Below are 72,089 nucleotides of genomic sequence, written 5' to 3' on the forward strand. Positions count from 1 at the left end.
ATAGGATAGAAATTGGCATGGGAAGAAGGAAAACATTGCGGCCAGTAAGGATGCTGGACTTTTGGGAAGCAATATCAACCAAAGTGTCAAAAAAATGACTTCTCAAAATGTGAGTGTTCTCAGCATACAGAAAACCAGCAGCAAATGTGAGTGTTCATGTGAGACTATCACGTGTGTGTTCAGTATGAAATTTAATGCCTCTAGACTACTTTTTTTTTTTTTTTAAAGTGAAATTCAGCAGGTGAGAATTATCATTTTACCTACTACAAATATTAATGTGACTAGATTGAAAGATCTTTCTTTCTTTCTTTCCTTTTTTTTTTTTTTTGTGGGTGATGAGTGGATAGAAAGATCAAGAGAGGGAATGATCACCTATATGCTAATACTAATAAAATGGATAAGACTTTTAGTATATGTCCTCTATTTTTTGATGAGGCTTCAGCTCTTAATTTAGCAACTAGTGCCTTGCCTAATAATGCAGCTGCATTTCATTGAACAGCAAAACTCATAACATCAATTTTGGAAGTTAGCAAGAAAATGTTTTCCATGAAAATCACAACAAAATCACACATCGTCTTCACACACACACACACCTAAACAAACCCACACAACACATGCTCTTCTAAAAACATAAACAACAGAGACAGAGTGGACAAAACCAGCCAAGCATAGCAGTCAAAGCATAGCAGTCATGAACAGTCTAGCACCTAAGCATAGCATTCAAGCATCAAGCAGCCAAAGTGGACAAAAACAGCAGCGAACTGTCAAATTTAGCAAACAGAGACAGAGCAGATAAGGAAATCTACCACAGATTGTGGGAAAATCAGCCAAACAGCACAGCTGACCGAATAGAAGATCTGACCTGAGTATGAACATGTCAATTCAAGAAGAAGAAGAAGAAGAATGAAGACATAACTAGTCTACTCACCATATTCTTAATTGCCCCCATTACATCAACAAAACAAGGCGGACAAAAAAACAAACTGAGTTAAAACTCTAGGTCCGTATCTATATCAAAATCACTTTCTATCTCATCTTCTTCTTCGTCATCACCCGCGATAGATAGTTCATTATCGTCATCACAAATGAAAGCATCATCCATAACACCCTCGGGTTGTACATGCTTATTGGACCGAGAAACTTCAATTGAAATAATTTCAAGTTCAATGTCATCCCGACACAAAACAACATCATCATCAATAGGCTCAGTTAGTACAACAATACTGGCTTCATCATCTTGCAACATTTCATCAAATTCTGGCACATCCAGCTCTGGCACATCCCAAATTCGTCGATGTTGAAACTTTTCCACGACTCGCCAATTCGGCCCTAACTTCGTATCATGAACATAGAAAACTTGTTGAACTTGGCTTGGGAACACAAACGAGTCATCTTTATACCATCGACTTCTTACTTCAACAGTTGTCACATGTGGTTCGACCCGCAAAGTTCGACTACTACCGGTGTTATACCATTCACATTGGAACAAAACAACCCAATGTCCAAACAAATATGTCAGTTCCCACACTTTACAAAGGTAGCCGTAGAACTTTATCAATTGGCCTTGGTGGTCGCCTTCCACTACCAACCCACTATTTTGACATTTACGACGGTTGTCACGGTCGATAATATGGAATCGGACGCCATTACAAATGCATCCCGAATATGTGTTCACTAAGGCATTAGGTCTATTGGCTAATGACCACATCTCATCTGTTGCTTCGGGTGACTTTTGATTTTGCAATTGGTTCATCTACACAAGAAAGTACGTCATGTCAATTCAAACTTAGAATAATTAAACGTTATCTGCAAACTACACACTGACGCGTTTTAGCTTACATGATGTTTGAACCATTTAGGAAATTCTTTGCATTGTCGCATTGCAATGTTGCATGAACTTCCATATTTTTGTTGCAACACGAGCTTGTGTTCCCTAGTTAATACAATGTAAGTCATAAGTAATTGGAATAATGAAGACTTTAAAAAATACACACCATGTAGAAAATGTATGTTGCATATATGATGAGGAATCATACTCTAGATATTCGTCCACTTCCAAACTATTGTGTAGGACAAACCAATGAGCCAATTCGCGGTCAGCTACGGACATTTTGAGTGAAAATCGCCAACCCCGGGCCATTGTCACCCCCATCGTAGTTCCTTTCTTCCCGGTTAAACACCGTTTCAACTCCATGCAAATACAATGAACAAAACACCATACACTCTTTCGATATGTAGCCCTCTGCAATGGAACCTTCTGGCCGAGCTTTATTGCCCACAAATCCTTTAAGAAGTCCGAGCATCCCACATGTACACATCGGTATGATCATCAGTATGGTCATATTGAACTATAAGTACATGAAAAAAGTTAAGAAACTCGTAGTTCTACCTCTCAATAGGATACATCCATCGATATTGCACAGGCCCTCCAAGCCTGGCCTCGTAAGGCAAATGAATTGCCAAGTGGACCATCACATCAAAGAAAGCATGAGGGAAAATCTTTTCAAGCTTACACAGTATAAGTACGATTTGTTCTTGTAATTTCTCCAAATCAGTCACCCTCAATGTCTTGGAGCACAACTGTTTGAAAAAAGTTCCCAACTCAAACGATGTGGTCCCAATCTCGGTAGGAAGGTATCCTCGCATCCCAATGGGAAGAAGTCGTTATAGAATGACATGACAGTCATGACTCTTCAGGCCAACTAACTTACCACCATTCGCGGTGACACAATTGGATACATTTGCTGCATAGCCATCAGAATACTTAATCGATTTCAAGAAATCAAAAAATCGTATTCGTTCTGCTGGGGACAATGTGTACAATGCCGGAGGCTTCTCAAAAGAGCCATTCGCATGCCTTATCAACTGTAACTCCTTTCGTATTCGCATGTCCTCTAGATCCAAACGTGCTTTGTCTGTGTCCTTGTTCTTGCCATCTATGCTCAATAGTGTCCCAAGTAGATTGTCACATATATTCTTCTCTATGTGCATGACATCAAGGTTATGTCGAAGCTTAAGCGTTTTCCAATAGGGTAGGTCGAACAAAATGCTTCTTTTTGTCCAGTTCGGAGTTGGATTTTCAGTCCATTGTATTTTTTAGTTGGTTGGATGCTTTCCATACGGCTTGTACGTCCCCAAATTAATTTGGTCCAGTATTTGTTCTCCCGATAACTCCACAGGTTTGGACCGATTCTCAATTTCACCGTTGAATAGCTTACTTCTTCGCCAATTATGATTCTCAAGTATGTACCGCCGAGCACCCATATACCCTATCTTACATCACAACCTCTGAGATGATGCATCCATGTTACAATTAGGGCAGGCTAGGTAACCTTTTGTACTCCAACCAGACAAGGAACCATATGCAGGAAAGTCGTTGATGGTCCACATGACTGCTGTATGCATTGTAAATATTTGGCTGTTTGAGGCATCATATGTTTGCACACCATGCTCTCACAGATTAGTTAACTCTTCTACTAATGGTTGCAAGTAAACATCGATGTCTCTTCTAGGTGCGGATCGTCCGGGAATAAATAATGACATCATGAAGAATGGATCTTTCATACACTTCCATGGCGGTAGATTGTAAGGCATTAAGATTACGGGCCACATGCTGTACGATGTACTCATATTTCCGAATGGATTGAAACCATCCGTGGCAAGCCCAAGCCTTACATTTCGAGGATCCGCAGAGAACGTAGGATGCAACCTATCAAAGTCCTTCCATGCCTCACCATCAGCTGGATGCCACAATACTCCATCATCCACACGCTTATCTTTGTGCCATCTCATATGTGAGGCTGTTTTTTTCGACATGTACAATCTCTTCAACCTCGGTGTCAAAGGAAAGTACCTCAGTATTTTGTGTGGAATTTTCTTACCTGTCTTGTCGTTCAACTTATATCTAGACTCTGTACATGTAGGGCAATTCTCTAACTTGGCGTTGTCCTTCCAAAATAAACTACAATCATTCTTGCATGCATGAATGGCCTCATATCCCAAACCCAATTCACGTAAGAACTTTTTCACTTTGTAAAGGGTCCATTGAACATTTTCATCACACTTTGGTAGAATGTCTTTGAAAACTTGCATAACCATATCGAAAGATTTGTTGCTCCATTTATTGTACACCTTCACGTGAAGTATCTTAATTACGAAGGACAAGATGGAGAACTTTTCACACTCTAGATATACTTTGCGTTGAGCATCATCGAACAACTTCATGAACTTCAACAAATCGTGCCTCTCTGAACTAGTACGTTCATCGTCGATATGATCATCCATGAGACCACTCATGTAAATCTCTTCTAACATGGTTGGAAGTTCATCCACATGTTCGTGATTGGTTGTCATTCTAGCTCGGTGGCTTTCAGTATCATCGTTTCACATAGTAGGATAAGCACGAAACATGGGAATGTGTTCCCCGTGGTGGACCCAAGTTCGATAAGAACATGTGATTCCTCTTCGAATCAAGTGCAACCGTACAATGTGTCGACTAAATTTTGTGCCGTTCAAGCAATCAACATAAGGACAACGGATTTCATCCTATGGCCCTAAATTCTTCGTAGCGAACTCAATAAATGACTGAACACCTTTTAGATACTCTTTACTTTTTAGCCTATCGGTGATCATCATCCAACTCTTGTCCATTATCGGAACAGTACACATCAAGCGAAGATGAACCTGCGAATGGACGGCAACTTGGAAAAAAACACTGTACTGGAAGAGAGCTTAAGTAAGTTTACGGGTTCGATTAGCATTGCAATAATGAAGTGAACGAAATAGTAATAACAATTTCAACTCATACATGAACAATTGTGACATACATGAACAATTATATGTGAAGTCACCTTACAGGGAGACATATAATTGTATCTTTATGTAAAGAGAAACTAAATTTCAACTATAATTATATTTTGTATTGTTCATATAGTAAAAAAGTGTGTAAACAAATTTATTTTGATATTACAAATTACTTAATTTAATTACATGGATTGATTGTTACTTCTAAGTAGTATTCCAAATATATACCCTTAATATGATTCTTCAATTCTATATTAATTAATAGGGGCATTTGTTAGTCTTGGTGCAAGATTAATTTATATTTAACAAACATTATACTAATTTGTAAAGAGCACAGAGCATCTTAGAGGGAGACATATAATTGTAACTTTATGTAAAGAGAAACTAAATTTCAACTATAATTACATTTTGTATTGTTCATATACTAAAAAATTGTGTGAACAAATTGATTTTCATATTACAAAATAATTAATTTAATTACAAGGATTGATTGTTCCTTTTAAGTAGTAATCCAAATATATACCCTTAATATGATATTAGAGTGTAACCATTCTTTCAATCACGACTTTTTACATATTAGAGTGTTATACGTACTTTTTAAAATCATTTATTGTTTCATGGGGTTAATTTAGTACTTCAGTTGCCCATACCCTTTAAATCCATTGCTCTCTTTAACTATTTAGTTAATTTTGTCACATTTCGCTAATTTCATTGTCAGTATGTAGAAGAAAATGTTGTAAATCATTTTGGTTTTTATTCCGTAGGATCCACATCAAGGTTTTCCATTCACATGTTCATGATATTATTTTATATATTAGTCAAATAAAAAGAGTTATAAGCACATAAGTTTTATAATAATAAATAAAATAAATAAACTTTGTTGTCGCTGTGAATGCACAGAAGTGGCTAAAAGCTAGAAGATTGGCAATGTAACTATTTATTTATTTATTGTGTTTATTAAAGAAAGCATGATATGCCCAAATTGAAATTACTATTAAGTTTGATGGGGGTATTAATAAGATTACAAAAAAGGGGCCCAAGTTATTGAAGTATGAATCATAAGTGCATAAGCAATCATGTAAACAAACTGAAATAACATAATTTCTTCCATTTATATAAATTATTTAGTTTAATGAGCATGGCAATTCATGCACAACACTTGGGAAATTATTTAGTTTCATCACAGTTTTGGTATATGATTAAATTTATAACAAATCAAAGAGTCAACACATAACTTGTCATGTCATTGTGGATACGATTATGAGACTTAAAATGTAGGTCTGAATCTTTTCCCCATCATATTGGTCAATTTCTCACTTGTGCATTCAAATTTATTAGACCAATAGAAAGGTTATGGAACAAATTACCTTGTTGCATATTAGATCGCTTTGTTTAAGACATTTTGCAACTCTGCCCCTCTCTGTGCAAGCAGTGTAGTAGCCACTACCACCCCAGCCTCTCCGTGCAACTCTGCCCCCGTCTCAGCTTTACTAGGACGAAGGAAGATCGGAATGTACTAAACTATCAACCTTGCTTGGAATCAATGGAAACAGTGTGTACATATCAGAATATTACTTCAAGTGCTTCTAAAGCAACACATTAATGGTTTATTTATAAATCCAAAGCAAAAGAGTACGAAATCTTTCATTATTTTAATAAAATGATTTTTGGGATTTGTTGAAATCATTAGGCGCACAATTTTAATATAACATTCATTATGTTATTTCCTTTTCCCTGCTAATTGAGATGAAGTGGGTAATGTTGATTCATCATAAACACACACGCATAATAATAAATTTGTTCACCCACTTGACATCTAGGCGAACATTACCCCACTCTTTTATTAGGTTTTTTTTTTTTAATTTTTAAATCAGAATTCATTCTTTAAATGATGTTCAAATAGTCAACCCCATTAAATAAATAAATAAAAAACAAATAACAAAATCGAATTCATGGACCAATTCTCTTTCATTTCTCATCGTAATAATAAATCTCTCTGAGTTTGTGAAAGGTCTGTGACAAAGGAATATTTAGAGGAGCTATGGCAGTTGGCATTAAAGATTGCAGGTGCATTATCAGAAGGCTTAGGGCTCGACCGCGATTATATAGAAAATCACTAGGGGAAAGGTGTCAAATTGCAGCCTTCAACTATTACCCACCATGTCCAGAGCCAAACAAAACACTGGGACTTGCGGCACATTCAGATCATGGTGGAGTCATAATCTTAATGGAAAACGATGTTGCTGGCTTACAAGTTAAACACAACCATACATGGGTTGCTATTCCTCATGTCCCTGGTTCTTTTGTTGTCAACATTGGAGCTTACACTGAGGTAAGTCTGTAGTTCAAGGGTCCTTTTTATTTCCAAACCTTCTTCTTAAGCCACTATCAATTCTAGAATATTGTGAAAAATTTCAAGTGAGAATTGTGTGGCTGAGAATGCATTGAGGGTAAGGGTTAGGGAATAGGGATTTAGGAATAGATGATCCTGTAACAGAGTTTCCGTCAAGTGCTATAATTGTGTGTTTCCTCTAGGTGTTTTAAAAATCATTTCTGAAATAAAAGTTGTTTTCAACTTATTTCTCAAATGCCAGGTTCTTAAAAACACAACACAAACCTACCTGTTCTATAAAACTGAGTAAAACAATCAAGACTCTGTTCCTTGTTGAAGATAGGAAAGCTAACCAGACCAAATTCCATTCTACTGTTAAGAGAGACCTACTTATCAACACTCACATTGATCTATGTGGGACATGACCCACGTGCCACATCACTTGGCATCCTCTCCATCCCCGCCAATAGATGCATGCATATATATATATATATATATATATATGTATAGGGTTAGTTTCGAATATTCCTAAAACAGAGGCACATTGGCTCATATAGTTCAACAATCCACAATGGAGAATCAGAAATCGGCAATCCGAAATTTTAACCAAACCCAATGACGAAATCAAAAAAAGCCCTAAACATTGTTTGCGAAATCAACGAAAAATGAAAGAAAAAAACATTTAAAAACCCTACAGTAGAATGGGATGGGAGACACAGCAAGGAAGAGATAGAAAAGACCCAGATCAGCAGAGAGGGAGAGAGACGAAAGACAAATACCTGATATCAGTGGTGGGGCCGATCTGCAGTGGTCGTGGTGGCTAGTGCCGGTGGCCAGCTACGGTGATGATCGGCGGCCAGGTTTGCTATCGACTGCTGGTGTGTGAGGACTGTATGTGTGAGACACAACAGTTCCCAAATTGTGTCCGTCAAATATATATATTGGGCGCGAATATGTAATCGATTTCCCTCTAAAAAAATTTTCGAAGCTTTAGCGACTAAATCATTTTTTGTCGCCAAAAATCCTTAACAGCGACTAAACAGTAGTAGCCAAATAGGATGCTTTTGGCGACTAATTCCAATTTTTCGTCGACAATGTTTACTATACAGCGATTAACTTCGTTTTGGTCGCCACAAATTCATCAAAAATACGCCTATCTTTTGGCGACAAAAATTTTTTGTCGCAAAATAGTGGAAAACAATGACTACAACTAACTTTGGTCGCCAATATTAACATATGGAGACTAAATTAATTTAGTAGCTAAAAATATTAAACGAATGCCGACTAAATCAGGTTGGTTGTCGCCCAATATGGTGCTTTTGGCGACTAAAATTGTTTTTGGTCGCCAATTGTAGTCGCCAATTGTGCATTTTGTTGTAGTGGGGATTGGTCCTTCAGGAATTAATCGAGTTGTGTGCAAACTAACTCAAACATCTAAGTTATCAACAAAAAAAAAAAAAAAAAAAAAAAAAAAAAAAAAAAAAAAAAAAAAAGAGAAGAGGATTTATAACCCAATAAGTCCACAAAGTATTCTTGTGGTCCACCTAATCCCATACATTTTAACTTATATTGATACTTTTGATGGTGGTGGTTTTTCTAGACACTACAATAAATGATACTTTTGATAACTTAATTTAGTCATCAAGTCACTTTTTAGTCTTAAAAAATTTTTGCCGACTAAATTATTTGGTCGCTAGAGGAGGCGATCGCTGAAGGGTTTGTTGTTTGAACAAGTTTCAAGTACTCATATTTGGAGAGGGTGTTTTGAAAAGATAGTTAAAAGTTACTTTTTGACTCTTTGTTGTGAGAGAGGAAAGTAGATTAAAAATTGGGAAGTGACTTTTAACCCACTTCTCAAAATTATACGTTTTTAAAAAGTAAAAGCGAACATGTGTGTAAATGAAATATATGTCAAATTTTTTCTCAATTTTTTTTTTAAACTTTTATTTAAATTTATCATCCAAACACACTATAAATATAAGCCCTTTTTTGTTTGTTTGTGTTTGATATGTTTCTAAATTTTACTTGATCTTATTACGTTGTGGTCTGGTCAAGTTTTGTTTCACACAAAATAAAAAGTTGTATCAATGAGATTATGCATAAGTTCCTATATTGTTTGCCGATAAGGTCAAAAAATAGTTCATGTAAAGTCCTCTTACTTTTGCTTGTAAGATACCAGGGTTGGGTTTGGTAATTGTTATTTTAGTAGTTTTTTTTTTAATAGTAAGTTTTAAATTTTTTTTTTTTTTTAAACTTTTGGGATCTTATTTAGACTAGATGGATCTGAAAAGTATTTAAAAACAAAATTTTAAAAAAAAATCCACTAAAGACTCCAAAAAAGAAAAGAAAAGTAGAAGCTTAAAATATTTTTTTGACTTTATTTTATTTTTTCATGAATACTTTTTTACTTAACGAATTTTAAAAAGTGAATGGTTTAAATAACTAAAATGGGCTCTAAAATGAGTCCATCAAGCTCAACTATTTCTCTCAAATTGAATTCGTGAAACATACGATTCATTGTTAAGATAATCAATCTATCCAATAAAATTATCTTACGATAGAAACTCTCAAAAAAAAGAAAACAAGTAAAACAAAATAAAAAATAAATTATATTGACCTTTTTGAATTTAAAAAATAAAAATAAACTCTACAAATTTAACACAATTATATTGATGGTTTTTTTTTTTTTTTTAATAAGATTAAAGCAAATGGGATTAATACAGAGAATATAAGGATACAAGGATAAGTAATGATAAAGTATATATTTTAGTGTATAAAAGATGAAAACATTTTTTGTAAGGGGATAAAATGTTATGTGAATTTAAATATTAAGGAAGAAAACAATATAGTTATGCAAAATTTATGTACTATTGGTTGTATTATATATTTCCAAATCGTAATGAAAATTTAATTTATCCCAATAAAATTTGACAAGTCTAAGCTTCATATGAAAGAAACAAATAGTGCCCAGAAAAAAACCAATAACAATTTCCTGTGAATTTTCATTTTCAACTTGGAAAAATTGGGAAAACAGTGTATCAAATTCAAATCCAACGAGAAAAATATAAACCAAACCAAACCAAACTAAGCCTTAAATCCCATCAAATGGGGTCGGCTACATGAATCCTTCTTCTCCACACGGTCCTATCAAAGGCCATTTCATTAGTCAAATTAAGTAGATTCATATCTCTATTTATAACGCTAGTCAACGTTAATCTAGGCCTACCCCGTCCCCTAACACTTCCATCTACCGTTACAGCATCGAATCTCTTCACTACTGCCTCTGTTGGTCTCCGTTGAATATGACCAAACTATCTCAAACGATTTTCTCTCAACTTATCTTCTATCGGTGCTACTCCTACCCATTCCCGAATACACTCATTCCTAATCCTGTCTTGTCTAGTCTTACCACACATCCACCTTAGCATCCTCATCTCAGCCACACTCATCTTATCTACATGTTATTTCTTGGTTGCCTAACATTCCATCCTATACAACATAGCTGGTCTAATAGTCGTTCTATAAAACTTAGAATATTCTATATAATTATAGTAAAAATTACAAAAAAATAAAAATAAAATAAAACTCCAAAGTTTCACTATTATAACAAAATAAGCCTTAGGTTTTTAATTTTGATGATTTAAACTCTAATATTTAATTTGTTTCAATCTAAACCATTTGCCTACTTTCGTTAAGTAAAACCAATGAAAACAATTATTTTAGTTATGAAATTTAATGAAAAATAGTATTTTATAAATAACAATTTGTTTGGCGTCCATGTATTTTAAAAAAAATGAAAAAGTGTTTGCAAATTTTACCAAATTATAATAAATAAAAAAAATTATTTTTCATTCATTTTGAAAATAAATTTTGAGTTGTTCCTCCATTCTCAAGTTAAATTATATATCTACTATCAAGTTTTTATTAATTTATTATGTTACAATTTAACATTATCTAGAAAAAATTATCCATGCTTGAAGGCATTTTGTTATTCAAAAAATAATATTAACCATAAGATTTATTCAATATTAACCATCAACTAAGCTATATATGACATTTTTTTAATAAACAATGAGTTTTGTTATTATATCTCTCAGTTACAACTTTTGTGATATAATTAAATCCAAAATACGCTTGATTGGAGCATATGGTACAAGATGCCATAACCAAAGTAAACGGTGTTAACTCCAAAATAAAAGTTGGCCAAATTGGAAAATTCATATGAAAGCGACAAATACACTGCAAATTTCAAATTGGAGAAAGGGTCTAAATTGAGATGTGTGGTTGTCAATGCAAGAAAACTGCGCATGAGAATGTTGGTGATAAGGTGAAATATCTGCATAAATATACCATAGCAAGTTCTATATATGCAGTTATAAAAGCATATTCAATCTTCTGAACTTGATCGAGGCAGAGAGAGATGGCAAGGTACTTTGATATTGTGGGGGGTGATGCAAGAATAGCAGGTGAAGAAGGACTTGTGGTTAATGGTTCTGGGTTCATGATCTATGTTTACATGATTCTTATGTTAGGTGCGATCATGTCTATGATCATCTTTGCTTGTGGTGATACGAATCCACGGACGAGAAGAGGTGGTGGCGGTGGTGGCGGTGGTGGCGGCTGTGGTGACGGTGGTGGCGGTGGTGGCGGCTGTGGTGACGGTGGTGGCGGCTGTGGCGGTGGCGGTGGTTGTGGCGGCGGCGGCGGCGGCGGTGGCGGCGGTTGTGGCGGCGGCGGCGGCGGCGGCAGTGGTTGCTGAATGGTTTTTGTGTGTGTTTGGAGTAGTTAATTTTAATAACCCAAATATATGTCCTCTTTTTGCTTGGTTGGTTGTTTCTTATTTTATTTTTTAAAATTTTATTTCCCTCAATGTTGTGATATAAATCAATGTATGTGTAAGTCTTTTTTTTTTTTCTTAAATTCATTTTCTTATTATGTCATGATATAAATAGATGCATGTGTTCTTAAAAAAAAAGTTTCTACATAATTATATAGATTGCGTGTTTGGAGATGCAGAATTGAATTGCCATTAATTCGTGAACTCTATAAAATTATGTTTGCTAATTCCATTGCCAATCCTATACCCTAGGATAGAGGTTGAAAATTATTTTGCACTCACTTTATAAAAATAATAAAGCCACTTTTATATTAGAAAAGTTTTTACATGATTTCATGAATTTAATATCATTTTACTAATACATAAACACAGTTGATCTTTACATTTTCAATTAAATCTCATTATGCTAATAATTTTATCATCTGACTTCATTGTGCTCATAAGTAACTCCTCTCCAATCCTTTATCGGACTATAGAGGTCCAATCTGGCCCACTATGTGTCTATATTGGGCCAATTTAAACGATCTAAACAATTCGTTTTATATGACTCGTTAAATAAATTATTCATACCAAAAATCAAATTGATCAGATCTGATCGGATTATATTTGTCTAAAAAATATAGACATTGCACGATTTTGAAGATAGTCCACTTATTTTTTTCAAACCAATGTGATTTGATCAAGTAGTTACCAATATCTGATCAATTTAATTTTTGATATCAATTATATAATCGATAAGTCGCACAAAATAAACCATTTAAATCGTCGAGGCAAGACTAATATGAGCCCACAATGGGCCGGACTGGACCTCTCCACTTTTATCACATGCTAAAAGAAATTTAAAAGACAAGAGTGTGAGATACTTGGAAAGGGAATTTGTTCCTCACCATTTCATGTATGTAATAGAAGAATTCTATTACATATTTAATGACTATGAAATAGAATGCAAATTTATGATTACTTTCAATTAAAAAAGATCATTATACTCCCCGTTGGATGATTTTTTTTTATTTTTATTTTTTTGGTGAATACTATTGGATGATCTGATGGAGTCTTTCTCTTACAAATGTGCAATAGAGAGGATCACAATTTTTTTTTTTTTATCAGCGAAAAAAAAGACTTCATTGATGAAATCAACATACATTACGGCTTCGTTTGTTTTGACATAAAGTATTTAACACAAAAAAAAAAAAATTTCTTGTAAATTGATTTTACACAGAAAAAATGTTTTCTTTTTTTTTTCAGCGTTTGGTTGACAGTTGAAACAAAAATATTTTATTGTCTAAAAGAGAAATGTTAATTCAATAAAGTGTCATTTATGACTTTTTAATGAGTCAAGACATTTATTTGAAAAAACTAAATATGTTGAAAATGTAGTGAGTGAGAGTCAATTTTTTTGACCTACGAAAATTTTTAAAATAAGTCATTTTTAAAAAAATTATACAAAAATATTTTTCTTAAAAAAAATTAAACTTTCTTTTTATTCAACTAAATTAACAAAAATATTTTACTTAAACAAATAGAGTCTACATATAAAATTATAGACAAAAGCAAAAGAAAGGATCACAAATATACCACGACCAATAAAAAAAAAAAGTGGATACTTAACAAAATAACAAACAAACCATTTTAAAACATTGAAAGCATTTAACAAAATAACAAACAATCCATTACAAAACATTGAAAACATTTTAAAAATCATATATATATAAATAAAAATTTTTGAAGGTCAAGAATAATTGCACCCACTCGTTTTCCTTATATAGGGAGTAGCCGGAAAATACAAATCATAAACCTTTATAACGTCTTTTTAGAGTGTGAGTTATTACGCCTAGATCAAAGAAATTGAAACCCATAAAGACATTTGACAAACACCCAATGATGGCCATCACCCACTCACTTTGATCCACAATTTGTCTCTCTATCCTTCACTATGTATATATATATACATTCTTCTTATCTTTAAGATAAGGTATAGGTAGTTTCTTCTAGGATTAAACTCTAGTCTTTGTTTCTATTAATTTTTTTTATTTATTTGAATCTTGAACTTTTGATACATATGTTGAATGTATAACTAATATAATTATTCTTTTTTTTTTTAACAATTAAACTTTTAAATAAGGGATAATTCTGTTGACAAACCATATTTTATGTTAATGTTATTTGTGTTGTTCAAAAGTTAATACCCAAATATTTATTTTTTTGTTTGGAAATTTATATCGAAACGAAACAAATTATGTATTTTGAGATAAAATGTGATATACAAATAGAATTACTCCTAAATAAGATCTTATGTTTAGCTCACCAATAGAGAAAAGTTTGATCAAAAAGTGAGAAAGAGATTGACATTTTGATGACGTAAAATAAAATTACTTCATTTTCTTTAATGTTATGTTTGATTTATTGGAATGATTCATGCTCATGTCTATTTCATGCCATTTCGTGAGAAAATTAAAAAATAATCATTTCATTCTAATGCATTTTCATTTCAATAAACTAAATACTATCTAACACAATTAGTTTTATTGAATGAAAGCGTAGTTCTGCGATGTCTCTTTGAGCACCTTATCATTTTGATTTTTATTAAACACTACCTAACATAACTAGTCCTGTCTTTTGAGAGTGTAATTTGGGATGTTTCTTTGAATTTTGATTTTTATTAAAGTTTCTCTTTCATCCTATTTGTATAGAGCCAGACTTTGCTGTTGACCACGTCTCTTGGGTTTGTGTGGTGGTGGTGTGTGGCTCAAGCCATTTGATCTCTCATATGAGTTTCCTACCTCATCTGAGACAGATGTTTTGGTTTGGATTATAACTACTTAAATGAATGTTTCATAATTATAATTTCCCACTCTTTCCGTCACTATCTTGATGGGAAATAATTTATAGATAGAAGAAGAGTTTAAGAGAATTGGGTAAACTATTAATAGATTTTAATAGTTGGATTTAATTTCAATAAAATCTTATTAAAAATAATTCATAGTAAAATTGTCACTAAAAATAATTTTTTGTGTCAATTTTTTGCATATATCCCTAAAAATTGACCATTAATGACTTTCCTTTTGTCATGGTTTTTATAAATTGTCGATAAAACTTACAATTAGTGACTTTTTTGTGATGAATTTTTCAAACTGTCACTGAAAGTTAAAAATTAGCAACGTTTCTTTGTGACGAGTTTTTAAACCGTCGCTAAAACTTATAATTTTGTGATAAAATTTTCAATCTGTCACTGAAAATTAACAATTTGTGACTTTTTTTAAATAGAGCTTGATGAAAAATGCCAATCAGCCTGCTTGGTTTCATTTTTCTAAAAACACTTTTCAAAAAATTCTACTTTCTTATTTTCCATATTTTTTTTTGTTTTTACTTAATTTTTTTAATATTTTAAGCAATTTTTCTAATATAAATACACCTAAAAAGTAAAAAAATATTAAAAAAATATTTTAAAAATTCACTAAATACTAAAAATACAAAAAAAAAATACAAGAATTTAGTACATTTTTTGTATTTTTATGTATTTATTAATTTTTTAAAATATTTTTTGACAATTTTTTTACTTTTTAGATACATCTAAGTAAGGTGCATCTAAAAAAGTAAAAAAAAAATGTTTAAAATTTTAAAAACATTCACTAAAAACGAAAAAATACGAAAATCAAAAAACTCAATTTTCACAAAACTTAATTCAAAAAACTTAAACCAAACACAGTGATTAATTCTCACAAAACCTATTAGACAATAGGTCCACCTATTAAGACTTACACGTACGTTTCCCTTTAGAATTTGATTATGAATGATTAACGAACCAAATATTTTGACCTTGACTCATATTTAGCTTGTTAAGAGCTCAATCGAACTTGATTCATTGAATAAACAAGCTAATCTTTAACATATTATGAAATTTATTAAAATTAGTAAACCAAACTTAAATAATTAATTTCTCATTTGACTGGGTTATTTGATAAGTTTAAAATTATATAAAAATACCAAATCCAAATTTCTCGAGCTCAGTTTAACAAAAATTTATTTGAAATCAACTCGAAAATTTAATAAATTAAACTTAAACAAATTTTGAAACTCATTATAATTTACCCATCAACTTAATATTTTAATTTTATGAAAGAATACAAAAGATTAAAGTTTCATATTGAATTTAAGGGTACTTCTGTAAATCTGAAGTAATCATTATTGCAGGCTACTGTCCATGTTCATACTGAGGCCTAGTTTGGGAAGAATAAATAAGTGCACTTTTTGACTTTTTATGAAATATGGGTTGGGTTTGGGTTGGGTTTGAAGTGATGTGTTAGAGAGGTGATGTGACTTAAATAAGATGATGTGACTTAAATAGGATAGTGACTTTTTGTCTTTTTTCAATCATGCCAAACTTGGCCTTATTGCTGGTGGGTAGTTGAATTTTTCCCCCTCATCTTAAGTTTGGAAAGACTAAATAAGTGCACTTTTTGACTTTTTTTGTATTATGTGTAGAAAAAGTAGAGAGAAGATGTTGATTGATGTGACCTAAAAAAGATAAAAAGATGAAATAAGTGCACTTTTTTAGGTTAGCCAAACTTGGCCATATCAACTTTAATAAACGTAACCGCCTGTAAGAGCATCTCCAATGCACTAGGCATATAATTCTTGTTAGTTAAAATGCCTAGTATGATTCACTTTTTTTAATTCCAATGCACTAGGCATATGATTAGGCATTTTGGCTCAACTCATATTCACTAGCTACATGTAGCTAGCCTTCAACGCTAGGCAAAATGTATTCAATCATTAGGATCATTTCCCTCCATCTTTGTTGCGGTTGGAGTAAAAACCTAAAACAGTTGATAGGCAAAATAAAATGTATATTTTATAGTAATATTTAGATAGGTAAAATGCCTACTACCGTTGGAGATGCTCAACAAAAAAATTGCAGATCTAATGGAGAACCAAAAAATAAATAAATAACAGAACTCTATATACAGAGCATCCATGTTCTAAAGCAGCTCTAATGGTGGATACTTGATAAATGGTAATGTCAAATTCAAAGAACTATAACTGTTATAATTTTGACAATCATAAAAAAAAAAAAAAAATGTAATTTCTTTCTATTTTCCTTACAAAATGTCAAATGACAATGTTATTTGGGGAACCCATGATGAGAAATAGAGAGAGCTTCGCCAAACCTTGACAGTTGTCAAACTTGGTGCCAGCTTTGGCAAAAGGTTTGGAATGCGATAATACATACAAAAATAGGGGATAAGATTAAAACTAAACAATTAAACCAAGCTTTCAACCAAAAACAAGGCACAACTTGCAATTATTTTTAAATAATTCAGGTTTCAAGCCATGTCAAAGTTCCCATGATCAAGAATCTGCTTGGGAGTTGCCTGGCAGATGGTGCGAGGTATGTAATTTTCTTCCTGGAAAATGAAAAATTACATTTAGAACAAAACAAAAGCAATGTATATACAATATACAATAGCTGTCAAATCAAGGAGTGGAAAAATTGGATATTCAAACCTGTGAATGTTGATGTCTGTGATATAGATGAACCCGGCAACATTACTGTCAGCAAGAGTAAATTAATCAGCACAATTGTAGAAAGGGCTAAAAATTTACAGGCAATCCAAATCGGAAGGCTACAAATACATGACTCTTCTGTCACTAACACAGTTTTAAATAATAGTATTGGGAGATGGCAGTATCTAGAGTATTCAGCAATATGTATCCCCAATTGAGTGACGCCATCAGCCACGAAAAAAGAGTTTATAGCAACCAAATCGATTGTACCAAGTGCTTCTTCTTGCTGTATTATCATAACATAAGAAAAAAGAAAAGGCAATGAGTTTGCATACCTTGAAATAATTTGTTCTGGTTCTTTGGCAAATGAAACAGCAAGAACTAAATGAAGCAGGTCCCGGTTGATATTCACAGGGACCAACCTTGTTGGGTCTGCAGCTGGCTCTGCACCAATTGGCACACCACCAATTTTATACACAGACAAATCACTGAAATTTGCAATATTTGAATGTGGCAAAAGATCATTTACAACGCCATAAAAATATTCCTGGAATAAACAATATCGGCATGATTTAGCTAGTGTACTAAGGAGACAAACAAATATAGCTAAAAGCCAGGCAATTCATGATTAGCAAATAAAGAATTAACAATCAAGTTCTATTTAATAACCAGAAAGCTTTTTGTTTACCGTTATCCTGTAGCTCCTGGACTTCTGACGGACTTTTGGATTCCTGAATACAACACCACCTGATTTTTGAAGTTTCACAACATCAACATCATGCTGCAAAGTTTCTCCTGCACAGGGATTTAAGTGAGCCTGAAAACATGAACAGATTGGCGTAAAAATTGAACCCTACTGAAATAGATTAATAAGAGACAATTAATCGTGATTGGCCCAAGCTAATTTATAAAGATTTTAGACGTTGCAGTGTGATACAGCCAGGATGAAGTCTGGAAGTAATAACAAACTTTATCTGGAAAAACATTGACATTGATGCTCCATTTTTTTGGAAATAAAATATTTTACCCAATTTTTTTATTTTTATTTTTATTTTTATTTATTTATAATTTTTGGTGTTCGGATGTACATTGAGACCTTGTAAAACACTTTACATGCAAGTTATTTTACGTTCAGTGTGGTAAAATGACCTATGGATCCATCTTCCATTTGTTATTGTCAAAAACAAATTGAGAGCCTCAACAGTCTTCTCTAGAAATAACAAAAATAAAAAGACATAAATGTTGCCTTTAACCAATATTCATCAAAGTCGATGAGTAGCTCTTGAAACCATCGACCATCTTGCAACATGTTCGACAGCTCTTCGGTATGAACCATAAACTCTCTGTAGAGGGTCAGAAATTAAGCTCCAAATCAAGAATGGGCCTAAGTGTTGAGGTCGCCCCTCTAAGGCAACCAAGAATGAAAAAAGGAGTATGGGCTAAAGCCCAAGGAAAGTGGGCCAACAATGGGCCGAAGCAGGTGCGACCTGCCAAGGGTCCAAGCCGACTCCATGAAGGAAAATGCCTAAGTCAAGTTGCGGAGGCAACACCTGCAGCGATCAAGTTGCAGAGGGAACATATGCAGTGGGAAAGTTGTTGAGGCACTTTGCCCCAACGTCGCCATTCCTAATATATTCAGTTTCACCGCTATTCGAAGTTGTTGAGGGAAAGAGAAAGCCGAAGCAACTAAGTTGCGGAGGCAGCACTTGCAACGGCCAAGTTGTGGAGGCACTTTGTCTAAGCGCCGTCATTTCAAGTATTGTAGGTACCGGCACCATTCCAAGTATTGCCGATGCTACCGCCATTCGGAGTTGCCGAGGGAAGGACAAAACCGAAGCAACTAAGTTGCAGAGGTAGTACTTGCAGCGCCCAAGTTGTGGAGGCATTTTGTCAGCGTTGCCATCTCCAATATTGTCGGTTCTGCCATTTGAACTTGCTGCGGGAAATGACTGTCGCAGCAACTACAGCTTCCGCAACTAACTTGTGGAGGAAATATCCTGCCAGAGTGATAGCAGCCTTTGGGAGAAGCTCCCCTCTACAAATACAGGCTAATGCTTGGCACGGATAGCATGCCCCAAGGCGTTACTTGCCCAGGGCTAATAGCATGCCTCAAAGTTCATTAACTTGGCACTGATAGCAGACCCCAAGACTTACTAGTTGGAGCTAATAGCAGGCCCAAAGACACCAATTTATCGCGGCAACCCCGCGAAGATGGGAGCAAGGTAGCCCAAGTGTAAGGGACTCCATTTCCATTACCCAGGTCATGAACCTGCCTTAGTCGCACAGGCAGAACTAAGGAAGCCCCCTTAGGCTTGGTACTAAGGCACAGCATGGCTGATAGCAGGCTTGGCTATGGCCTTTGCCCTGGGAAGCTAGGGAATTTGTGGTTAGGTGGCTAAGGGTGGAGGTTTCGCTGAGGTGAACACGAACATGGCTAATAGCAGGCTATGAAGTCCTGAGGTCGAATGTGTGTACTGGCCAAATAGAATTGAGAAGGCAAGTGCAGCGGTAAGGTTTACCGCTGCAAGTGCACTTGCTGAGGTTCGAGCTGAGAAGGCAAGTGCAGAGGCAAACACTCCCGTCGCAACTACACTTGCTGGGGCTCAAAAAGATAGTTGCGGAGGCAAACAGATAGTACATAATACATGAAAAAAGACACGTGGCACCTTCAGTCTGGTGGCTCAAGGCAAAATATTCTGTGTGATCCTTAGGGACACCTGTCTTCTCTCTATTTGGCCACTTGGTATCCTCTTGGTACCAAGGAAAAGCCTATAAATAGGACCCATTTCCCAAGGTCCAGAAGAAGATTATTGGGGATTTGGGAGAGATGCTTCCCATTTGTGCATTACCATACATTTCTTCATGAGCTGTCTGCTTCAGCCTCATCTAGCTGCTCACTCTCCAACTTCCCAAATAGTTGCTACTGCTCATTTTCCAGCCACTTCCACCATTGTTGGACCATTAGTATAGTTTTGCCTCTCTAATCACCTTCCTAACCTTAAACCCCCCTACACTCTCCTAAAGAACAACATAGCTTGGGAGCCTTCATGGGGTGATTTGGCTCATTCAAGGTGACTATCATTCACTTTTTACTTCGAGTTTGAACTAGTTTTTGATGGCTTTATTCTTCTATTTTATAGTTTTCAATTGGTTATGCATAGGAATATTGATTAATTTAAATTACAAGTTAAATGTCCTCAAACTGTTAGGTAGAATGTTTGCCAGAAAAGTTTGTTTAGTAGTTTAGCCAAACACAGGAAATAAGTGGTAAACAACATTTTACTCGAAAAAATATTTACCGTAAAATATTTTACAATTGAAAACATTTTACGTTGAAAGAGATGGAGCCTAAATGTAAAAAGGGTAAAATTTGATGTCTCAAGTTTATCTATACATCTAATTCCCTAGATGATTCTAGCCTATGAAACATGAGTACTTTGAAAAACATGTCGTACTCATACCGACTACTTACCGACATACCGCACCTCGTATGGTATTTCTTCATACGTACTAGATACACAAAACACGTAAGTTTTTTTTCTTAATTTTTGGGGTACCCAAATGTATCTAGTATATATCCAAGCCGTACCGTACCTCAATTAAAACAATATTTTCCTTCTATTACAGAGATAAAACTCATTTCACTAGACTTCTTTTTTATTTTTTGTTTTATGCTTAGTATGATTTTGAAATTAAACTATGGTTTTTAAGTTATTTAATATATTGACATTTAATTTTGATGTATACTTTTACTTTTGTCATTAAATGTTAATTATAGGTTGAACCTTAACAAATTAAATCATTTAATTAATTTTTGCATTACTCTAAATTAAAAATAAATATTTTTTTGCAAGCGTACCAAGCCGTATCCGTACCCTATTTTTATAAAATTTTACCGTATCAACGTACCCATATCATACTAGTACCAGTACTTGTACCTGTATCCGTGCTTCATAGATTCTAGCATATCCACCTAAGAAGATGCATGTAAAGTATCCTAACAAAATCAAAGCAAATGCAGCAAGGAAAACATATACTTGACCCAAAACCAGAACAACATTTACATTGAATGTATCAATTGCCCGAAGCAGCAACTGCAGCAAAATGCAAAGACAATGCCTACTTAACAACATATCCCCCCCAAAAAAATTCTAATTGAAGCAACCCGACATTATAATATGACAAGCATTTTGTCAATCGAAGCTTCAAACTCAGTTACCTTATAACCAAGACCCTCTATCCATTCCATGGTATTGATTACCATGCCTACAGCTCGAGATTCAGCATATCCAGCAAACTGTCTCTCCAGAGTCTGAGCAAGCTCCTTCACAAGCACCTTGTTCTGAATTGACACTGTGAAGCACCTATTCTAAAAACATACGTGATAGTTGGGAGATGGAAAAGGCTGTAACTAAGGCAAACAAGAAGTGGCAATACGAAATTTTGTATTCATGTGAAGCACCCATTCTAAAAACAAATGTAATTGAATGAATGGTAATGATATCCGATTAATTTAATTTTTCGCAGACATGTTCTACTTATATATTCTAAAATGTGAACGATTTGAATTATTGAAATGGATTCCGAGATGGGCCTACTTCACTGCATAGCAGCCCCCAAACCCGAGTTGGGTTTTAATACCATTTTATTTCAATTTTAATTCAAATTTTTTTATGTGTCTTTTTGTGTTAAAAAATACAATAAAATCATTATACGAAAACGTCAGCAAAAAAACCGAACTCAAAAAATATTAGAATAAGTAAGAAATTAAAAAGATTTCAAGGAATAAAATAAAATTATTTAGATTATGAGACCAAATCAAATTTACTTGATTTTATACTAATATATTATAAATATTCAAAAAAAAATGTTCACTCCTGAAACAGTGTATAAAATTCAAACCCAACTACGCTCAATGCAACAAAAATATGTGGTTCTATATGATTACAAGCATTACAATCTTCTGAATGAGAGAGAGATTTGATATTGTTTGTTCCAATTAATTTATTTAGTTTCGTAACAAATGCAGAATTATATATATATATATATATATATATTAAAAGATCTATAAATGTATTATGAAAATCAATTATTTGAATACAGGAGAGAAAAATTACTCTTTTTTTTTAAGGATTAATTACCTAAAAGTCCTATCTACATATTTGGTGGTAGCTTAGGTCCTGTCAAAAAATTTTTGAACCAGTAAGTCCCATTTACAGGTAAAAAGACGTTTTGCCCTTTAATCCCAAAACTGAGAATGTTCTCAATTTCAAAACTGAGAATGTTCTCAATTTATAATTATCAAAACTAAGAAATTTCTCGATTTTTTTCTAGTATGAACTGAGAATATTATCAAAACTAAGAAATTTATAATTATCAATTTTGAGAAATTTCTCAATTTTTTTCATGATTAAAATTGAGAATATTATAAACTGAGAAGGTTCTCAATTTCAAAAAACCTCAGATCTCTCTCTCTCTCTCTCTCTCTCTCTCTCTAATGGCAGTGGCATATGTGAACTCAGTGAAAATCGAAGCCTCACAATCAATGGACTCATCGCCTTCTGGACGAGTCTCCGATGCCGGCTCTGAGTCCTCATCTTCTGGTGGACTCTCATAAGCAACAGCCGCAGATCCGCCCAATTCTTCACCCAACCCTTCCACAGACCTTGAATTTCAGGTGGTGACGAGGCAGATTGGCAGCGATAAAGTGAGGTAGATCTGTTCAGAGAGAGATCAACAACAACCTCAACCTCACACATGAGTCACTCGCGGATTTGAGTTCTTCATCTTCATCGACGACGATGACGACACCACAGATCTGAGTAGGGGAAGGAGGCGGTGATTCTGGTGACGGAGCTGGATTTCCTGCAACGAAGCTCCATCAAGGACGTCGATAGAGGACTTGAGGACGGAAAGGAGAGGGAAAGCGATATCGAGACAGCTCGCCTGGAGTTTGTTGGAAGGATAATTTGGTTTATTAAAAATCAATGAGAGTTGAACGAGTAAATAATTTTATTTAGGATTTAATGGAGTATAAGTTCACAAACTAGGACTTATATGTAAATGGTCCTTTTTTTTTATAGTTTAAAACTAAATTAAAATCAAAATCTAAAATAACTACATAGAGTTAGTTATCTCGAGATAATTTGGGATTTGAAAAAAAAAAATTGACAATCCATATCAATTCAGATCTACCTTTTATATAATAAAATATAAAATATAATAAGTATTTATATTATACTATTATATAAAGTCCTCAAAAAATAAAAATAATGAGCACAAGGTTCATCATGTTTGAATCCACTCCGTCACAACTTTTTTAATTCTTAACTAACCTTTTTCTAGTGAACGGGTTGTGCGCCCACTATTTAACCCAAGTCTACTCCGACACTTTAATGGAGGAAGGGTCATTGCTGTGTGCTTCAATTTGAGATATATTATGGGTTTATTTTTGTTTAAACTGTTCATTTTGTAGAATTTATTAAATATTTTATGCCTATAAAAAAATCATATTAATCGGATATCAATAATTATATGATTTTTGGTAGGTACGAAGCACTCAATAAACCCTACAAAATGAACAGTTCAGATCATAAAAATAAATCCATAATGTACGAGGTACAACAGTAAATGCCTTCAGCACAACAGTGACCCCAACTCCTACTTTAATTGACCAAGGGATCACAGTTTAATGGACCAAGGGATCATGCTCTGATTAAGTTACAGCAGGATGTTTTGTTTTTAGGGTGAATTATATTAACGGTTTTTGTAGTTTAGGGTTTGTATTATTTTGATTTTTAATTTTTTAATTATAACATATTTAATTTTGAATTTTAAACCATATTTTAAATAAAGACAATTAAAAATACTATTATTCAATTTTAAAGACAAATTCATCATTTTGATAAAATATAAATTAATTTGACAAAAATAAATGTCAAAAAAATATTTTTGAATTTAAAAAAATTATTTCTACCTACCAAAAATAAAATTATATAAAATTGATAAATCTTTTAAATACTTATTTATTTATTTATTTATTACTAAATTAATTTTTATTATGTATTTGGATGATAATCATGTAATAAAAGGTTATTTTTATTTTCATTAAATTAGTTTCTATTTTTTCAAAACTCAAATATGACGACAACTTTGATATCATTATTAAACCAATCCATTAAATTAAAAAATTCAAAACTAAAAATATTTCATATATTAAATATATTGATTACACATTAAAAGTCTAACAACCCCATATGAGAGGGATGCTTTTGGAGAAGGAGAGAGAGAGAGAGAGATACAAAGGAGAGAAAAAGTCTATTGGAGAAGAAGAGAGATAGAGAAGAAAGAAAAAGGGAAAGAGAGAGAGAGAGACATTCGGGCCATTCGAACCCTTTGCCTGTCGAGCTATCAGGCATTTTTTATAGTATAATATCAATACTTATTATATTTTATATTTTGTTACATAAAAGGTATATCTGAATTGATATGAATTGTCAAAAAAAAAAAATTCAAATCCCAAATTACCTCAAGATAACTAACTCTATCTAGCTATTTTAGATTTTGATTTTAATTGAGTTTTAAGCTTTAAAAAAAAAAAAGTCATTTTTCTCTCCTGCATTTAAATAATTGATTTTCATGATAGAGTGTGCACATCTTTTAATAAATAAATATATATATATATATATATATAAATATTTCTGCATCTTTTACGAAGCTAAATAAATTAATTGAAACAAGCAATATCAAATCTCTCTCTCTTTCAGAAGATTGTAATGCTTATAATCATATAGAACCACATATTTTTCTTGCATTGAGCGTAGCTGGATTTGAATTTTATACACTGTTTCAGTTGTGGATATTTTTTAAAAAAAATATTTATAATATATTAGTATAAAATCAAGTAAATTTGATTTGGTCTCATAATCTAAACAATTTTATTTTATTCCTTGAAATCTCTTTAATTTCTAACTTATTCTAATATTTTTTGAGTTCGGTTTCTTTCTCGTCGTTTTCGTGTAATGATTTTATTGTATTTTTTTATACAACAAGGCACATCAACAAGTTATGTAATCTAACAATTTGAATTAAAATTAAAATTAAATGGTATTAAAACTCACACTCTAAAAAGACGTTACAAAGGTTTATGATTTATATTTTCCAGCTACTCTCTATATATATATGATTTTTAAAATGTTTTCAATGTTTTGTAATGGATTGTTTGTTATTTTGTTAAATGTTTTCACTGTTTTGAAATGGTTTGTTTGTTATTTTGTTAAGTATCCACTTTTTTTTATTTGTTCTGATATATTTGTGATCCTCTCTTTTGCTTTTGTCTTCTTTTTTATTGATATAATTTCACATGTAGACTCTATTTATTTTGATGTAAAATATTTTCGTCAGTTTAGTTGAATAAAAAGCAAGTAAAATATTTTTTAAAAATATTTTTGTATCATTTTTTTTTAAAATGGCTTATCTTTAAAATTTCCATAAGTCAATTTTTACAAAGTTGGCTCTCACTCACTATATTTTTAACACATTTAGTTTTTTCAAATAAATATCTTAACTCACTAAAAAGTCTTAAATGACACTTTATTGAATCAAAATTTCTCTTTTAGACAATAAAATATTTTTGTTTCAAGTGTCAGAAACGCCGAAAAACAAAAACAAAAACAAAAATATTTTTTTTGTGTAAAATCAATTTACAAGATAAATATTTTTTTTGTGTCAAATATTTTATGTCAAAATAAACAAAGCCGTAATGTGTATTGATTTCATCAATAAAGTCTCTTTTTTTGCTGATAAAAAAAAATTTGTGATCCTCTCTATTGCACATTTGTAAGAGAAAGGCTCCATTAGATCATTCAATAGTATGGGGGATTCTATTTACACCCAAAAAATCATTAAGTACTCCCAATTTTTAAGTACACCCTATTTAATTATTTAAAATTTTATTTTACTCTCATTACACCTTATTATTTTTCCCAAATTACCCTCAAGGTGAACCTAAATAATAAATAATAAACAAACTAAAAAAACTAAATTATTTAGGTTGATGTGGGTGCAAAAATCTAGGTTGGATTGGGCCCTTATGGGGGACAGAAATACTAAATTTTTCCATATTATGGCTACTAAGAGACATAACAGAAACTTGATTGCCTCTATTGAGGTTAATGGGGTTGAGGTTGAAGAACCTAGTGAGGTCAAACAAGCAGTTTGTCATCATTTCTAGAATTTATTCACTAAACAATGGAGGTATTAGCCAAGCATTGGAGGAGAGTTCAAGAAGATTGAGGATAACCAAGCCGTTGATAGTCTGGAGAGAGAATTCACAAAGGAAGAAATGTGGGCTGCTATAAAAGAATGTGACAGTAACAAAGCCCCAGGCCCTGATGGGTTCAATATGCTGTTTTTTCAAAAAAGCTAGAAGTTTTTGAAAGGTGACATCATGAAGTTTATGAAGGAGTTTTACAATAATAGTAAATTGGGTTATGGCGTAAATTGCTCTTTTGTTACTCTTATCCCCAAGAAAGATAATCCTAACTCTCTTATTGATTACCGTCCTATTAGCTTGATAAATTCTCCTTATAAAGTATTGTGCAAAGTTTTGGCCAATAGAATCAAGCTAGTCTTACCGAGTGTGATTGATAAGGTTCAATCTGCTTTTGGGGGGGGGGGGGGGGAAGAAATATTCTGGATGGTGTGTTGATAGCAAATGAGATAGTGGATTGGTGGAAAAAATCAAAGAAGAAGGGCCTCATTCTCAAATTGGATTTTCAGAAAGCATATGACACTGTTAACTGGAATTGTTTGTTGCAGATGTTGTCTAGTTTTGGGTTTGGACCAAGATGGATTAGTTGGATGAAAGAATGTTTGGAATCTACTAGAATCTCTGTTTTGGTCAATGGCTCACCATCCGTTGAATTTTGTCCACAAAAAAGGCTAAGACAGGGCGATCCACTTTTCCCTTTCTTGTTTAATGTTGTTACGGAAAGGCTAAACATATTGTTGAGAAGAGCTAAGCAGCTAGGAATCATAAAGGAGTGGTAGTGGGTGATAGGGAGGTTAACATATCTTATCTACAGTTCGCTGACGACACTATTCTATTTTGTGAGGCTGAATGGGTTGAGATTGTGGCTATGAAACGCATTTTGAGATGTTTTGAAGTGATCTCGGGGTTGAAGATAAATTTTCATAAAAGCTTGATTTGTGGTGTGGGAGTGGATGATGGGTTGGTTGAAGAGTTTGCAGCCAAACTCAACTGTCTGAGTCAGAAGCTTCCATTAAAGTATCTTGGGATGCCTCTTGGTGCCAACCCAGGTAGGAAACAAGCCTGGCAGCTAATGCTGGATAGATTTAAAAAGAAATTATCTGGTTAGAAGAGAAGATTGCTTTCTTATGTGGGAAGAGTCACTCTGATTAAATTTGTTTTGTCCTCCTTACCTATATATTATATGTCTTTGTTTAAGATACCCGAGTGTGTTGCTAAAGAAATTGATAAGATTTAAGTTAGATTCCTATGGGGAAGGGATGAAGCTAAAAAGAAGATCCATTTGGTAAAATGGAAAGATGTGCAGCTGAAAAAGAATCAACGGGGTCTTGGAATAAGAGATATTAGAGTGACTAATGAGTGCTTGTTGCTTAAGTGGTAGTGGAGATATGCCTTGGAAGATGAGGCTTTGTGGAAAACTGTGATATGTGCCAAATATGGTGTTTCTGGGGGTCGGTGGTTCCCTACAGTAAATGATCTTGATCATGTTTCTGTTATCTGGAGAGATGTGACTGCTGTTCCCAATTCAAATCCTAGGTTGTATATGTAGCGATCCCGGTTTCGATCCTTCTTTCATGTTTTGCCACTTCAACTGGGTCGTCCAGGAGTCGAGCTGCCCGGTCAGCTCGCGGGGGTCCAGGGGGCAGCGCCCCTTGGCGGGTCCAAGGGCAGCGCTCTGGCGAGATTGAGGGACAGTGCCCCCAAAACAAAAATGCAAAATGCATTCGAAGTTGCTTGTCCGCTCGAGCGGCCGTTTATGTGCTCGAGCGGAGAATGTTTAGTTTAAGAAGTTTGACCTGTTTGCAAAAGTACTGGGTTAGTGTATTTGACGCTCAAGCGGGGCATTCCACGCTCGAGCAGACCATGTTATATCAGTTTGTGAATCTGATATTTCATATCACTTTTTAGTCCTCTCTCTCTCTAAAACTCTCCAGAATTCCAGATCAGGAGTTTCTCTCTTTGATTTCTCTAAATCTATTGAGATTTAGACCTAAGTTCTTCACCAAAGTTGGTTATCATCTCGAGGGTTTCGTTGTGTGCGATAAAGATTGAGTTTCGACACCGTTGATTTTGGGGGTTTCATCTCATTTCTTCTTCAAAACTTGAGGTATGGATTTTCTTAGAGTTATATATATGTTTTTGCAAGATCTAGATGATTTTCGAAATCATCCTTTGATTAGCTTTGAGAAATCGATTGTTGATTTCAAGAAGATGAGTGATTTTGAAAGAGGATTTAATTTCTTTTCCTTTTAAAATAGAAATTGAAGGTTTTGAACCATATTGATTGAAGAAAGATGATTTTGGGGAGATTCTTCTAAATATTTTGGAGATGAATGGTTTTGGTGAGAAAACCTAAAAATTGGGTTTTTTCTTGGAAAGATGTTGAAAATCCTTAGAAGTTGTTGTCATATTTATTTTGTGTACCAAAATAAATGGATGTTTTGAAAATCGTTTATTTATATATAAATGACGAATTTTGTGGGAAAAAAAAATGAGAAATCTTGTTTATTTTGGAAATTGTTGTCAAAATGTTGATTTAGTCTTGAATTGACTAAATTGTTAAAATTGCTCAAAATGTGGGAGTTACGTTATTCTCTTGAATGAATTGGATATAAAAGTATATATATATATATATATATATTCATCTTATGGAATTGTGTTGAAAAGAGGATTGGGAATTTTGATCACAATGGTATATTGTGTGAAACAATTGAATATGGAAGTAATGTTGCATTGCATTATTAAGCATACATTGGCATTTCAATTCATTGGACTATGTTAAGCTTTGGAAATTTGCATTGGGAAAAGAATGTTGAGAAATAGGTTTTCATGAAATGGTTTTGAGGTAAATACGGTGGTAAGTCTTGATAGGTGGTGTAGATGAAATTGTTTAAGTTGGCCTGAGTGTCCTTGGTGAAAGACCAGAAAGTCGCGCGGATAGGTGTCGAGCCTTTCTGTTAATACCGGTAAAAATGACAATTGGTAATACTCGTATAGTCTACTTGCAAACACCGACCTAGGGATTACCAGAATTGTATTTACCACCCCTTTTAATTAAATTGGTAAATTTTGAACAATTGAAGTTGCATAACATCATTGAGCATGATGATTTTCAAAAGATAAAGATGTGTTTTATTTTCAAAAAGGCATGGCATGGAATGCGCATTCATCTCTTGAGACTTGTATAAAATGTATATACTTTGTTAAGGATTTCTTACTAGGCTTTATGCTCATCCTATCGGATTTTTGTGCAGAAAAAGACGTGGTGAATCTGTCTATTTAAGGGCGTGGAAATGTGTGTGTTGAGAGCACTAAAGTTGTCATTTGCTGTGATCCTATTTGTAAGCCAAGGGCTATGTATGTGTGGGTTTGAATAACCATTTTATGTACCAGGCTTAAGCCTTGGAAGATTGTAAACCCTTGGGGGTGCTTATTTGGTTATTTACTTGTTGTTGAATCAAGGTAATATCACATGAGGAACTATTATTATTATGTAATGCAAGTATGGGAAGTTATATTTGGTTTTCCTTTAAGAAAGCCATGATTGTTGCATTATCATTTGGGTTAGAAATTTGGGGCGTTACAGTATAACTTCTTTATGGAAAATGTGGAGATTAGGATTGGTGATGGCAATAGGGTGAAGTTCTGGGATGATGTTTGGAAGGGATCATCAAGCCTTAAATCCCAATTCCCTAGGTTGTACCAGCTGAATCTCTTGTGGAAATAGTACAAATAGATGGTGTTTTAATTTTAGAAGGCCTCTATTTGGTTGGGAAGAAGATGAGATGTTAAGGATGCAAAATATGTTAGGAGCAAGGCCTTGCATTCATCTGAATCAAAAGGACTCAACAAGATAGAAAGCTGAGCAGTCAAGGTTATTTATAGTTGAAGGTGTGTATAACTGGTATAAGCATAGTGTTGGTCTTGTTCTCAGCTCATGAAATCTGGTTTGGCATAACTTTGCCCCTCCTAAGGCTAAATTTATTACTTGGCTTGCATGGAAAGGTAGGCTTAAAACATCTGTCCTCCTTAGTAGTATTGGAGTGTTGTCTGGTTCTGGGATTATGCCCTATATGTTGTGCAAAGCTGAGGTGGAATCTTCTAATCACCTTCTTCTGTCTTGTTCTTTTGTGTGGCATGTTTGGTCTAATATTATGGATTTGTGGGGAATTCAATGGGTGATACCGGGATTTTTTGAAGAGTTGATGCAATGATGGTTGGAGTGGAAGGTCAGGAAAAAGAAAAAGCTAGTTTGGAGAGTGGTTTTCATTTCTTGTGTTTGGTCCTTGTGGACATACAGAAATGATTGCATATATATTCAACAATACTCAACCTGCTGTTGTAGATTTGTGTGAGTTAACAAAAATTAGAGTGGCCATGTGGTTGAAGGATTGGCTGAAGATTGATTGGTTACTACCTCTGTTGCTTCTTTACTTGGCTGGTTGTGGTGTATATTTGTCTGGTCTGGCTCTCCTACTTTGGTTTGCTTTGCTTCTGATTTGGCTTTTGGTTTGCTGTGTTCTGGATCTATTGGAGACAATGTGTTCTAGTTTGCTATGTTGCTGGTTACTTGTGTAATCAGCTACTGCAAATCTGCTATTTTACTCTGGCTGCTGTATAACTTTTGCTTTGTTTATCTTTACTTGTATGATGCTGGGATCTGTGCTAAGGTTGTAGAGGCTATTAGTTGTATCTTGGTTTAGGTTGTGACCAAGATACAACATGTGTGGTGTATATCTGTTTGGTCTCGCTTTTCTATTTTGGTTTGCTTTGCTTGTTGTGTTGTTGGTTACCAGTGTAATCAACTACTGCTAATTTGCTATTCTGCTCTGGCTGCTGTGTGTTCTGCTTTATTTATTTATGCTGGTATGATGCTGGGATCTGTGCTAAGGTTGTAGGGGCTATTAGTTGTATATTGTTGTATTTTAGTTATTTTTTGCTCTGTATATTTGTGTTAGTGTTTGTGATATGTGAAGGATCATCAATGTATGTTAGTACAATAGCCAACAAGCTTATTGAGATTGTGACTAGAAAGGTTGCAGTATTTCCACCATTCGTAGCTATTAGGGACAGAAGCATTTGGCTGGCATTGGAAAAGATAGGCTACTGATAATGGGCAGTACTTACCTTGTGGTGGACTTTGCTGCTATATATTTGGATTGATGTCTTGATCTGTTTTGCTTTTGTCAACTAGTTTTGATTAGGCTGTGCCTGGGAGGGGCTTTGGTGTTTTGAGCTAGGTGAAGCTTGGTTAGGTTGCTTGGAGTTTAGAGCTTCTATCTATTGATGTTCTGCTGTGGAGATTATGCCAGCATAATGAGCACAAGGACTTCAAAATGAGGTTGTTTCTGGGCTGTGTTCTAGTTCTGCATTTTGATCTAAATTGGTGCTCCCTGGTGTGTCCTGCATCAGATGCTGTAGTCTGTCTTTATGGCCCTGTCTGTTGCTCTGCTGAGGTCTTATTCTGCTGGTCTGCTATGCTTAGGTGCTAGCAATGGTTGGTTGGTTGTATTGTCTCAGATGATTGACTAAATGTCTGAGTTGGGTGGCTGTTTTGATGTTGCTCTGGTCTGTACTATTTTCGTTGGTCTCTCACCAACTTTGGGAGTGCTAGCAAATGATAGGATGAGCTTTGTGGTGCCAACCTAGTTGTGATCATTTAGTTCATTGTGATGCTTTTGCACTTCTCTTTTCTTTATTGATGTAATTTGCTCCGTACCTTGTACTTATTTATTCCATCAATAAAGTTTCTTTTTTGCCAATAAAAAAAAACTAAATTATTTCAAAAACTTTTCAATACAAAATAATTCTCAAATACTGGGGGAGGGGGAACCTTATAACCACATAAGCATTATTATAAAAAAAAATAAATAAATAAAAAAACCACCAAACTTTTACATAAGCATTATAAAACTTTTCAATAAATATAATACAAAAAATTAAAAAAAAAAACTTTTACATTATAAATTATCCACAAAAATGTTCGTGGAAAAGTAAAAACCAAACTTATAAGCACATAAGCATCATGCACTAACAAAATGAGTAGTTCTCAAATAATGTACTATTTAAATGACAAAATAAGAACAACTCCAATAATATGTTATTGTTAATCTAACTACTGAGCCCTTTAATTTTTGTCAAAAAAATGATATAGAAAATAATTGATAGTGCTCTATAAAAATTGTGAAACTCCTTTATATAAATACTTACCTTCTTTTTGATTGATTGCTTCAGAAAAACTATTTTGATTATTACTCTTATCCATTATTTGATTTTGTTCAAACTTTCTTCTAGGGTTTAGGGTTTCAAAATAATAAAAAACAATGATGTTAATGATAATGGAGAAGGGTGGATTGGAGTTTTGGAGGGAGGAAGAAGAAGAAGAAAAAGAAGAAATAACTTTGATCGCTTGAGGAAGAAGATACAGAGAATTGAATAGGAATAACTGATTAAGATGTACCATAAGAAAAGAAATTATTTTAATGTTTAATATGTGTTGTTATTATTAGTAAATTCATATTAGGATATAATAAGAATTTAAATTTATGAATTTAAATTGGGCGTATTGAGACATATTTTGGATTCAAATATAATCCCCCCAATAGTATTCACACAAAAATAAATAAATAAATAAATAATATAAATAAATAAAAAAATCATCCAACGGGGAGTATAATGATCTTTTTTAATTGAAAGTAATTATAAATTTGCATTATATTTCATAGTCATTAGATATGTAATAGAAATCTTCTATTACATACATGAAATGGAGAGGAACAAAGTCCCTTTTCAAGTATCTCACACTTTTGTTTTGTTTTATTTTTTAAATTTCTTTTAGCATGTGATGAAATTGGAGACGTCCAATCTAACCCATTGTGGGCTCATATTGGTCCTGTTTCGACAATTCAAACTGTTCATTTTGTGCGGCTTATCAATTATATAATTAATATCAAAAATTAAGTTGATCGGATATTGGTAACCACTAGATCAAATCACATTTCGTTGAAAAAAATAAATGGACTATCTTCAAAATCATGCAATGTCTATATTATTTTAGACAAATATAATCCGACCAAGTAGGTTGCCATGGTCTGATCAATTTGATTTTTGGTATGAATAATATACTTGATAAGTCTTATAAAATGAATTATTTAGATCATTTAAATTGGCCCAATATAGACAAATAGTGGGCCGGATTGGACCTCTTCAATCCGATGAAGGATTGGAAAGGAGCTACTTATGAGCACAATGAAATTGAATGATAAAATTATTAACATAATGAGATTAATTGAAAATATAAAGATCAATTGTGTTTATGTATTAGTGAAATGATATTAAATTGGTTGATATTAAATTCATTAAAAACTTTTCTAACATAAAAGTGCCTTTATTATTTTTATACAGTGAGTGCAAAATAATTTTCAACCTCTATCCTAGGGGATAGGATTAGCAATGGAATTAGCAAACATAAAGTTGGTGGAAGTTGGGGGTGTTAGGATTAAATTGGTGGTCCTGTTAGTTTTCTTTGTATGGTGTGTGGCTGTTTGTTTTTCTGGGTGGAGTGTAGTTCTGTTGTTTTGTTTGGTTGTCTTCTTGGTTGGTATCTCACCATCCTCTGGTGTGTTTTTTTTCCCTCTTTGTTGATGTATTCATCTGTATTGTTGAATCTTCATCAATAAAGTTGACCTTTTTGCTGATCAAAAAAAAAAAAAGGAATTAGCAAACATAATTTTATAGAGTTCACGATGGCAGTTCAATTCTTCATCTCCAAACACGCAATCTATATAATTATGAAGAACTTTTTTTTTTATTTTTAGAACGGAGAATTATGTAGAACCTTATATGGCACAATTGCACCAAATGTTTATATGCCATTTTCCTATGATTTATTTATTTTTTGTTTTTGATATCTTTAGCAAAAACTGAATAAATTTACCTAAATTATTTGACCTTATGATTAAAACAAACAAATATTGGAATGTATATTCTTATTGTAACTTTTGTGTAGGGAGGAAGTTGACCATCTATCTATTCTATTATATAAAATCTTACATTTGAATAGACATGCAAAAAAATAATTACATAAAAAACGAGAATAATTATGCCATAAATGTAAAAAATTTAAAAATTTAACTACATTTATTGTAAATTTTACAACACATGCATCTATTTATATCATAACATAGTAAGAAAATGAATTTAAAAATAAAAATAAAAATAAAAAAGACTTACTACAACAAAAACACATTTTAGTGACACTATACTAGTGGCATGTTTTTAAAAAATATCACAAAAAAAATATTTGGTGGCATGTTTTAAAAAAATGTCACAGAGCCACAAACATACAAGGATCTAGTGGCATTTCAATAAAAAAAGTGTCACTTCACTACAACAAAAAATGTGATTTAATAGTATCAATTTTATGGCATTTTATAAAAGAATGACACAAGAAATTGTTTTAATGACATATATTAAAAGATGCCGCTAAACTTTAGTAGTAATGACATTTTTTTAAAATGTCACTAAACTAGATAGATGTAAGTTACTTTTTACGGCATTAAGTGAAAAGTATCATAAACAAATATTTTATGACATTTTGAGAAATGTCACTAAACTAAAAAATTTCCAAGCTATCTAATGTCATTTTGAAAAAACAAAAAATGTCAATATACTTCCAAAATTTTTTAAAATGCACAAAATAATAATTGAAAAAATAAATTAAACTCAATATAACATGCTATCAATTGGATCAATTTGAGACAAAATTAAAAATTTAAGGTTAAAATCGATTCAATTGAAATTACAAAAACTAAAATAACACAATAGCCAAAATAGAGGGACTAATAGTGTAATTTGCCCTAATTGTTAGCATTTTTTAATGACAAATATGCATATAAGTGACATATGTCATTTTTTTAGAGGCAAATAAATTTGCTAAACTCGTGAGTTAATCTGAATAAATTCAACGATCATTTTTCGTCGAAAACACTAATATGGTATTATTAATTGGACCAAATTAACACAAAATTAAAAATTAAAATTGATCTAATTAAAAATATAAAGATCAATAATATTTATTTATTGATTTAAAATGTGAACAAATTTATTTATAAATACATAAATAAATTTTTTGGTACACTACTTGTAGCGATCCTAATTTTTCTTAAGTCATTATTTATTATTATTATTACTTTATTTTTTTGATTTTATTAATTGTGTGGATACATGAGAATTTAATGTGATATTTAATTAATTTAATGTAATATTTAATTATATATAATTAATCTAAATATTTATATATTTAAATATATAAAGGTATTATATATATATATATTGATCTTATATAACATATTTATATATGTTATATTTATATAATAAAATATAATATAATAATTATTAGGTTATCAGCCTAAGGGGTAAAGAAAAGAAAGAAGGAATCAAAAATAAAAACAAAAACAAAAACAAAAAGGAGAGGTTGTGCCCGTGTGAACAAAAAAACAAAGAGGGCGCAGGGCTGCGCCTGTGTGAAGGGAAAAAAAAAAAAAAACAAACAAACAAAAAAATGAGAGGGCAGCAGAGAAAGCAGAGAGAGAGAGAGAGAGAGAGCCGAGGGAGTTCCGAGAAAGAGGAGAGGTAATAAGAAAGGGTTAGAATTTTATTTTGGTGATTTTATTAATTTTTTAGGTATTTTTTAATTTTTAAAAAAGTAATTGTGAGTGTAAAATTCACATTTCTTGATTTATATTTGTTTTGTAGTTTCTATTTATTTGATATTGGTTTGATATTGAAATTGTATGTAGATGATGGATTGATTTCAACTATTTTGGTTAGTTATGTATGCAAGGTTTAGGATTTTTATATGTATTTATTTTATGGTTGTAATCACACTCATAGATATATGGAATTAAAACAGATTAGGAACTCATAGATAAATTTTAAATATTCCATCATACCTCCGTGAATTGTTATTTTATTTGAGTGCTGGTGAGAAAAAATGTATAAAAAAAAGTGAGGATTATGAGATTTATTTGAATATCTTAGGCTTGACATTATTATATTTGTTCTCATGAGTAGATAAGGGGTTATGTATATATATATATATATATATTATTTCCTCATTTATTAGGAGTAGACGAGTGCTTTGATTTACGTTTGTATGTATATGCTAACTATCCAGGGAGTGTGGGTCAAATTCGAGACGATATCCCTGCGCAAGTTTGGCTTCGGAGTAGTGTTAGGTATACGGGAGGCACATGGGATATATGTGTAAACCGGAAGTAAAGGGCCGAAGTGATGGAATTAAGGTACAAAGAATTACATATGAACTTATTAGTATAGTTTGAATTGGTTTGATTTGTACATCTCGAAAAATAGTAAACAACCTCAATAAATTATGAAATTTAAACAGAGACATGTATACGTAATTCTACACAATTTTTATATTTTAACTTTTTATTAAAAATATCGATCAAAACTTATAATCGGATAATCTTGGTTACAATAGTTTTTATTTATTTTAGCAATGCAGATTTTAGATACTGTTTTAACTTACGAAACGAGCTCATTTTTATTGATTTCGCATAAACTGAAGTAAAACATTATTCTGAACACTTTCCATGTTTTGAACTTTTTCAAAAAAAATCATCTTAGGACAGTTTCTTTTCATTTTCAGTTTCATATTTTTCGGTCGAATTCCGTTTAGATTCTTCTATCAAGTTTTTCTCTCAACCTGTTTAGTTTATACTAAATTCGTTCACGCTATCTTTTAAGAAATTTAATTTTGTACAACTTTTGTTCTTTAGGTTTTGGTCAATTCGAATGATTTAAGAATGAAGCGGTGCATTTTTGTACTTCTTCAATAATTTACTTACGATTAAATTATACTAACTTTATTTTTTGCAGAATAGTGGTCTTACTAACTTTTTTATGTAGGGCTGACCTACCATATTTATTTTTTATTTTCATTATTTTTTTTATATACTCAATTTATATGTAGTTGTACACGAGTAAGAAACTAAATGCCACCGTATTTCGGGAAACTACACTTCGTCTCGGTGTGGGTGGAACTACTTGTCTTATCCCGTAACAAAAATTAAATGTATTTTTGTTTGTGTCTGGTAGACACGTGGGTGTCACATCTTGTACTCATACCAGTATACTTGTATACTAACTCGTTTTGGCTCTTGGCATCTAGTAACAAGAATTAAATGTACTTTTATTAATGTTGTCCTACACATATATATACATACATATATCTATGTGTGCGTGTTTGTAAAATTAATTAGTTCAAATTTGATTAGATTACAACAGCTTCATGTCCTCTTGACATGGCAACTCGACATCAAGTGTGGTCCATGTCATCGATACAAGATGCCTCTCTTACTCAAGTATCCACTAAGAGCTAATCATATATATCACATTACTTCCAGTTTTATTTTAGAATATCATGCAAAACTTGTCTTACAATTAACCAATGAATGAATACTGTGGACTTAAATTCCATTGTTTAAATCTAGACAAAATGTGCTATATAGTAAAAACCATGACATGATGAAGCTTGTGCTTCTTTTTTTTAAAAATTTTTTTATTACAATTTTCTTGGCACAAATATCCATGTAATGGCACAAATGAATTCGATTTAATGGCATTTATGAAATTGTTAAAAATATCAATTGTGGCATAATAAGCGCCATTAAAAATCTATATAGTGACATTGTTTAGATTGTAAGTCTTCTTTAATGGCACTTGATAACGTCACGAATAGTATCTACCATAACATTAAAGTGTCACTGAAAATCTTTAACCTTGATGGTATAATGGCACTTACAAGTGTCACTGAAGTACCATTAAGTCTTTTTTTAATGGTGCTTGATAGTATCATAAATGGTGTCTATCATGACATCAAAGTATCATTGAAAGTTTTTAGTCATGATGGTGTAGTGACACTTGCAAGTGTCACTAAGATGTCACTAATATCTACTGTGGCACGGATATAAATGGTATTTGTTTAAAATGCCACAAGACTAAAAAAAAACATTAGAAAAATAGTTGCGTGACACTTTCAAATGTTACTAAAGTAAAAACATGTTATAGTGAATTACACATACATTGATTTATATCACAACATTAAGAGAAATAAAATTTTTAAAAAAATAAAAAAAACAAACAAACAAAAAGAGGACATATATTTGGATTATTGAAATTAAATACTCCAAACACACACAAAAAAACCATTCAGAAACTGCCGCCATCACAGTTGCCTCCGCCGCTACCGTCACAGCCACCACCACTATGGCCGTGACCACCACCACCATGACCGTGACCACCACCATCACCGTGACCGTGACCACCATCACCACCGCCACCATCAAAACAAAGCTCCAGTCACCGCAGTCAATAGGGGCATCGCGTCTCTTCTTTTGATTCTTATTATCTCTGTCAGAGTTACGCTTAGCACAAGCAAAGATGATCATAGACAGATCGCACCTGACATGAGAGCCATGTAAACATAGATCATGAACCCAGAACCATTAACCAGAAGTCCTTCTTCACCTCCTATTCTTGCACCACCACCCACAACATCAAAGTACCTTGCCATCTCTGTGTCTCGATCAAGTTCAGAAGATTGAATATGCTTTTATAACTATATATATAGAACTTGCTGTGGCATATTTATGCAGATATTTCACCTTATCACCAGCATTCTCATGCCCAGTTTTCTTGCATTGACCACCACACATTTCAATTTTGGCCCCTTTCTCCAATTTGAATTTCATACACTGTTTTTCCCATTTTCTGAGAAGGTGCACTATTTGTTTCTTTCATATGAAGCTTAGACTTGTCAAATTTTATTGGGATAAATTAAATTTTCATTACAATTTGGAAATATACAAAACAACCAATAGTACATAAATTTTGCATAACTATATTGTTTTCTTCCTTAATATTTAAATTCACATAACACTTTATCCCTTTACAAAAAATGTTTCATCTTTTATACACTAAAATATATACTTTATCATTACTTATCATTGTGTCCTTATATTCTCTGTATTATTTTCATTTGATTTAGTGCAATTTTGGCAACTTAGAAAAACGCTGCGTCTGCGTCTGCTGCGTCTCCAGCGTTTTGGAGCAAAAGTTGATTTGGGATGTGATTATAATCCACAATATGAAATTACAATACTACCCTCATGATTGGTGCAGGATGATGCAGGCCATTATATTGGGTGAGGGCATTTTGGTAATTCTATAGTTGTACCCCATGACATGACAACTTTGAAAAATATTATCTAAAAAAGTAAAAAAGCAATTTTTTACCAACTTCCCAAGCCACTTTATGAAAAATCCAAAAATCTTGGTTAAAAGCAAAAAAAATAATTTTTTACCACCTTTCCAAAATAGCCCTTATTTTTTTTAAAAAAAAAAAAAGCCAACGATATAATTATGTTAAATTTGTAGAGTTTATTTTTATTTTTTAAATTCAAAAAGGTCAATATAATTTATTCTTTATTTGATTTCACTTGTTTTCTTTATTTAAGAGTCTCCATTGTAAGATAATTTTATTGGATAGATTGATAATCTTAACACCGAATAGTATGTTTCACGGATTCAATTTGAGAGAAATAGTTGAGCTTGATGGACTCATTTTAGAGCCCATTTTAGTTATTTATATCATTCACTTTTTAAAATTCGTTAAGTAAAAAAATAAAATAAAGTCAAAAAAATATTTTTCACTTCTACTTTTCTTTTCTTTTTTGGAGTCTTTAATGGATTTTTTATTTTTTAAATTTTGCTTTTAAATACTTTTTAGATCCTTCTAGCCTAAGTAAGATCTCAAAAGTTTAAAAAAAAAAAAAATTAATTAAAACTTACTATTAAAAAAAAAAAAAAACCCTACTAAAATAACAATTACCAAACCCAACCTTGGTAAGCAAAAGTAAGAGGACTTTACATGAACTATTTCTTGACCTTATCGGCAAACAATATAGGAACTTACGCATAATCTCATCAATACAACTTTGTATTTTGTGTGAAACAAAATTTGACCACACCACAACATAATAATATCAAGTAAAATTTAGAAACATATCAAACACAAACAAACAAAAAAAAGACTTATATTTATAGTGTGTTTGGATGATAAATTTAAATAAAAATTTTTAAAAAAATTGAGAAAAAATTTAACATATATTTCATTTACACACATGTTCACTTTTACTTTTTAAAAACCTTATTCAATTCTATAATCCAAATATGGATTCTTGAAACTTGTTCAAACACCAAACCCTTCAGCAATCGCTCCTTCAGCGGCCAAATAATTTAGTCATAAAAAATTCGGCAATGGTTAGTGGCCACAAATTCTGTGGTTTAAATGGTCCGAAAATGTCAAAACGACGTCGTTTTGGGTACAAAACAATTCCAAAAATGCTAAAATAACGTCGTTTTGACATTTTCAGACCATTTGAGCCACATAATTTGTGGCCACCAAACATTTTCCTAAAAAAAATTTAAGACTAAAAGGTGACATGGTAATTAAAAACAACAATGATTCATCCCTCCTTTTCCCCCCACCCCCTTTGACCCCCTCTCTCTCTCATTGGTTACATTTTCTTTTTCTTTTTCTTTTTTTTCCTGCTCCTCCAATCACCACCCGCCACGTGACAAAGGGGGTGAGGGGTGACCCCCAAAAGGGGGTCCCAAGCATTATTCAATTAAAAATTGAGTTCTGCTGGGGAGCTTGAAAACGAGTTGCCCCGAATGGCTCAAATATCAAACGGTGTCGTTTGGCACTTTTTTTTTTTTTTTTTTTTGAAAAATGGCTGGTAGCTCGAAATTTGTGGCCCGATTTTGGGTCGAATGGCAAAACGACGTCGTTTGGCCATTCTTTTTTTTTTTTTTTTTTTGCTTTTTCTTTCTTCCTTTTCTTCTTCTTCTTCGTTGAAACCAGAAGAAGAACAGAGGGGAAGAGGAGAGAGGGAGCCTCAGCCCGCCGTCCTCGTCGCGAGGAGCTCGTCGCCTCCGGCCGCCATCCTCGTCGCAGCTCGCAGCTCGTTCGTCGCCTCCGTCCGCCGTCGCAGCTCGCAGCTCGTCGGCTCCGCCCGATCGTGCCTCCGCCCCCCTCCTCCGCCTCTAGCCCTAATAATTGGGCCTTCTCCAGTCCTTCTCCTCCTCCTCCCTCCTCTCTCCTTCCTCCTCCTCCTCCTCCTCCTCCTCTTTCTTCTTCCCCTAATTTCGAGCCAAATTCGAGCCCCTATATTCGAGCTACCAACCGGGGTTGTGTTTTTTTTTTTCTTGTTTCTAAAACTGGTTTGAGTTTGAGAGAATGAAAGAGAAACAGAGAGGTGAGAGAAAGAGAGAAGGTAGAGGAAGAAAGGAAAATTCTTTCATGCATTCCATCAAACACCATACTGGCATCTTCCAATGACCCACATTTAGCATACAAACTAACCAATTTAGACCCACATTTTGCATCTCCAAACTCAGAATCTTCCTCTGTTATTTTCTATTTGGTATTTTTGGTGGTTTCAAGATCAAAATCAAAATCAAAATTAAAACCCAAGCCCAAACCCAAACCCAAACCCAAACCCAAAATCAAATCCCAAAATCAAAACCAAACCCATAAAATCAAAATCAAAACAAAATCAAAACCCAAAATCAAAACCAAACCCAACCCAACCCAACCCAACCCAAGATCAAAATCAATGGAGTAAATGGCTTCTTCCAGGTGTCCATTTTTGCAGAGGAAGTTCAAATGTGTTTCTATGACTCTTGAATCAAGTTTTATGGAGAGTATTGGGTTGAAAGCTTCAGCGTATGTGTTGGGTTCGAGTGGGTCGAGCATAGTGTACAAGGCGGTGATGGAAGATGGGAGTGCGATGGCAGTGAGGAGGATAGGAGAGGGAGGAAGTGAAAGAAAGAGGAGAAAGATGGAGGTTTAACAGAGATGAGAGAGATCTAGGATGAGAGGGATGAGAGAGAACTGAGATGGAGAGGAGAGGAAAGTAGAGAGACACAGAGGAGAGCGAAAATTTGTACGGGCCATTCGAGCTCACTAATTTCGAGCTACGAATTATTTTTCTTAAAAATTTAACGGAAATGATTCGTAGCTCAAATGCGTAGAGTTCGAATGGCTCCAATAGTACAAAAAATATTATCTTGCCGGTAAGAGAATAAAAAAATTCCTAAACCGACGTCATTTTAAAATTTTGAACTATTCAAACCTTTGATATTTCAAATTACATAACAAAGTTGAAAATTTAATTGCCAAAAGTGTTTAAAAAATCACCAAAAATGTTTCATGCCCCCTTTTCCCCCACCCCCTTTGACCCCCTCTCTTTCTCATTGGTTACATTTTCTTTTTCTTTTTTCTTTTTTTCCTGCTTCTCCAATCACTACCCGCCACGTGTCTGTGGGGGTGGTAAATAGAGGGGGTCTCTATCATGGCTCAAAAATCACTACCACGATGGCTAGCATCATAGGGGCGACCAGAATAACCACTAGACATCATCATCCCAGCAACAACCCTAGTGTTATGATTTTGGTTACCCCACCATCACTCTTTTTTTATTCTTCATTAGCAACACAAGCGAAAATAATGGACATGATTAACACCATAATAATCATGCAAAACAGAAAACTTACGCCACCAACATCACCGCCACCACCATCATCACCATCCACAATATCAAAGCCTCCGTTTGGAAAGTGAATTGGCTTTTTGGCTTTTTAATTTTTTTAGATATTTTAGTCTGGGCTAAAAAGCTTGGTTTGGGAAGGACTTTTTAACTTTTTTTGTGAGAGAAGAGTGTAATGATTATGGGTTGGATGTGATGTTTTGTTTGTTGTGGCTAAAATAGTTTATTTTGTCTTTTGTGACTAAAATAGCCAAAAAAAACCATAAACTTACTTCCCAAACGGTGCCTTCCACGTTTGATTGTGAAAGTCAATTAGATTAACATTTATAAAAGTTAGTATTTTCACCCTTACAAAGTATTAAATGGTTTCCTCTAAACTTCTTTTTGAGATTAAACCTTTAGAAAAGTCATACTTATACAAGGCCCATTTGGGAAGCATTTTTTTAGTAATTTTTTGACTAAGATGTGAGATAAAAAAAAAAAACATAAATATATTTAAAAATGACTTTTTAACTTTCTACTACAAAATGTATAAAATAGAACGAATGAAAAAAAAAAAAGGATTAACTTCTTTGGTTTTGTTTGGCATAAAGGGCTTGGACTAAAATAGTCACAAAAAGATAAAATAAATTAAAAAATTATTAAGATAAAATGTCACATCTAAATCATAATTATTTTTTTCTCACAAAAATAAAAAAAAATAAAAAAATAACTAAGAATCCATTCCAAACGAAACTTTTTAACTAAAAAATTAAAAAGTCAACTCACATCCAAACGAATGATTTATATGAGTTAAATATTCAAAAAATTGCTTGTTTCCACTTTTCAAAAAACACTTTTCAGAAAATTCTACTTTCTTATTTTCTGTGTTTTTTTTTGTTTTTACTGAATTTTTTTAATATTTTAAGCAATTTTTTTACTTTTTAAACACATCTAACATAAATATACCTAAAAAGTAAAAAAATTATAAAAAAAAACCTTTTAAAAATTCACTAAATACCAAAAATATAAAAAAATACAAGAATTCAGTATATTTTTTGTATTTTTATGTATTTATTAATTTTTTAAAATATTTTTTCACAAATTTTTTACTTTTTAAATACATCTAAGTAAGGTACATCTAAAAAAATAAAAAAAATGTTTAAAATTTAAAAAATATTTACTAAAAAAAAAACACAAAAACTAAAAAAATCAATTTTTAAAAAATTTAATTCAAAAAACTCAAACCAAACACTAACTTCTCAACTAAAACCAACACTTCCCAGCGTGGCCGAATATTAGAGTTTGGCGTGTCATGTTTATGCAGATTTATTTTGGCTAAGTTATATATATATATATATGCGGTGATCTTTGACTTTTTTTTTTTAATAAGTTTCTATTACTCTTTCTTTTATTGGATTATTTAGTTGGAGATCTTTAAATTATCGAAAAATATCATTTTGACTTTTTAAATTATACAAATATATAAATAGATTTCCCTAATCTATTAAGAAGTATTGTATTATCCCTTAAATTATTAATATGTTTCACTTTGACCACTTTTATTAAGGGGTCCAATCGATATATTTTTATAATTTAAGGAGTCTATTTATATATTTTTAAAATTTTGGGAGTCAAAGTGATATTTTTTAATAGTTTAAGAAGTCTATATATATACTTTTATAATTTAAGAGGTCAAAATAATATTTTTCAATAATTTAAGGGGTCCTTGTGTAAATAACTTTGTTTATTTACAATTCAATGTAAAAACACATAACATCTAAATAATAAAGCGGGTTTTTGAAAATGTGTCAAAATGTCTTAGAGATACATTTTGTTTCAAGGTTTGAGATTAATTTACAAATTCATTAAGGGTCAAGATTTCTTTAATTCTCACTCGCTCACCTTCTTTTCCCTCCTTTTTTTTCACTCATGCATTCTCTCTCTCTTTCTCTTCTCTCCTACCCCACCTTCCTTCCTCTTGACTTTATATATTTTTATTTTTTATTTTTTTCCTTTTTATTTTCCTTCCTAATTCTTTTATTTTTATTTTTCTCCTTTTACTCACTTATTTTATTTACACTTTGCCCTTAGGTACGGGCATGCACTAATTATCAACAAAATATAACGTAAAAGGATGATCATATGGCATTATTGTCTCCACAGATATTTCCCCTTATCACTACAAAAAAAATCACTTTTGGCGACTAAATTTTTAGTCGCCAAAAGTCTGTTTTTAGTCGCCGAAAGTCAGTTTTTGACTTTTCCCGACAAAATTTTTTAGTCGCCACATTTGTCGTGTATTTCTGGTCGCGGAGGGTATTGGCGACTAAACTTTTTTTAGTCGCCAAAAATAGGTGTTTACCGACTAAAAAATAGATATATCTTATAATTTACTTATTTATTTTTATAACAATTCTTATCCAAAAAAAAAAAAAAAAAGCTCTTTTTCTATCGTCTTGATGCCATCTTATTTTAACGCTGCCCATTTGGGTTGGTTTGGTTTGGTTTGGTTTGGTTTTTTTGTTTTTGTTTTTGTTTTTTTTTTTTTGGGGGGGGGGGGAGGGGGTTCTGGACTAAAAATTGAGTTTTTTATTTTAAAAAATAAATAAGTGGGCAATGTGATGGTTGGGCATAAACCAAAATGATTATCTAAAAATTAGGTTGATATATAGCATAAAAATAAATTTAATTCAATTTCTACAGTACTTTTATTATTTGATCCAGTATTAACTCATATTGATCGTAACTTAACAAATTATTAAACATTAACTTAAATTGATTATTATTAACTATTTTCACTAATTGATATCGATTTTTGAATCGAGCCTAAGATAAGACTAGAACAAGTTCCATATTTTAAGTTGATCCAGTATTATATAATTTTTTTCATACATAAATATACTTAATTATTTGTGTAAGAATTTTTAATATAAATATATAAATTTTTTGCAATAAATAAATATGCCAAAAATATACATACATTTTCTTATTTTGGTTATAAAAAATAATCATAATATATTTGTCAATTTTTTTAAAAAAAATAATAATAAGTGAGTTAAGTGATCATAAATTGGGTATGAGCTAAGATAATTCTTCAAAAATTTAATTGTTGGCATAAAAATTGATCGACCGTGCTAGGGAGCTCGAAAATGAGCTCCCCTGAATCCCCCTAATCTTGATTTTTTTTTTCAGAAGCAGAGAATGAGAAGAGAAGGGAGGAGGAGGAAAGAGGAAGGAGAAGGAGGAGAAGGAGGAGGAGGAGTGGATTGGAGGGGGCCATAACAGTGGGAGGAAGCGGAGGCGGGGCCGGAGGCGACGGCGGAGCTGCTGCGACGATCGGAGCTGGGCGACGGGCTGGGCGACGGCGGCGGCAGGCTGGGCGATCGGCGGCGACGTGCTGGGCGACGATCTCTTCTCTCTTCCCCTCTTCTTCTCTCTTTCTCTCCCTCTCCCTCCGAGCTGTTGCAGAGTCGAACATGGAAGAAGAAAAAAAAAAAAAAAAATCCCCAAAACGACGTCATTTTGGGGATTAGGGGGATTAGGGGGGCCAAATTCGAGCTCTCAAACATTATTCAAAATTGATCTTAATTTAAATTCTAAACTACTTTTATGTTTAATACAAGTACTATCCCCCAAATTAGTTCATACTATTCAGAACCCGAAAAATTATAATATAATTTAAACATAAACTTAAATTGATTATTACCAACTATTTCTATTAACTGACCAATCAAAATTTTAAATCAGGTCCAAAATATTGTTAGAACAATGCCCATATTTTAGGTTGACCTTGGATAGTTTTTTCACACATAAATATACTTAAGTATTCATGTAATAATTTTAAATATAAATTAAAATTTTATCAAAGTTTAAATTTTTTTAATAACTATGCATAAACATGTGCATATTTTTTTTTATTATAAAAAATAGTAACATATATTTATTCATCAATTTAATAAATAAATGAGTTAAGTAATTCATACTCGGGCATAGACCAAGACAATTATCTAATAATTAAGTCATGGACAAGTTGAGATAAATTTTGAGTCAATTAAAATATGTCACTTTTAGTATCTAGCACAATTATAAATCCTTAAGTCAACTCTTATTCTTTTGTATTCGTGAATTTTGGCATTGGAGAAACTATGATAGCATTTGGTTTTTTATGGAATTGTGATTTGGATTAAAAAAATTCAAAACTTATAACCAAACTCTTTTCAAAACTCTATTTTTTTTAAAAAAAAAAAACAATTTTTTTTATTTTGTTCTTTAAAATTATTTTTTATTATATGTATATTTTTTTTAAAAAAATTATTTTATTTTTATTTTTGAAGAAAAATATTTTTTAATTTTTTAATTTTTTCAAAAAAAATGTTTTGTTATTTTTTTAAGTATTGATCAAATACCTTGTTATGATTTGGATATATGGGCGATCCAAAATTTTTATAATTTAAAAAATAAATAATTTTTTTAAAAAAAAAGTAAAAAAAAATATTTTTTAAAAAAATATTCAAAATATTTAAAAAATTAAAATATTTTGAAAATAAAATAAAATATTTAAAATTAAAAAATTAAAAACTATATATTTCAAAAAATAAATAAATATTTTTAAATACAACGCACAAATATAGTAAATACAATACACATTAAAAAATAAATAAATATTTACAATAAAAAATAGAAAAAATTAGTCTAAAATCCCTCTTCTATTTTTAGTAATGGAAGAGATCCACAATACTATTTTTTAATATCTAAGGTCCCTCAATCCCACACCCATCTATCACAAAGAAATTTAATATATCTCACGCTCTCTATCTCTCGCTCCTGCAGCTCTCCCGTTGCTCTTCTCTCTCGTCAAACATTCATGAACACCACCAACAACAAAAACAACAACCACCACCACCACCACCACCACCACCACCACCACTCCCCCATCTCATCTTCTTCACTCTCTCTCTCTTCACCACAGTTTACAAAAAAGCAAGAGATCTATACTAGCACTTCTCTCTCTTCTTCTTTTTCTTTTTCTCCTAGCTTACAATGTTGCCACTGTATTCTCTTTTCAAGTCCCTTTTCTGGCCAGAATCTCGCTAGAATCACCCAATTTTTTCTTGAAAAATGTCGCTGGAAAATCAGCGAAATGGTGGTCTTCTTTGACTAAGCTTTCTTCTACTGTGATGTATGCTGTCAAGGAAGAAAACCCACTTTCTATCCCGAAGACCCACTTGTCGATTTTGTAGAACTAGCACAATTTGGTGGTTCTTCGAAACGATTTTGTGGTGTTTTCGCCGAAAAGGATGCGAAGAGAAAACAAAATGCATCATTTAGTATAGTTAAGCTCATTCCTTCGCTTCCTAGAATTTCTCTGGGTATTTTTTTATTTTGCGTACTACGTCAACTCCTGGGAGAAAAAAAAATGTGTTTATATAGTTTCTTTATGATTGTCCACATGACGAGGAAAGAGGTGTGGAAAAGAAAAAGTTGATCGAAAATTGTTCCCGTCTAGCTTGTTGACTTCATCTCTTACTAAATTATCTTATTGGATTATGTAGTTCTCTGGGACAGGCAAAGAGTTTCTCTGGCAAAGGCAAAGAATTTCTTTGGGAAATTTCCAGAATTTCTTTGGAGAATTTCTCTGGGCAAAGAATTTCTCTAGGAAATTCCCAGAATTTCTCAGAATTTCTCTGGGTCCAAAGAAATTCTCGGGTATTTTGTTATTTTGCGTGCTGCTTCAACTCCTGGGAGAAAAAATGTGTTTATATTGCTTCTTTATGATTGTCCACAGGAAGAGGAAAAGAGATGTGAAAAAGCAGAAGCTAATCGAAAAGCAGCCAAAGGTTCAAATTCTAAGGCAAGCAACTACGTAATTTTTTTTTGTTATTAGTGGACGTTGCATGGATGTATTTATTCATTTAGATAATGTGATCGTTCAATATCTTCTTCACTATTTTTTTAATCATTTTATAATCTTTTCTTTCTTTCTTTTTTATTTTTTTGATGCGATTGTTCCTGTCTAGCTTATTGTTTCGACTTTGTCTCTTACTAAGTTATCTTACTGGATTATGTATTTCTCTGGGAAAGGCAAAGAAGATTGAATTTTTTTTGGATCCATGTTGAGGGATTTTAGACATTATAAAAATATTTTATGCTATATAATCTTAATATTAGGGACCCTAAAAAAAATCCTCCTCAAAAGTATGTACCCTAAAAAAAATAAAATTAAGAAAATTTTTAAATATTTTTAAAAAATAAACTAGAAACAATTTCAAAATACAACTCAAAACTCTTTTCAAAATTATTTTCAAAACTCATAACTAAATAAATTTTCTTTTTTCAAAAACTTATTTTTCAAAACATAACTCTATACACAAATCATGATTCTAAAACTAAACCAAACAAAGCCTATAATTTTATGCCTAAGTAGACATAATTTTAAACTTTTACAACATAGACAATGGGTAGCTAATAAATTAACAAATATAATTTATTATATGATTGGGTCATCTCTGACATAAAATAAACTAAATTGCAAAACTTATAAGACAATGCATTTATATTTCATTGTAAATATAGTTTTTTTTTAATTTTATTACACTTTTTTAAAAATACATTTTACCATAGTTTATTTATTTCTTATAAATAAAAATTTTGTTACTATTTAATTTCAAAATTAATTTTTAATTATTTATTTAAACCCGTGCACAGCCTTGAATTATGGTTTATAAAATAATTTTAAAAAATTACTCCCATGCTATAAAGATTCTTTGAGCAAAGGCGAGTGAGAGAGAAAAATAAGAAAATGGCCCAATGTGAGATGCCAAAACTAATGAGTATGAGAAAATCTAAAAGTTGTAATTAATAGGTAAATGTTGATTTTAGGAAAGATAAGTGGATAAAGGTCACTGGTAGTTCATTGTTTGTCATTTTCATTTTATTATTTAATTTTTTGATTTAAAATTTTTTTGCTAGATTGAGTTTCACAAATGAATTATTATTATTATTATTATTATTATTATTATTATTATTATTATTATTATTACTATTATATGGCAAACTAAAAAAATGTAATTAGTAAAAAATAATAATAATAATTATTGAGGTTCACATAGTTTACGATATCATCTAATATATGGCAAATTAAAATTATGAAACCCTTAGAAAATAATAATGTATTTATATTTTATCATAGGTGTAGTTTTTGTTCCTAAAAATTAAAATTAAAATTAAAAAGTGCAATTTTATAATTTGTCATAATTTTTGTTTAAATTTTAATAATTACATTATGATTCATCTTATTGTTATTTAGAACTTAAAGCAAGCATTAATGGTAGGGAAAAAAAATCATAAGCGAAATTGTGATAAAAATAGTTAAAATTTAATTAATTTTATTTTTTTATTGTTTGATTTTAATTTTAAAATTAATTATTAATTATTTATTTGAAACCGTGCATGGCACGGGTATTATGCTGGTTGAAATTAAAAAGAAAGGATCAAATATTAAATTTAAAATTATAGAAATTAAAATGAAATTTAACTCAAATTATATTAGTGAAAAGTGTAATTAATATACAATGAACGAGTAATAAATTGACCAGAATACCCTTTCCTTTGAGTAATAATTAACAGAAATATACTAAGGGTTGAAATTGTGTTCATTTTTTTAATTTAGGGTTCATTTGTTCAAATTAAAAATTCAAGATTTGATTTGTTATTTATAATTTCTCCAAAAAATTTTGAAGCTCAACAATAATTGCACCCACTCATCGTCCAAATCCAACTCCAACTCTATAAAACCTACATACTTTAATCTTTACCATATCAATCCATTAGCCATCGTCATTTTTATTTAAAATTTTTTTTAAAAAAAATAAATAAATAGAGTGAATGACTGAAAATTTTGTTTTGCAAATCATCAATATCTATAACAACTAGAAATCCCCTGAATATAATGCAATGCTTACAATACCTTCTTTTTTTTTTCTTTTTTTCTTTTTTCCGTCTTTGAAATTGTTTGATACTTTGACTGATAGATGTGGGTTCCTTGTAAAGAATGGGAGATAAGATAAGCTAAACTACCCAAAAACCATACCTTCAAATTCCTCAACAAATGCATTTCAATCTAAAAAACTCAGCACTTCTGTAATAGCCATGTCCGACAAAGAAGATGAACAGGCCATTCCATTGCTTTTAGATACTCCACCATCATCATCTTCTGTACAGCCGAATGGGCCACTGATAAGAACAGGTATGTATGTATCTATATGAATGCATATCCAATTGAATGTTTATGAGGAATTGAATCCAATGGTGACAGAATAAACAACCAATTTAAATATATTTTGGGTTTGGTTTTGAATGTGAAGGGACTGTTTGGACAGCAATTGCCCATGTAATAACAGGGGTAATAGGATCTGGAGTGCTATCACTAGCCTGGAGTGTGGCTCAGCTAGGCTGGATTGCAGGTCCTTTGTGCATAATGGTCTTTGGAGTGACTGCTGTAGTTGTTTCATGTCTTCTTTGTGATTGCTATAGATGATGATCCACAATTTGGACCTGCTAGAAACCCATCCTATACTGCAGCTGTGAAGTCCTACTTAGGTGAGGACTAGTTATGTATCATTATTGCAATAATATCTCTTTCTTCTTTCTTTAATCACTTTTCTGTATAGAATCATTAAAAAATGCTATAAAACTGACAATTTTTTAAAAAAATTTCTTACTATTTGATGTGTCATGCAATATTAGAACTTTGAAAACTGAAATAGGACTATCTCAATAATATTGTAACTTAGTGTTACATTATTGATTAATAACAATTTGTAAATTTTTTTATGGCATTACGCTTAAAAAAAATGTCAACCCAATTAGGACTAAAGCGACTATTAGGGATGGCAAACTATATTATCACAAATTTGGGAAAATGATATTTGTAGCCTAATGAAATTTTATTGTTTTTTCACCTCCTATGTGGGTCAGGTGAAAAAAACAATGAATCCACTGCCCTTGACTATTTTAATTTATTTTGTCTTTATAAATTTTAGCCTAAAAAGCTTAAAAAAATCATTTCCCAAGCACCTGTATTTCAGGAGAAAAGAGCATGTGGGTGTGTGGAGCTTTTGTTCAAGAGAGCTATTATGGATATGGGGTTGCCTACACAATAACAGCTGCCATCAGTATGAGGTCTGCCCCCTCAAAATGTTTTGTCATTATAGTTCTATGTTGTAAAAATACTTTCTAGTTTTTTGTTTGCTGTACATTTAAGTACTACTCCATTGCAAGTTTATGCACCTATAGATACAGAAGGCATAGTCAAAGTGGCAGACCTAGATGGTTGCTTTAATCATTGGATTTAGAAGAAACTACGATGACTGAAAATGTCTCCATTAAATTGTCACCTATGTAGGTAAAATAAAAATAATTTTCCCTTTCCCAATGATTTTATGGTAAAAGCTTCTCTGTGAAAGTCATTTGGTTAGTGAAAATTATCTTTAGGTTATCCAAGTATAACTGGATGAGAGAGGCCGGGAGGAGGGAAGAAATATTTCCAATCTTTCACCCTGAGTTGAAAAGGAAATCCTGGGAGTGGTCTTTGTCTTCAGCAGGACTGTTTGGAAAAACTGATTTGCAACTTATTTGTTTGGATTTTACAATTCCATGCTTAACCAGGAGTACTTTGAAAATTTAAGGTGTTCGGTAAAATTATTTCAGATTTGCAACTTATTCAAAAAGCTAAAAATAAGTTTAAAAAATTAATTTATTTGAAGTTGGATTTGAGATTTTTTTTAAGCTATAAATAAGTTTTGCCAAACAGCCTCACTTCTTTCTTTGACCCTCCCATCGCATTAACAGTATAGTGTTGTACAAAAATCTTCATATCCCTCTAACATCCTTTCTTTTTGGTTTATTTCTATTCTGCAACTTTCAAGTAGTTAATATTTCTTTTTCAGTAATCTGTACTTAATTAGTTGTTGCAGAGCAATTCAGAAATCAAACTGTTATCACAAGGAAGGGTACAATGCTCCATGAGAATATGGAGACAGTCTATATATGTTGCTATTTGGAGCAGTTCTGGTTATTTTCTCTCAGATACCTGACTTCCATAATGATAGAATTATGTATACAGAGAGAATAAATTGTGTATATATTGATGTTATACATGGTCTCCTTTATATAGGAGAAAATGGCCTAAGTGGTATACACACTATACAAAACAACATCATGGCCTAACATCATGGCTTAAAGGGAAAGTGGTCACTGAAAAGGGAAAGGGCCACCGAAAGGGGAATGGATACACACTAATAACTAATATACTCTAACATCCCCCTTCAAACTCAAGGAGGATAGGTACAAACCAACTTGAGTTTGGAAAGAGTAACAAAACGTGAAAATAAACTAAAAATAAAATAGGATAGGAGACACTGTGTGGTCGTGTCAGACCGGTTGTAGAAGACACTGTATGGTCGTGTTGAACCGATGTAGAAGACACTGTGTGGTCGTGTCAGATCGTTGTAGAAGACACTGTATGGTCGTGTTAGACCGTTGTAGAAGAGACTGTATGGTTGTGGCAGACCGGTGTAGCAGACACTGTATGGCTCATGTTGGACCGGTGTAAAAGACACTATGAGGTCGCATCGAACCGCTGTAGAAGACACTGTATGATCGTATCGAACCGTTGTAGAAGACACTGTGTGATCATGTCGAACCGTTGTAGAAGACATTGTATGGTCATGTCGGACCGTTATAGAAGACACTGTATGGTCGTGTCAGACCGATGTTGAAGACACTGTATGGTCATGTATATAGGCTGCCCAAAAGATATACATATATATATATATATATATATCGCCCCCTCAAAAGTCGCGCCGGTTTTCAAAAGGCGCACCCCGCCTTCAAAAGTCGCGCCTGACACTGTGGCGTCGAGTGGCATGCGATGCACGTGACCGACAGAGCATCATGTTTGCCTCGGCTCGCGCTCCCATTTTGTCATCTTAGTCTTTGCATTGTCTATTTAAACCGAGGCTGAGGCTGAGGCTGGTTAGAGATTGAAAGCAAACCAAAATGACAAACTCTGCAACACCTTTTGTCCACTCTGCAACCCCTTGCTTGTGCTCCTCTTCTCGTAGTTCGCCCATCCTTTTTCCAGACCTAAATGAGTCCACAATAGAGATAATCGGTTCTGTCGCCCTTGAATCTCAACCAAGCGTCCCTGGACCAAGCGCTTCTGTTTTTGCTCCGTTGAACTTTCCTATCACTACAACAAAAAATATTTTTGGCGACGCTTTTTGGCAACTAAAATAGAAATTAGTTGTCAAATGTACATAATTGGCGACTATATATGTTTTGGTCGGCAAAAACTAAACTATTGGCGACCAACTAAGTATTTGGTCGCGTTGAGTTTTGCGGGAAGTCAAATTTATGCACGGGAGCAATGAAAAAGTTTCTATGACCAAACTAATATACGGCGATGAAACATTTAGTTGCCAAATGTATTGTTTTTGGCGACACCCATTGCTTAGTCACAGAAAATGTAAATGACATTTATGGCGACCTAATTAATTTTGTCGCCAATAATTAATTTATCAAAACTAGACTGTTTGGTATTTGCCCTAATTTTTAATTGCCAGAGGTAGTTGTCTATGTGAATAAAGAAGTAATTGACCCTTGAAGCTCCATCTCATTCTCTCTCTCTCTCTCTCTCTCTCTCTCTCTCAAGACCTCAAACAACAAAAGGTATGTCTTCTCTTCTTCTCCTTCTCTCTCTCTCTCCCTCCCTTCCTTTCTCCCTCTCGCTCTATTTCATTGCCGACCATAGAGAGGGTGCCGCTGACTACACTCACTCGAACGACGCAGCCCCTTCGTCTCTTGCATAGCCGATCGCGAGCAGCACCGATCGTGACCCTCTCTATGGTCGCTGCTATCTGCCCTCTCTCTGTTATTGTTCTTCATATTTTTTTTGGAGAAGACAAGTTTTACTGTAAAACAAGTTGAGAGAGAGTTAAGAGAGTGAACACTCTGTTGTTTACACTATGTATTGAAACCAATTTTGGAGGCTCTATAATATAGGAGCTTCATTACAAGACATCATTATGAGCTACTTTAATAAAATAAAGAAAAGAGGCCGAAAGAATGGCGGGCTGCTTTCGGGCGGCCGAAAGCAGCGACAAGGAATATACATGATATTATATTATATACATACTATATTATATACATATTATATTATATGTATGTTATTATATTATATTATATGTATGTTATGTTAACAGCCCCCCTCAAACTCAAGGAGGACACACATCAACCAACTTGCGTTTGGAGACAAGTTCAACGAAGCGGCCAGGAGAATGAGCTTTGGTGAAGATATCAGCAGGTTGATCAGCAGAGGAGATGGGATGGAGATGGACAGTACCACGAGTGACGTGTTGACGAATAAAATGACAGTCAATCTCAATGTGCTTGGTGCGATCATGAAAAACATCATTGTGAGCAATTTGAAGAGCACTGTGATTGTCACAAAAAAGGGCAGTAGCGCCAGAGGGGGAAACACCCATGTCAGCAAGAAGCCAACGAAGCCAGAGAAGCTCCTGAGTAGTATCAGCAAGAGCACGATATTCGGCCTCGGTACTGGAGCGAGCAGTAAGAGATTGTTTCTTGCTGCGCCAAGAAATAAGAGAATCACCCAAGAAAAAGCAGAACCCGATAGTAGAGCGCCGGTCAGTAGGATCCCCAGCCCAATCAGCATCGGAAAAAGCATGAAGCTGGAGAGAGGAGCGGGCGGAATAATGAAGTCCATGAAACAAGGTACCTTTGAGATAACGAAGGATACGAACTAATGCAGCATAATGAGAGGTACGAGGAGCTGACATAAACTGGCTGACAATATGAACGGCATAGGCAATATCAAGACGAGTAACAGTGAGATAGACAAGGCTGCCAACCAGCTGACGATATAGGGTAGCATCAGAGAGAAGAGTGCCATCAAGAGGTGTAAGACGACTCTGAGGTTCTAGCGGAGTGGAGGCAGTCTTGCAATCCGTAAGACCAGCACGGGTGAGAAGATCAGAGGTATACTTAGCCTGAGAGAGAAAAGACCCTGTGGAATCATGGAAGATTTCAAGACCCAAGAAATAGCTGAGAGGACCAAGGTCTTTCATCTCGAAATGATGGCTAAGAAACTGTTTAAGGCATAGAATACCATCAAGATCATCACCGGTGATAATCACGTCATCCACATAAAGAAGAAGCAAGGTGGTCTCTTGAGCAGTGGTCCGGATAAAAAGAGCAGTATCATAAGAACTGGAGGTGAAACCACAGTCATGAATAGTAGAGCTGAACTTGGCAAACCAAGCGCGCGGAGCTTGTTTGAGACCATATAAAGTACGCTGAAGTTTGCAGACTTTATGAGGGGGATAAGTAGACCCAGGAGGAGGTTGCATGTAGACCTCCTCAAGAAGAACACCATTAAGGAAAGCATTTTTCACGTCCATTTGATAAAGATCCCAGTGTCGAGTGGTAGCAACCGCAATCAGGCTACGAACAGAGGTGAAACGAGCAACAGGAGCAAAGGTCTCCTCATAGTCAATATCATATTCTTGATTGAAGCCTTTGGCAACAATGCGGGCTTTGTAGCGCTCAATGGATCCATCAGAACAAGTTTTGATTTTGTAAACCCATTTGCAACCAATGGCAGTCTTGCCAGGAGGAAGATCAACAATGTCCCAAGTGTGAGTTTTGTCTAAAGCCTGCAATTCATCAGTCATAGCTTGCTGCCAAAGAGGATTAGAGCGAGCCTCACGATAGGAGGTCGGTTCATAAGTAGAAAAAGCAGTAGAACCAACAATAAAGTCACGGAGACGAGTAGAAGGTTGAGTTACCCGGTGTGGTCGAGTAGAGGCAGGAAGAGCCAAAGGGAGAGACTCACCAGGAGGGGAGGATCCCGAGGGAACAAGAGCAGGACCATCAGAGGTAGCAGGTGCATGGGACAGACCAGTAGGCAAGGCAGGCTCAAGAGAAGCCGGGAGGGGTGGTGGAGTAAGCTCATCAGAGAACTCGAGAGAGGCGGGCAAGGGCGGCGGGGTAGACTCATCAGAGAACAGATTCGTGGAAGGGTCAGTAAAAAACAAAGTGGATGAGGGAACGGACAAACGGAAGAGAGAGAGAGAGGAAAACATTTTGTGTTCCCAAAAGACGACATGACGAGAGATACGGAGTCGCTGGGAGAGAGGATCCCAACAACGATACCCCTTGTGTTCAATACCATATCCTAAGAAGCAACAGAGGCGAGAGCGTGGTTCAAGTTTGGTACGTTCATGAGGTTGGAGAAGAACAAAACAGGCAGATCCAAAAACCCTAAGGGTGGTGTAAGGGGGACGGGTGCCATGCAGACGCTCGTAAGGAGTGTGATTATGAATGACAGGTGTAGGGATACAATTGATAGTGTAAGCAGCAGTGAGAGCTGCCTCTCCCCAAAAATGTTCCGGACAAGAGGAAGATAGAAGGAGGGCGCGAGTAGTGTCAAGGATATGGCGATGTTTCCGTTCAGCACGTCCATTCTGTTGAGACGTACCGGGACAGGAACGATGAGGTTGAGTACCATGACGCTGAAGAAAAGAAAGAAAGTCAAAATCTTTATATTCCATGGCATTATCGGAGCGAAAAAGCTTAATATTTTTAGAAAATTGTGTTTTAACCATGGCAGCAAAATTGTAATAAAGTTGTTTGAGCTCAGAGCGATTTTTCATAAGAAACAACCATGTAAAACGGGAAAAATCATCTATAAAAACAACAAAATAGCGTGCGCCTCCCATAGTAGGAGTAGGAGAGGGTCCCCAAATATCAGAGTGAATAAGATCAAATGGGGCAAGAGAAACAGAGTCACTTTTATTAAACGACAAGGCAGGTTGTTTGGCAAGTTGACAGGACACACAATCTAAAACATCAGAACTTACATGACCTAAATGACCACTAGAAATTAAAGATTTTAAACGACCAACAGAAAGATGGCCTAAACGACAATGCCAAAGCTGAAAAGGAGATAAAGGAGGAGCAGTGGTAGCAGTGGTAGGAGCTGTGATCTGAGAGGAATCTGGAACATGAAGATGGATGAGTTCGTAGAGACGTCCATGCTTACGGCCTATCCCAAGAGTTTGCCCCGTCCGAGGGTCCTGCACCAAACAACCAGAACGGGAAAAGGTAACAGTTAGACCATGCTCACATAATTGACTAATGGAGATAAGATTTAAAGTAAGAGCAGGCATAAGATAGACATGAGATAAAGACAAGTGAGAGGTTGAAACAGAACCAACATGACTTACAGACAGAAGAGACCCATCAGCAGTATGGATAGAAGGAACATGAGGAGTAAAAATAGTAGGGTCAAAGGTCATGTGATTACAACAAGCGGAGTCAAAGTACCAAGAAGAGTTACCTGCGGTGGCAGATAAAGCAGTAGATGGAGGAGTACCGGAATTCTGCCAAAAGTGGTGAAACATGGCGTCGACATCGGTTTGAGAGAAGACTGGAGTGGAAGGGTCTATAGGAACAGAGGAAGGTAAATCCTCTGAGGCAGCAGCAGTAGTGCGTTGAGCAGGCATTGGTTTAAACGGAGTCCCAGAACGGTGAGAGTGGCTGCGAGAAAAATTCCCGGTAGAAGAACCATTGCGAGAGGCACGGGCGGGATTGCGGAAGCAATCTTGTTGGAGATGACCAGGGCCAGTCTTGTTGCAAAACCGACAAAGACGAACTGGACAATTAACCAGAAGATGAGTGGACGGAAGATGGCGGTTGTGACAGTAATTGCAGGCATTAGACTTTTGTGGTGAAGGTAGGGATGGAGAACTTCGAAGCTGGGGAGTGGCAAGAACAGAGTCCACAAGGTGCGGATGGAGAGCACCAAATCTGGTTTCCTCTGACAGGAGTTTAGAAATTGCTTGCTCAATAGTGGGTAAAGGAGTGCGATGAAGGAGAGATGCGCGTACTGGCTCAAATCGGGGAGTGAGAGCCATGAGAAACTGAACCAAGCGTTGTTGGTCACGGTAAGTAGTAAACAAGGCAACATCCTTAGTACAATCCCAGGGAGGTTCAGAAAGAGCGAGCTGATCCCAAACAGAATACATTTGGGAGAGGAAATCATTAATGGTCTGAGTTGTTTCTTGGCGCATACGGTGAAGATGACTCAGAAGCTGATATTGATGAGCAAGGCCAGTAGTCTGATAGCGTTCTTGTAAAAAATCCCAGATGTCTTTGGCAGGAGAGGAAACAGAGTCAAGTTGGAACCGACCAAACTGAAGGCTGATAGAGGTAATAGAAGTATTGCGAAACCAAGTGATGATCTGATAGTTTTTACTATCCCAATCTTCCAGGCGGTCGACATATTTAGTAGCGGAGTCTGGGGCAGCAGAATCCGTGGGCCCTTGAATAGGTTTGCACACATCCCCAGTGATGATGCGCCAAAGTTTCTTTCCTTTGAGGAAGCCAGACATAGCTTGTGCCCATAGGACATAATTAGTCCCGTCAAGAATAACGGAAATAGGGTGATTAGAGAAGTCCAAGCGATCCATGAGAGAAAAACAGCACAATCAAGGGAGAATCTGAAAATTCCAAGGGAACCAGTGAGTGCAGAAGGGCCAAAATAGTCAGAAACCGGTCTGAACCGGCCAAAAAAGTCCAAAAATAGGGGTGAACCGGCTGGAAAAAGGGGCTGAACCGGTTGGAGCCGGACCGGCTGGAGCCGAGGTGGGGAGCCGAGGATAAAAGCCGGGGCAGGGGGGGCGAGCCGGCGCGAGGGACGCGGGTCGGATGGCTCACGCGGACGGCTGGCGGGGCTGGCGGACGCGGAGCGCGTGGGACGCGGAAAGAGTGGCTTAGGCGACTGGGGACGCGTGGAGCGCGTGGGATGCTGAAGGCGGAAGCAGGCGACTGGCCGGCGACAAAAAGGGCGCGTGAAGGCGCGTGCGATGGCGAAAGTGGATGATTCCGGTGGCCGTGGATCCGTAGTGAGGAGACGAAGACTTCGGTGGTGTCCAAACTGAAATTGAGAGAAGGACGAGAGGGGCAACAATCTGCAGATGAGAGATCAATCTGCCAAGAGAGGGAAAAAAAAAATAGAGGCTAGGAAAGACACCTGTGCTCTGATACCATGTAAAACAAGTTGAGAGAGAGTTGAGAGAGTGAACACTCTGTTGTTTACACTATGTATTGAAACCAATTTTGGAGGCTCCATAATATAGGAGCTTCATTATAAGACATCATTATGAGCTACTTTAATAAAATAAAGAAAAGAGGCCGAAAGAAGGGCGGGCTGCTTTCGGGCGGCCGAAAGCATCGACAAGGAATATACATGATATTATATTATATACATACTATATTATATACATATTATATTATATGTATGTTATTATATTATATTATATGTATGTTATGTTAACAATCGGTTGGTGCTCGTTGTGGGTAAGTCGATATGCCCACATGTGGCCATATTTGTTCACTGCTTCCTACGAAAAAAACATTTTGTATATTTAGAAATAAAAACAAGATATAAATTATATCTCTTAGATCTCTATAATAAACCAATTGATTTTTATAATATATAAAAAAAATAAATTAAGAAAAACCCATAATTTTCTACTCTAAATAGACCCATCAAACCCCTGAAGATTTCAAATTGTGTTGAATCTTTCCCTCTTCTCTCTCACTGAAAGATACCCAAAAGCCTCCTCCTCTGCCTCTCATTCATAAGGTAATTTTGATTTATTTCTTTTTTAATTTTTCAATTTAATTTGTTATTGCAAGCTTGGATCTTTCATTCGATTGATCTGTATATTGATGTGGATATCATTGGATGCTACTTTTTGTTTCAAATGATATATGGGTTAAGCTCTGTTTTCGAGTTTAACATTGATTTGTTTTGTTTTTGTTAATATGATTTGTATTTTTATAATTTGAGAATGTGGATAAATATTACTCACCTAGGTAATAAATATTCCTCCGTCAAACTCAATCCTATAATTCTTTTATCTTCTATGAGTTTTGGTTTTGAAACGAAAAGATAGGTTGCAATCCAAGAAATTTAGAGAAAATAGTGCCAAATTTTGCTTGATTTGTTTAGAGCTCAAAGAATTACAGTGAAAGCCAATGAAGAAAAATTAGGGTTATATAATATGAAAATATTTATGCCCTACAATTTATGATGTACTGAATTGTTTCGTTACATTTTTGAAAAAATCTGTTTTAGCAAATTTTTAATTTTATTTTCTGTTTTGTGGATTTTGGTTTTCAAAGCATAGGAAATTCACTCCAAGAAATGCGGAGAAAAACACTACCAGGTTTGTTTGATTTGTTTATTGTCTACACATGAGAAGGGGGCTTACATAGTGGAATATATATATATATATACAAATAGAAGGTGGCCAGCTATGATTTCTTGGGACTATCTTTACACATGTGCACCAAAAGACTAAAGTTGAATTTATTTATTTTTCTTTGAATAGTTAAAGTTGATTCATATAATTTGGTCATTGTTGGAATGTGATTCTATACATTTGAAGGTGGAATTGTTAATATAAATTTCATACCATGTTTTATGTATTTAGGAGCTTAATTTATGGGTTTTAATTGATTGTGATTTCTAATTTAGCTTATTGGCTTTTAATGAATAATTCTATGCATACTAACAATCTTACTAAAATTATAAATGGTTAGATGTGATTGGTTATCAAAAAAATAACAAGATTTAAACCACCAATAATATTTGGACATGGATGTTTTCAGTAGGATTGTTTTTTTGTTTTTTTGTTTTAAAGAATGGGAGGTGGTTGTAGGCCATTGTTTGTTCCATTGTCATGCCAACAATTCCATTGTCATATGCTATGATGGTCCTACAGAGAACAAAAGAAAATTATAAGGAAAATAATTAGAAAAACATATTCACAGATCAATCTCGAGTTCCATCTTAATCATGACATTCTATAAATGGGTATTCTTGGGAGGTATCATGTCTTGTTTTTATAGTTTCTCAACATTTCACATAGGATTGGTACATCTTAAAATGCTTCATTTCTGCATATACCGTAACTTTTAATTAAAAAGGTCATGCATTGAATTAAACTCTATACTATTAAAAGTCATCAAGATGAGCTATCTATGACAGTGATTATGAATCTTGACCTGACATGGATTCGAGCAGAAAATTATTAGATTGAAAACAGTATCATGTGGAAAAAGAACAAAAAACTATTCCTTCATCCGGAGCTGTTTTAGATTAACATTTAGTTCATGATACCATTCATTAGAGAGAATGTTTAGATTCCCCCTTTTTTATGATATTCTCTTGTTTGATTGTGTTATTTATTTTGGATAGTTTGGGGATTATACCATGTAAAGTTCTTGTGGGAGTAGAAATGTAGTTGTGGGCTACTTAATACAAAGTTTATGATGTCCATTATCCATTCGAGATTTAACTCAGCGCAAGCAAGGAGTTTAAAGTGGAAAATTATGAAGCATGTTAAAATAACAATATCTTAAACTTTCTCTCATCTCTGTATCAAGGAACTAATACTATCACTCCATATTCCATATAAACATCTTGCAGTTTTAATGTATTTTGAGCGAAGTGCCTTCTGATTAATGTTATTTTGGGTGAAGTGCCTTCTAAAATTTTGTACTTAAGATTGCAAATGTACCTTTGTATATTTTGTGGGATTTCCTGTTAATTTATCCATGGAACTTTTCAATAAGTGTCAATTTAATGTTGGGCTACTTGATGCTAATGTGTATGGGTCATCTATTCCAACCATGATGAAACTCAATGGCAGGCCTAAAGTTAATAAAGATAGTTTTTTAATCATCTGAACCCTTCCTGACTTGTTCCAAAATCTATGGTGTCAATGATGTGAAGTACTATAATGCACGATAGTGAATTGCTAAGCGTTGTTCTAAGTGATATAGATTTGCTTTTAATTTATTGCTCATATTTTACTAGTTAATTTAATATCCCTTTCTTGTTCACATTTTAATGTGAATATTCTTTGCTTGTGTCACGTTGGTGCTGGATTAGATATAGTTGGTACCTTTTGAATTATGTTATGATATTTTCTACTGCTTCTTGAAAACTATGGAATCAGGTGTGTTTATCAATGGGGTTTCTTGTCTTCCCTTACATGTTACTTCCCCTTTCTTATTTTATTGTACATATGTGATTCGAAGTATTTGGGCTTAAAATTGTAACTCCGTTTGAAGGATTTAGTGATTTTTTTTTAAAAAAAGTTAGCCTGTTAAAAGTATTTTACTATTAATTTTTGTTCTTTATCCAAAACTTATGTTGATGTTGTTCTTGCAGGTGTGAAAGTTCTTGAACATGTGTCAAGGGGAGTTGATTGGGGAAGGTTGATATTCTTGTAGTGGATACGCTCTTGGGACTGGTGATGCTCAGATATCTATTTTAGAACTGCAATTATTAGGTAGATAAAAGAATATGAATACAGATTTAGAGGTTTTGATGCTTTAACTAGAGGATCAACAATTGGAACGGCCTAAGCAGAGTGACATAGAGACACATTTATGCTTCAAAGGCTCTACTTTTGTTAGATTCATGTTTCAAGCCTCAATAACGAATTTACTAGTCAAATCATGTGTGAAATTGAGATAGCCAAATGTCATAGGATGATATATTTCCTTCTTTTTAATTTTACCAATCTATCTAGAGTCAATATAGAAGTAATACTTCATTTACTTATCTCTCTCTCTCTCTCTCTCACACACACACACACAAAAATTTGTTAGAGTATATAATATATTAGTAGATAGTGAGCCTCCCTTTCGGTGCTAGTGCTTCACTTTCCATCATGAGCTCAAACATGTATTGTCTGTAACCTTCACCTATATAAAGGAGCCACTGAACAATAACATTACATAAATTAATATCAATTGAATACACATAATTTATTCTCTCTCTTTCTTTATACATTGAATTCTAACATGGTATCAGAGCTAGGTTAAGGACCTAGTCATTCTGCTTCACCGGTGGGTGGCAGTCTCGCCTTGGCCGCCCGCCGGACCTCTACACATACCTTCACTCCGCTGCCACAAATTCTTCTTCTTGATCTTGATCTTCTTGTTGTTGCTGCTGCAGTAGTTTCTAACAAATTCCATGGCAGAACTTCACCTTCAAGATCAAAGCATCATCACCATCATCCATTTGAATACATGATCTTGCCAAATGTACCTTAACCTATGGGACCCTAGCTTCCAGACCCACCTCTACCGAACACTCCGACGCAGAGGATTCCCTCCTCACACTCACAATCTCAGCACCAGAGAAGCTTGACGACAAGCCGGCGGTGGAGCTAAGATCGTCACCTTCTCCGTCGCTCACGGTAAGTGTTGCCATAGCCGATCTACCAAGGTTCAAACACCCTGCGAAAGCCGACTAGGGTCGCCGCCATCATCAGCCCACGCAATCGCCGGCAACGACGATGCCTTGAGCGAGATCCTCCTTCGCACCCCCGTGAAGTCTCTGGTTTTGTTGCTGCATCTTGGCAATGACATTGAGGACTGGGTTGACATTGTCAGGCACTGCTGCCATGGCTTGACATGTGATGCTTCCTGCTGTGTAGTGGATCAAGTAGTTGTCTGGTGGTAGCGTCACGTTCATACCTGTGAACATAAGTGTTACCTGTGAACATAGCGTCACGTTCACCGTTGCGTTTACACCAACCAAACACCACCACCTCACTTCCTCAAACAACAGCATGCTCCCAATCCCAATCAGTACACTGATTTCACCGACGACCTCTGCGTCCCTAGTGATGTTGTAGCTGAGCTAGAATGGCTCTCGGACTTCGTCGATGACTCGTTGTGGTTCTCGAACAACTTCCTCGACGAATCGTTCGCCGGAACTGTAAATCTGAGTCCTGAAACCTCATTTCAATCAAGCCCTATATATGTCATCATGGTCTCCACTTCCTCTTCCTCTCCTCTTCTCCGATGCTCAGATTCTCCAACCCATACTTTTTCTTTTTCATTCTTTCCTCACACTCATGTTCCCCACTCACCTTTCTTTTCCTTTTTTTTTTAATATATTTTACTCCATCCTTTGAAAAGAAAACGAAACACAAACTGGTTTGCACACCCATCATCTTACTTTTCCATTAGTGGTAGGACCCGCCCAAACAAATTTGAATCTCACCTTTTCTTTTTATTTTTATCTTCAACTTTATTCACACACTTCTCTTCAACTTTATTTTCTTTTATACTTTATTTTCTCACACTACCTCTCTGTTTTTAGCCTTCCATCCGGAGAACATGGGTATGAGTCAAAAAAAAAAAAATTGCACACCAAACACAACAAAAAAAAAAAAAAAAACAACACCAACAACAACAAAGGATTTTTCTTTTCCCTTCTCTACTCTGTCGCTGGTCTCTTCTTCTTGCCTCCGTCCTGGGCAGCCCTTAACAGTGCTGCCTCCGTGTTTCCCATGCCGCCGAGCCCGTTCACTCCCTCCTACTCCTCCACCGCAACATATGGCGGACCTTTGTATCGGAACATAACGGTGGCCTTCCGCCTCAGCTCCTTGTTTTTCGCCTTTAGCACACATATCTCTGCTCGCGCATCCTTATACATGCGCTGGAGCAGAGCCAGTTGGGCGTTTAACTGATGCACCTCATTTGTCCTACTCTGAAGCTGATGCGACAAGTTTGTGACCGCAGTCATGGTCTCCACACATGACTTCAATGTATACTGATTGGCTTCAATATCTGTGAGAACCCGAATATAAAAATTAAGTAAATAATTAAATAATAATATTACAATCTCAAATATTTTCGTGGTGAATTCTAAGGTGCAAATTAAATATTATTGGAGGATCTTTTAATTAATTTTAAACCTAAAATAAATTTATGGTGAAAGTCTTTAATTTAGAGACAAGGTTTATTATATAAAAAAAAAAATAGAGAGAGAGGAGGGTGTGACTTAAACTCTAGATCACAAGGTTAATATATAAGACTCCTACCATTTGAGTTGCATATAACTTATATATATATTTTGTATATTTATCTATCTATTTGACCTAAGTGTGCCCACCACTAGTATAAAATAAAATAAATACAAACCCTAACTCTTGTTATAATTGTTTTCCACAACACTAGCAGCCCTAGCAGCCGTGGGTTTATGAAGGAAAGAGGGGGGTTTTTCAATCATCAAGATTATTGTTGTAGCCAAGAAGGAGAGCTTTGGGTGTGTTGTGCTGTGTGGCCTCCTAGGTTTTCTTCTATTCTTTCTTTGTTCTTCATCCTTATTCCATTATTATTTTATTCATTGATGGAGAGGTTGTAGGTTTATGTATTGTGTATATAGATATCCTATTAAGAAACTTGAGGAGCTAAATTTATGTGTAAATATTGGGTGTAATTTTTAGTTCAAAAATTCTGTACAGAATCACAAACTTTAAAAATCAAGAAAACATATCAAACGGATGAATTTTGAACTGAAATTTTTACAGTAGATCAATTACATATTAAGTTGCATATCTGAATTTTTTTATAATTTTTGGGAGTCAAAATCCATATAAATTGAGGTATTCAAATCTGTCTAGGAAACCAGTCCGAAACAGTAAATTCGGGAGTGTTGTTCTCTTTGGATATAAATCCAAAAATTATCAAATTAGTGTTATTAGAACCGGTTACGAGTCTAGTTTCGTACTTTTTTAGCCTTGCATTGATTGCTCGTGTATATTAAGAGAACCGTCAATTTCTTTAAAGTGCTGCAGAAAACAACCTGTTTGGATATAATAAATTGTAGATAATTATTTTGATAAGAAAATCAAGTGAAACCAATTGGGTTTGGAACTTAGGATATATTAGTTGATATCTGGAGGGTTTTAGAATTTTTCGAATAGCGTGGAGTGGGTTTTGTAATTTTCAAAGTTAGCGAATAGATTGGGAAAACTTGTTTAAAACACTGTTTTATCTTAAAGTTATTTTTAGTTAAGTTTCGATCGGAACCTATGTCTTGGGTGATTTTAGACCTTGAAGAACATGAACTTAGGTAATATTTAAGAGTAACGGTGAGTTGGGTTGAGCCGTGTTAGTGCGCTTTAGTTTGGGGTTACTTAGTTCGTATTCTTTAGTATTTTTAAATTAGTAGTGACGTGTAGTTTTTATACTTGGTTCAGGGCACTAGTTGGACTTTTACACTCTACTCGAGGATTATATTATTTCGTTTTCAGGTGAGTAGTTTCATGCTACGTATTTTTATAAATGTTCCCCTACCCTGAACTGTTGAAAAATTAAATTGTTGTTTTAAGACTAAACTGTTTTGATAAATTATTATATTATCAATGGAATCAAATTATTTCTGAAACACGTGTGAACTTGGCATACTGTAAACTATTTGTTTTGGTCTCATGTTTATAATGATGAACCACCATATTTTTCGAAACTGATGTGTATTGATTATTGGGACCATGTGTGTATTTAGTTCAGGGAAATTATTCCACTGTGTGTGGTGACTCTGGCCACTAGGGAACATATCTGGGTTGGGCCGTGATGACTCTAGTGCTCAACGATTGTAAGGAAAAGACCTTTAAAAATAACTAGGTGACCTTCAATCGGATCGTCTTTGAGAAAAGGCCCAGGTGCCACCCTGAGGATGACTCTTAGTTCGGTATTGGATCCAACGGGGCTTATAGCCTTGAGAACTGTGTGGCAGATTATTTGTTTTTATTGGTACCCAGAAAATTATTGGTATTCATGTTATAATCTGTTTCAAGTGGAAAATGTTGTTTATCACGTGCTTGCGAGACATGAGTATTTTAAGTGTTGAACTGTGGAACCTTCTTTTTGAAACAGATTGTATTTACCAAACTGTATGCCAATCTAGTTTCTGTGATATATATCTTATTTTGGAATTGAACCCTGTTTTCAAAACTGTATTTACTATCCATGTTGCTACTTACTGAGCTATCAGCTGCCTTAGTTGTTTACCATTTCCAGGTGCTAGAAGGACTTAGAGTCGACTCATGGCGTAGCGGGGACTCAATTGCATGGACCTCTAGGACATTTATTTAATTTGTTTTAGGTTGCTTTGTCGAGTTTTGTGCATACATTGTGGTTGTGTTTTATTTAGAATTATTTTATTTTGTGGGCGGTTTGTGTCCCATTTAGTATATATATTTTTAGGAAGTTGGTTATGACTTGTTTTTCACTTGTGGTATGTCACTGGATTGAGTGTTGATTTATTTATTTCTAGGCTATCATCACATTTATTCTTTATGGTTTTGGATTCATGTTTAGGCTTACGTGTGCCTTGGGCTAAGTCCCTGTGGGCCACGGCCGGTCATGCCCGAATTTGGGGTGTGACAATATCCGATTGCGCTGCCATTATTTGCTCCACAGACCGCATAGAAAAGTTCAACGGAGCAAAACCCGGGGCGCTTAGTTGAGGTTCAAGGGCAACCGCACTGGTTATCTCTCTTGTGGACTCGTTGAGGTCTGGAATGAGAGTGAGCAGACCACGGGAAGAAGAGGCCATGTTTTGGGTTGCTTAGTGTTTCAGAGAAGCAACGATTTCAGACTGGTAATGTCAGAAAGGGTTGGTTGCAGAGTGTTTCCAAATGAAAATGTTCAGAGGTTTCAAACTAGTTTGGTTTGCACAGCCTCCGCATCAGTTTATATAGACAATAACGAAGAGGACGACATGACGCTCTGTCGATCACGTGCATCGCCACGTGTTCGGCGCGACTTTTGATGGCTCGTTGCTCGACGATTTCTGTCGGGCACGACTTTTGATGAATTGGGCGCGCCTTTTGAGGGGGCGACTTTTGAGGGCTCGATATATATATATTTGGGCAGCCTATATATACAATCATACAGTGTATTCTACAACGGTCCAATATGACCCCATAAACTGTCCCTACATTGATTCTGGTTAGCTTCTACATCGGTCCGGCATGACCCCATAAACTGTTCCGACATTGATTCCAGTTAGCTTCTACATCGGTCCGGCATGACCCCGTAAACTGTCCCGACATTAATTCCGGTTAGCTTCTACAACGGTCCGGCATGAACTGTCCCAACATTGATTCCGGTTAACTTTTACATCGGTCCGGCATGACCCCATAAACTGCCCTGCTACAATGGTCCGACACGACCATACAGTGTCTTCACCAACGGTCTGACACGACCCTACAGTGTCTACTATCCTCTTTTATTTATGTATTAGTTTATTTTCACGTTTTGTTCCTTTCCAAACTCAAGTCGGTTTGTACCTATCCTCCTTGAGTTTGAGGGGGGATGTTAGAGTATATAATATATTAGTAGATAGTGAGCCTCCCTTTCGGTGCCTTTCGATGCTAGTGCTTCACTTTCCATCATGAGCTCAAACATGTATTGTCTGTCACCTTCTCCTATATAAAGGAGCCACTGAACAATTACATTACATCAATTAATATCAATTGAATACACATAATTTATTCTCTCCCTTTCTTTATACATTGAATTCTAACAAAATTCACACAATCAAACAACAATGAATTGTCAACACGAGCACGTCACTCAAGTCTAAATAAACTTGTAGAAACAAACAACACCTCGTTACAACTTTTTGTTAGGAAATTTGCAAAACTTAAGGCTTAAATGGTTCATTCAGGAGGCAAACTTGTAAAACAACCACCAAATCAATCAAACATCAACATGAGCACGTCACTCAAGTCTAAATAAACTTGTAGAAACAAACAACAACCCAATTAGTCTATTTGATGCTGCTGTGCTGCTGCTCTAGTCTTTACTCTATTTGATGCTGCTGTGTTGCTACTGCTGTTTACTTATATTGCTTTCTTAGTGGATTTATGTGTCTCATGTGTCTGAAACTAGTGTCTCCTCAAAGTGCTATATATGGTGACTTTGATGTGCTGCTCTATTTTATCCATTATTTTTTTGGTGATTCTTGCTTAATTCCCTTTACGAATGCTGTTGAAGTGACTGTTAATATTTGTTTAATTAGAGAGATTAATTCTTTCTTAATGAAATTAATTATTTTTCCAATTAAGGAGACACAGGGGCTAACTTCCACCATACTTGATCCTTTTTTGAATTAACTTCATCTCAGCTTCTGTAATTTAGAAAATTATCATATGGGTGGTTATATGTTTGGTTAATGATATTTTATAAAAACATTTCTTGCTATTATTCTTATTATTTGAGCAATATAATTAGGGGTGGCTGTTGTGCTTGGTATATCAAAATTTTAGACCAAGCATTTTATTACTAAAATTTTAATATTGTAATTTTTTTCATATGTTTGACAGATTGACAATGGATGGAACGTAGTTCGGGGAGCATAAGAGGATTGCATTTTAATTTTTTGGATATATTTTGTCTTAGGATTTTGTATCTTGGAAGTTTTTTTGGAATCATTATGTACATGTTTGAAGTTTTGGATTGTGAGGGATTTGCTTATGTTGGATGTTTTTGATTTGATAATTTGAACAAGTGTGTTAATTTGAAATATATTTTGCTTATGTTTATAGGTTTATGAATTATGCACTGAACAGGAAAATTGAAAAAAAATTTATAATTAATGAACTTTTTGGTGACAGGTTTTTTAGTTGTAAATTTACTTTTGGTAACACTTTGTTTCTGTTGCTGAAAGTTTGTGTAAATAATTTTTTTAGCAACCCAAAACTTGATTGGTCGCCAAAAATTTTAACATTCAACAACCAATTCATTTGGTCGCTGAAAGATATTTCTAGCAACGCATTTATATGTCGTTAAAACCTAACATGTCATCTGCTTGAGGCTACTTTTAGTGACTAAATGTTAATTTATGGCGACAAAATTTTAGTCTTTTAGCGACTGAAATATTTGGTCGTCGTTTTATTTATTAGGTGACCATAATTTATTTGGTCGCCGAACCATTTAGTGACAAGGCTTTAGCGACCAATTTTATTGATGTCGCGGACACTTTTAGCAACCAAAATTACACTTTTGGTGACTAAAAAAAAGGTCACTAAAAGTGTTTTTTTTCTGTAGTGTATGCTGTCAATTGAGCAAATAATGGTAGCTCAATCTGACATTGACGCCAACCATTATACGCTGAAGTCATGTGTGGAGACCATGACTGCAATTACTGACTTGTCTCACCGGCTGCAGAAGAGGACAATTAAGGTGCAACAGTTAAATGCCCAACTCTCTCTGCTGCAGCCAAGGTTCTGAAAAGCGGTTGCGGTCGCCGTAAAGGTGGCGGTGACGCGGTTGCGGTTGCAGGGTGTAAAGGCCGCAGCGTAACGGTTGCGGTTACCGGAACTGTGAATTTTTTTACTTTTCGCACAATTTACAAAAAACTTACCGATACGCATATTTTTTTTTTAGAATCATATTTATTGGGTTTTAAAATAAATTTAGATAATTTTTTCATAATTTTTAAGTATAATTAAATATATTTCATATTTTTAAATCACTATAAAATAATTTTTTTTACATTTTATTTCAATAATTAATGACTTTATATGCCATAAATCCATGTTACACTTGTGGCAAAAATTTCTTTTATTGGACTTAGATGTATAAAATTATTTTTAATTATTATACTTGTGGAAGCATATGTGCATTTTAACTCAAATAGTTTTAAAAAAGTATACATTCTTAATGGAAGAACTTGACAAAGTACATAACATCATAGCATAAATCACAAATAATAGAGAGTACATTTTACATAATGTTACTACTAAAATTACA

The 72,089-nt window shown here is 34.1% G+C and overlaps 2 protein-coding genes across 37 annotated transcripts; one reads left to right on the forward strand and one right to left on the reverse strand.

Moving 5' to 3' along the window:
- Positions 1-16,997: 16,997 nt before the first annotated feature.
- On the reverse strand, positions 16,998-23,236 carry LOC114299256 (protein CLP1 homolog). Its single transcript, XM_082885764.1, has 8 exons — positions 23,018-23,236; positions 21,697-21,846; positions 21,509-21,571; positions 18,774-18,795; positions 18,166-18,272; positions 17,813-18,024; positions 17,478-17,522; positions 16,998-17,377 (listed from the first exon to the last, which is right to left on the reverse strand). Exons 1-8 carry the CDS (start codon positions 23,234-23,236, stop codon positions 17,290-17,292), a joined length of 906 nt encoding a protein of 301 aa, XP_082741890.1. The 3' UTR covers positions 16,998-17,289.
- A 27,461-nt stretch (positions 23,237-50,697) lies between these two features.
- On the forward strand, positions 50,698-70,879 carry LOC114299439 (putative amino acid permease 7). 36 transcript variants are annotated; one of them, XR_014338638.1, is made up of 7 exons: positions 50,827-51,612; positions 51,731-51,965; positions 52,454-52,547; positions 61,641-61,684; positions 63,697-66,617; positions 67,529-67,582; positions 70,661-70,879. XR_014338638.1 is itself a non-coding variant. In XM_082884048.1 (5 exons), exons 1-4 carry the CDS (start codon positions 51,516-51,518, stop codon positions 63,756-63,758), a joined length of 297 nt encoding a protein of 98 aa, XP_082740174.1. In that variant the 5' UTR covers positions 50,724-51,515; the 3' UTR covers positions 63,759-63,778; positions 67,529-69,843. The 36 variants fall into 36 exon arrangements, 5 of the variants coding, with proteins under 5 accessions (XP_082740176.1, XP_028099973.2, XP_082740174.1 ...); XR_014338636.1 differs by lacking the exon at positions 70,661-70,879 and adding an exon at positions 67,834-69,843; XR_014338639.1 differs by lacking the exon at positions 70,661-70,879 and adding an exon at positions 68,349-69,843.
- Positions 70,880-72,089: the final 1,210 nt, after the last annotated feature.

This window comes from Camellia sinensis, chromosome 8 (genome assembly GCF_055761805.1).
Source record: "Camellia sinensis isolate YWXY chromosome 8, ASM5576180v1, whole genome shotgun sequence".
NCBI classification, from domain to species: Eukaryota; Viridiplantae; Streptophyta; class Magnoliopsida; order Ericales; family Theaceae; genus Camellia; species Camellia sinensis.

Bases quoted from the DNA above. Each gene is read 5' to 3' on its own strand.
- LOC114299256 (XM_082885764.1), bottom strand. From the start codon at position 23,236: ATGTGTGAGGTTGAGGTTGTTGTTGATCTCTCTCTGAACAGATCTACC. The intron at 21,847-23,017 runs GTGAGGCTTCGA...GTATGTTTTTAG, and splicing joins AGGCGATGAGTCCATTGATT to AATAGGTGCTTCACAGTGTC. The intron at 18,273-18,773 runs GTCGATGGTTTC...ATCCCTGTGCAG, and splicing joins GTCGAACATGTTGCAAGATG to GAGAAACTTTGCAGCATGAT.
- LOC114299439 (XM_082884048.1), top strand. From the start codon at position 51,516: ATGTCCGACAAAGAAGATGAACAGGCCATTCCATTGCTTTTAGATACT. The intron at 52,548-61,640 runs GTCTGCCCCCTC...TGGTTTTCAAAG, and splicing joins ACAGCTGCCATCAGTATGAG to CATAGGAAATTCACTCCAAG. The intron at 61,685-63,696 runs GTTTGTTTGATT...TTGTTCTTGCAG, and splicing joins GCGGAGAAAAACACTACCAG to GTGTGAAAGTTCTTGAACAT.